This window comes from Eubalaena glacialis, chromosome 4, assembly GCF_028564815.1.
Source record: "Eubalaena glacialis isolate mEubGla1 chromosome 4, mEubGla1.1.hap2.+ XY, whole genome shotgun sequence".
NCBI lineage: Eukaryota > Metazoa > Chordata > Mammalia > Artiodactyla > Balaenidae > Eubalaena > Eubalaena glacialis.
Window position 1 is genome coordinate 158246816 of NC_083719.1, and position 68433 is coordinate 158315248.

Consider the following 68433-nt stretch of genomic DNA (forward strand, 5'->3'; position numbering starts at 1 on the left):
CAATACCCTTGGTGCTATCACCAAGTCTGGGACCAAAGCATTCATGGAGGCCTTGCAGGCTGGTGCAGATCTCTCTGTGACTGACCAGTTTGGTGTCAAGTTTTATTCTGCCTATTTGGTTGCTGAAAGTGGTCGTTATCACCAAACACATTGAGCAGCATGCCTAGAGCCTTCTGTAGAAGGATCATCCGGTTAGGACTGACACAGGCAAACCTATGGGTTGTAGAAGAAAGGTTATTCTGTATCTGAAAGAAGACCAAACCGAGTCCTTGGAGGAAAGAAGAATAAAGGAGATCGTGAAGAAACACTCTCAGGGACTTCCCTGGTGGTCCAGTGGTTAAGACTCCACACATCCACTGTAGGGTGCACAGGTTCGATCCCTGGTCAGGGAACTAAGATCCTACATGCCTACATGCCTCGGGGCACAGCCAAAAAAAAAAGAAACTCTCAATTTATTGGCCATCCCATGACTCTTTTTGTGGAGAAGGAACATGATCAAGAAGTTAGTGATGGCTGAAATGTTGTTTAACTGTGAGTGGGAAGACGCTGGACTGGATGGAGGCCCTGTCCCATGGCGGGCAGTGGGTCAGGGGAGGACCGGACACAGCAGCCAGCTGCACCGGGGGGAGAGCCTCAGAGGCTGCCACACATGGCACTTTCCACTGTGGGCTTTCCTCACTCCCTGAACCGCCTTTGACCCTTCAGGGCACCAGCGGGAACACCACTGCTGACCCCAACCTGCCCTCCTGCACCCACAATCCCTTCCAGATCATCCAGAGCCCCTAGAGTTCCCTTGGGTGGAGGTCACACCCACCACATGGGAACCACATCTTCACCTCACGGGAACCACATCTTCACCTCACTGGATCCTTTCACACAGAGGCCCAGGAAACGTGGAGATGGCGCAGGCCCCACCCCCATGACACCACCAGCTGTGTGACACTGGGCACATTTTGCTTGACCTGCAAGAGCTGTGATTCCCTACCTGGGAAATGGGGACCACAGCACCTGCCTCCTGGGGCTGTGCCGCAGGCCTGAGGGGACGAGGCTAGGAGCTGTAAAGCGTGGCCAGCTGGAAGTCATTTGAAGAAAAGAAAAGCAAGTCTCTTAGGACAGCCACACAGCTGAGGTTGGTTATTTCACTTTATTTAGCAAACCGTCACACTCTGGGCCCCACCAAACTGCTCCTCCAGCCTCCCCCGAGGGTCTGCCTTGGAAAGAAGCTCAGAGGGTGAACAGGAAGGCCCAGGCCCCCCAGCTAGCCTCCTCTTCTGTCACACACACCACACAGCACAGAACAAGATCACTGGTCATGTCCTCAGGTGCCCACCCCAGTGTGGTCTGGGGGCCTCCAGTGTTCAACAGCCACCTGCGGGCGTCTCGGCCCAGCACCAGGCACAGACCCCCTGCTCCTGAGAGGCTGGCATAGGGCGAGGGCCTCTGCCCCCAGCTGTGGGGATGTCAAACCCTTTTTCCCCAGCCCTGAAGCCTGTCCCCACTGGGCAAGAAGCAAAATGTACGAAAATACTTCTTTAATTATTTCTCTGAAATGGTTAAGAAATAAGGTCATCTTATTTTTCTTTTATAATCCTAGTTAAAAAAAAAAGTTCACATTAGCGCCAGGGCCCTTCCCCAAGCCAGCGCCCGCTGCTCAGTAGAAACGCTTGTTCCGCTCCTGCCGCTTCTGAAACACCACAGCCCCCACCACGGCACACACGATGATGCCCAGGAGGGCACAGAGCAGCAGCAGGAACACCCGCCACCCCGTCAGGGGCCCGCTGCGGAAGTTCCCCGTCGGGTCGTCCACGTTGTCTGAGGGAGGAGAGAGGGGGTAATGAGAGGTCGGACGGGCTCCCAGGAGACGGGGGAGCAGGGCGACAGCCCGTTTAGGTCCCCACACCCACCCTAGAGGCGTCAGCTGTGGCCTGCTCACACCGCACCAGTGAGGGGCAGGGGCATGCACAGAGATTGTCCAACCTCACTGGGACCAAGGTTCCCAGGGATCAAGGCTCCCAGGGATCCAGGGTGAGGTGTTTTCTGCTACAAGAAACTGGTGAACACTGGACTCCTGGGGTCTCCTTGACAGCCTGAGGCGGGCCCAGGACCTGCTTTCACAAGCCCACCCCCAGCCCAATGCAGTGGTCTGAGGTCCCCATCTGAAGAAACACAGCCCTGGCCACAGGCTGCCCTCATTCACATCTGGATGCGTTCAGTCGTTGTCTCCTAGGGGGTCTCCCAGGGCCCCGACCCCCAACCCCCATCCTTCTGCTTTGACCCTCTACCCCAATGGGTCCACCCGTCTGAAAACGAGTTAACCCCTGCTTGGCCAGCTGCATGGGGTTGCTGGGTGGGCTGGAGCAGATGATGTGTCCGAAAACCCTTGGCAGCAGAAAGCCTTCAACCAAAGGTCACAAAACTGGTCTATGGCAGGATTTGTTTGGCCCCCAAAACATTTAAAAGCAACTTGAATCTTCAAAAAGTGAGATGTCACATAAAATGTTGGGTTCCACTGGTGCTCTATCACTCGCTGGGCCCACATGCACAACTCTGGGGCTCCTGGGATAGATTTCGCCACACTCACACACACACACACACACACACACACACACACACACACACAGGGGCCTCACTTCCCCCACGAGAACCCTTGCTCCGTGAGGACGAAGTGGTGGCTGACTAGTACTCTGGGAAGAACTCAGGCTTGGGGTTTTGCCAAAACTCAAGTTCACATCTTGCCTTTTTACCTCTTTCTAGCTGAGGAAGACTTAGGATCAGCTCTCCCAGCAGTCACAGGACCTACTTCCAGGCCGTTCACTGAGGCCGCGCACTGAGGTATCAGAGTGCCCAATGCACCACACACACCAACAAACAGCCCCTTTGGCTTCACTGGCCGTTATCCCAGCACTGAGTGCAGGAGGATGCAGACACCAGGTGCTCACACACCTGCTAATGAGCACTATTTGCTGATCCAAGGGCCTGGCTGGACCAGGGAAGGGCAGATGGACCCCAGGCACTTGCCCGAGCCGGCCCAGGCCCCACCGGGAGGGGCTGCAAGTGCATACCTTTGGGCGACTTGAGCAAGTTGACGCTGGGCTCGATCTTGGTCCAGTCAATGTTCTCCTCGTCAGGTGTGTGCTCCACCATCAGCTGGAACAGCTTCATGGAGATGATGTCATGATTGTCTGAAGGATGAGAGTTAGCTTCTAAGGGGCCTGGAGCCGCTTCGGCGCACGTGGCCCAACGGCCGCCCCCCCCACCACATAAAGTAGCTAGGTTCCCTGGGGAGAGCCCAGCAGCCCCCAGCAGGCAGCATTCCAGGGGCTGGAACACCTCCAGAACTCAGCAACAAGAAACCTGGAAGGAGGCAGAGCGGACAAGAAAAAGTAGGAGTTCTACAATCAAAATCATTGGGTCTAATCCTGGCTCTGCTGTCCTCTTTGAGGTTCAGTTTCCTCATTTGTAAATGCAGGTGGTAATCTCCATCTTGCATGATTATCAAGGCATATAAATGAGAAGGTACAGACAAGGCACAGGCGTATTGCTTGCAGATAGTATGTCTTTGAAAACAGAACCAGGTAAGGACCCACACATTGTTCTACGACTGGTTGAGAAGCCTGATCCTCCCAAGGGCAGGCAGCCCCATCACGTTCCTGTCACAGAGACCCAAATACAGGATGCAGACAAACAACTTGGCAGCCAGCTGAAAGCTCGGCCAGACACACAGTCAAGCGACTGTACCTGAGGAGACTTGAGAAAGGCCTGGGTCCAACTAGTATGGGCAGGAGAGAACCTCTAAATGACACTGACAATAACTGACCACCCCATTTTTGAGATGGGGAGGATGAGGCTCAGAACCAAGACAAGGGTCCCGTTCAGCCTGACTCCAGCTATCAGCTCAGCTAACTGACTAGAATTTGAGGAAAGGTCCAGAAAAGGGAGAGCCTAAAGAGCAAGGATCCCCGCGGCCGGATTGGGCAGAGCCCAGCCATACCTGACACCAGTACGTGCAGCCTCTGGAAGCCCAGGGACAAGCACGGACTCTGGAGTCAGGCAGCAGGTCCCATCTGAGCTCTGCCGTTCCCTGGGTGCATGAACTTGACAAGATCCCTTCAACTCCCAAATGCCCGATGGTCCCAGTTGTATAAAAGGGGAAAGAGACCGCTACTTATCTAAGAACACACCACGTGCCTTTACGCATGCGATGCCTGGTGGGAGGCTGGCGTGCACAACCCTCCAACTAACGGTCAGACACTACTGTGTGCATGGCTCCCTCCGTTGCCCTTCCCGGGGCCTCTCTAAACAGCCTTAGAGAATATCCACCTGCCACAGATCTGGCTCTGTTCCCAGAACCTTCTCATGACACCTGCTGAAACACTGTCAGATGGAATTCCAAGTAACCCGGAGGAAGGCTGTAGTGAATCCACAGATGGAACAAGACGGGCCATGAGCTGGTAATTACTGAAGCTGGTTAACAGCAACAAGGGGCTTATTAGAACACCTCCCCTCTTATGGGTATACAATCGGAATTTCCACATTAAAAACTTTAAAACAAACCCCCCCCCAAAATAGACACTGGGACAGGGTGGACCCAGACATTTGCGTGGTGAGGGGCAGGCTCCTGAACGGTGCTGGCTCACAGGCCCTGGAAACATCTATCCTGACAATAAACAAGCCTCTGACTGGTTCTCCACACTGCTTCCTAGCTCTGGTAGGCAGGAGCCAGCCCCAGGCTTGCTGCCTCCCAAGGGCCCTGAGAAGGGACTAAGGACCAAGGCCAAAGGCCACCATCAAGTGCCACCCAGGCCTGGTGGCCCCAAGAGGCCTGTGCAGGCAGGCAGCAACCCAATGCTTACAGCACTCACCGTGGGCCAAACAAGACAGAGCCCTGACTCTGTGGAGCTTACAATTCAGTGAGGGGGACACAGATAATGAAATAAATTACATGGCAAATTCCAGGATGGTTAAGTGCTATGAAGAAAAATAAAGCTAGGAAAGGTGATGGGAAGTGTGCAGGGGACTGGGATGTGTGTATGCGACTTTAAATGAGGGAATCAGGGACAGTCCCACTGAGGAAGTGACATCTGGGCGAGACCTGGAGAAGCCAAGGGAGAGATGCAAGCACAAAGGCCCAAGGCAGGAGGGCAGGGGTGGGTCTGAAGAGTGGCTAGGGGCAGTGTCACCAGGGAGCAGGAAGGATGAGCCAGAGGGAAGCGGGTGGGAAGGCGGCACACAGGCCTGGCAGATCACCGCTGGAAGGGAGATGGGAGGAGCAGCTCTGCTGCTGTGCTGGGAGAAACTGTTGGGGCTGGCCTGGGATGAGGGACCCTCGGGAGGCTCCTGTGGTTGTCCGAGTGAGGGAGGATGGTGGCCCGGACCTGCCGGCAGTAAAGGAAGGGAGAAAAGTGGTCTGAGGCAGGGAGAAGACAAAGCCAGCAGGACCAGCCAATGGATGGGAGGCGGCGTGTGAGAGAAAAAGCAGAGACCAGAATGATACCAAGGCGTTTTGACCTGAGCAACTACAAGGACAGAGGTTCGTTTCTATCTCTGGCTGTGGGTGTGTGAAGGCTGAGAGGCCTGCTTGGCACCAGGCGGAGATGCTGAGCAGGATGCTGGTGATACAGGTCTGGAGATGGAAATCTGGGGGTCCACTGCATCCAGATTCAAAGTCCCCCAGCCCCTAGAGGACAGAGAGAGATGGCGGCTGAGGGACTGCTCATGGATATGGGAAGAGGAGGAAGAAAACCAGGCAAGCGTGGAATCAAATGAAGGAAGATCAAGGAGGAAAGGGACTGGCTGTGTCACAAGCTCCCAAAAGACCAGGGAAGGTCAGACTGAGACTTGACGCCTCGCTCAGCCCACACACTCACCAGACAGGTCGCCGGTGCCGGCCGAGGCTCCGAAGTAGTAGCCAGTGGGCAGGCGCACGCCCGTGATGTCAATGCAGTTCTTCCACTCGTTCTTGTCCTCCAGGTCAGTCATCACCTGCGGCCGACCAGCAGGTCAAGGGCAGCCTGGGGCCGGCCTGCCCACCTTCCCGAGCCCCCCCAGAGCCGCCCCTCCCGCCCACTCACCGTCAGGCGACCCCGGGAGTAGCGCACGGCCAGGAAGGTGTCGTGATCGCGGTTGCGGAAGTCAGCCGTGCAGCCTGCCAGCTCGGTCCAGCGGCCATCCTTGCTGTGGTCGTAGGACAGGGAGCCATTGTTCACCATCACGGAGATGTACGGGAACACACGCTGAAACAAGACGCGGGTTACTCTGAGGCCAGCCCAGCCCGTGGGAGGCCTCAGGGCACCCACCACCCTGATCCCTGGAGGCTCCTCTCATGCAGGGACCAGGGAGAAGTCCCGTCCTGCTCTGCAGGAGAGCAGGGGCCTACCTCTGTGGTCTCATCATTGGGATACGTGTCCAGGAAGATGGCTAAGCCATGGAAGTTGTCTTTGCTTCCAAACACAGGCCCTGGAATTAGAAGGAGATGCTCCTGTAACGGGACAAACTGGAGTTGTCCCATGGATACCTGAAGGACAAAGTAATGCCAGCATGGGTGGGTTAATCTGTGGTCATTCTCCCAGGAAAGAGAAGGTATCTCTAAGTGGGGGTTGGGTGGGGGATTGGAGGGTGGTCTCAGGGGTGTGGCAGAGAGGACTCAAGTTTGAAGCCTGAACTGTGAAGGAACAGCACCTGCCTATGTGCTCTGAGGTGTCAGGTGACAAGGGGATACCCAACCTGTGAAAACCAGGTGGCCATTGCAGTAAGAACCATCCCTTAACCCTTCTGTCCAAGGCCAGACAGCAAACATTTTAGGCTTTGTGGGCCACAGATGGTCTCTATCACACAGTCTTCCCTGTTTTATCCTTTTTAAAATGGTAGAGGGACTTCCCTGGTGGTCCAGTGGGTAAGACTCCGTGCTCCCAATGCAGGGGGCCCAGGTTCGATCCCTGGTTGGGGAACTAGAACCCGCATGCGTGCCACAACTAAGAAGCCCACATGCTGCAACTAAAGATCCCGTGTGCTGCAACTAAGACCCGGCGCAGCCTAAATAAATAAATTAAATAAAATAAAATGGTAGAATGGTAAAACCATTCTTAGCTGGTGTAGAACACCAGGCCACAATGGGGCACAGAGTTGAGCCACAGGGTCATCTTCTAAAAGGATGCTCCCTCCAGTTGCCCCCAGGTTTCCTCAAAGAGGAGCAGCAGCGCCCTAACAAGGGGGTGCAGAGTGGAGGATCCTTGGCCACAGACGCACAGGTCCCACCTGTGCGAGCGCCACCCTACCTGGCACCAGGCGGTCCCGGGTATACCACAAGGCAATGCCGTCACCATGGAGATTCTTCTTCCCTGCGCCATGGACTTTGAAGTGAACGTGCATCTCCCAGTCCTTGAGGAAGCAAGGCTAGAGGGAGAGCAGAGAGGGCTGCTCAGAGCTCCCCAGGCTTGTCTGCCAGATGGAGGTGACCCGGCACAGACCCTGCACCGAGATGACACTCAGAACAGGGCCAGGCAGCAGGGTCACGAGTGTCACTGACCAACTGACCCCCCAGCGTTCTCAGCAGGGAGGGAGGGGCTGCTGGGCCTCCCAGGTCAGGAGTGGGAGGCCACAGAGTATCCCAAGGCTGCTGAGGCAGCTTTTTAACAGAATGAGGGAGATCCATAAGCACTTACAGTTCAAGATCAAGATATTAAAGATACTAAGAGAGGAAAGATAAGTTGCAAAACAGTATCAGCACTATGTGCTCATTTTTGAAAAAGAAAGAAGTTAGGATATGTGTAGAGAAAGAAGGAAATGAAAGAAATATGAACCAACATTAATGAAAGCTAACTCTGGGAGGGGAATGTCTACTTTCTATGTCTGAATCTTCTGTATTGAACATATTACTTCTGTAATTAGAAAAAACTCAAATGAAAAATAAAAACCCTATGTCCCATTGTGGGTGATCTGGCTTGTGCACCACTTATTTACCAGATTCACTGTTCTGGGCCTGGGCACCAGGAGCCCAGGTGAGGAGACCCGGCCCCTGAGAACACAGGGTTAGCAGGCACCTGCACTACAGCCTGACACAGTGTGAAGTCAGCCCTTCAAGTTCTTGACAGTTCATTGGCTCTGGGAGATCCTGCAGATTCTGGAGGGGGCAACTGTGAGGTGATAAGAACCAGGTCTCAAGGACATATGGGCACGGAATCTAAGTCCAAGACCTGATGAGCGGATGGAAGGCCTGGTGAACCAGTCTTGCTTTGGACTGAGACGACAAAAACTGCAACTGAAAAGTAAGAATGAATGAGAAAGGCTTCCCAGGGATTGTAGCTCAGCTATGAGTCCTCACAATCCCTGAAATTAGACTAAACAGACTCACCCAAGCCTCACATTTCAGCAAAAAAATCTTGCAAACACAGGGGCTTCCCTGGTGGTGCAGTGGTTAAGAATCCGCCTGCCAATGCAGGGGACACGGGTTCGAGCCCTGGTCCGGGAAGATCCCACATGTCACGGAGCAACTAAGCCTGTGCGCCACAACTACTGAGCCTGTGCTCTAGAGCCCACAGCCACAACCACTGAGCCTGTGAGCCACAACTACTGAAGCCCACGCACCTAGAGCCCGTGCTCCGCAACAAGAGAAGCCACCGCAATGAGAAGCCTGCGCACTGCAACAAAGAGTAGCCCCCGCTTGCCGTAACTAAAGAAAGCCCGCACACAGCAACAAAGACCCAACGCAACCAAAAATAAAAATAAATAAATAAATAAATTCATTAAAAAAAAGAAAAAAGCTATCTTTCATTCTTCAGGGAGAAGAAAAGTGATCCGGATCCAGATGTAAAGTCAGAGATTCACGAAGGAATGAAGAACAATGACTAAAGTAGATATGAGACTAAAAATCTACATAAATATTTGACTGCATAAAACAATAATGCGTTGCGTGATTTAAAACAGAAAGATTAATAACAACGGGGTAAAAAGAGTTAAAGTGTTCTAAAAGCCTTGCATCGTCCTGGAAGGAGTTAGAAGTACGTGTTATCATTAGACTTTGGTAAAACATGATGTGTGCTTTAAACTCCAGAGAAACAATTAAAATATTGGGAAATAAGCACAGAACTTTCAAGCTAATAGAAGAGTAAAAGTGGAATAAAAATTAGCCAACCCCAAAGAAGCCAAGACCTGAGTGAAGAATGAACAGAGGTCAGTACAAACAGAAAGTAAACAGTAAGATGGCAGATTAAACCCAAATAAACGTATCAGTAATTTTACTAAATGTAGATAGACTAAATGCTGGTAAGGGTACACATGATCTCCCTGTATTATTTTCTTTTCTTCTTTTTTTTTTTTTTAAATGAAGTACAGTTCACATACAATATTAGTTTCAGGTGCACCACATAGGGATTGATATTTACATACATTACGAATTGATCACCACAATAAGTCTAGTAACTATCTGTCACCATAGAAAGTTATTGTAATATTATTGACCACATTCCCTATGCTGTACATTACATCCCCATGACTTATTTATTTTATAACTGGAAGTCTGTACCTCTTAATCTCTGTATTTTTTCTTACAACTGCATGTGAATCTACAACTATCTCAAAATAAAAAGTTTAATTTTAAAAATAAATAACAGATCAAAGACTTAAACTTAAGAGCTAAAACTATAAAACTCTTTAGAAAAAAAAAACGGGGGAAAATCTTCACAACACCGGATTTAGCAATAATTTCCTAGATATTACACCAAAGCACAGACAACAAAAAAATCAAATTGGACTTCATCAAAATTAAAATCTTTTACACATCAAAGAACATGAAGAGAATGAAAAGACAACCCACAGACTGAGAGAAAATATTTCCAAATCATATATTGATAATGTCCAGAATATACAGAAAACTCCTAAAACTGAACAAAAAACCCAATTCAAAAATGGGCAAACGACTTGGATACACATTTTTTCATAGAAGAATATATACAAATGGCTAATAAGCACATGAAAAGACGCTCAACATCATTAGTCATTAGAGAAATGCAAATCAAAACCACAAGATACCACTCCACACCCATTTGGATGGCTATCATCAAAAAAATGGAAAGTAAGTATTGCAAAGATGCGGAGAAATTGGAACCCTGATGCATTGCTGGTGAGAATGTAAAAGGGTGTGGTTGCTATGGAAAACAGTTTGGTGGTCCTCAAAAAGTTAAACAAAGAGTTACCATATGACCCAGCAATTCCACTTCCTAGGTATTTACCAAAAAAAAGTGAAAACAGGCACTACAACAGCCACCTATGTCCACCCATGTACGTAGCAGCGCTGTTCACAATAGCCAAAAGGTGGAAACCACCCAGTGTCCACCAACAGATGAATGGATAAACAAAACGCGGTGTGTGCGCACGCGCGTGCACACACACACACACACAGAGGAATGTTATTTAGCCATAAAAAGGAATGAAGTACTAAAACATGCTACAACATGGATGAACCTTGCAGATATCATGCTACGTGAAATAAGCCAGATATAGACAAATATTCTATGATTCCATTTATGTGAGGTACGTAGAAAACTCAAATTCAGAAAGAGAAAGCAGAATAGTGGTTACCAGGGGCTGTGGGGAGGCAGGGAGCGGGCAGTTAGTGTTTAATGAGTACAGTTTCAGCTTGGGATGATGAAAAAGTTCTGGAGATAGATGGTGGTGATGGTTGCACAACAAGGTGAATGTACTTAATGCCACTAAACTGTACACTTGAAAGTGGTTAAGGGACTTCCCTGGTGGCGCTGTGGTTAAGAATCCGTCTGCCATTGCAGGGGACACGAGTTCAAGCCCTGGTCCGGGAAGATCCCACATGCTGTGGAGCAACTAAGCCCGTGCACCGCAACTACTGAGCCTGCGCTCTAGAGCCCATGAGTCACAACTACTGAGGCTGCGTGCCACAAATACTGAAGCCCGTGAGCTATAACTACTGAAGCCTGAGCACTACAACTACTGAAGTCCGCATGCCTAGAGCCTGCGCACAGCAAAAAGAGAAGCCACGGCAGTGAGAAGCCGGCACACCACAATGAAGAGTAGCCCCCACTCGCCGCAACTAGAGAAAGCCAGTGCGTAGCAACAAAGGCCCAATGCAGCCAAAAATAAATAAATAAATTTATTCTTTTAAATTATAAAAAGAAAAGTGGTTAAGATAGTAAATTTTATGTCATGTATATTTTACCACAATAAAAATTTTTTTGAGAAATTTTATTCTTTTTCATGCAGATACATATTTACAGTAATCAAAGTATTTACATTTTTTACAGTATTTACATTTTTTTAAATATTGAAGATTGATTTACAATGTTAATTTCTGCTGTACAGCAAAGTGACTCAGTTATACAGATACATATACTCTTTTTCATATTATTTTCCATTATGGATTATCATAGGATATTGAATATAGTTCCCTGTGCTGTACAGTAGGACCTTGTCGTTTATCCATCCTGTATATAATAGTTTGCATCTGCTAATCCCAAACTCCCAATTCTTCCCTCCCCCACCCCCTTCCCCCTTGGCAACCACAAGTCTGTTCTCTGTATCGGTGAGCCTGTTTCTGTTTCATAGATATGTTCATTTGTGTCATATTTTAGATTCTACATATAATTGATATATTTGTTTTTCTCTGTCTGACTTACTTCACTTAGTATGATCATCTCTAGGTCCATCCATGTTGCTGCAAATGGCATTACTTCATTCTTTTTTGTAGCTGAGTAATATTCCACTGTATATCCACATCCTTATCCATTCATCTATCGATGGACATTTAGGTTGTTTCCATGTCTTGGCTATTGTAAATAGTACTGCAATGAACACTGGAGTGCATGTATCTTTTCAAATTAGAGTTCTGTCTGGATATATGCCCAGGAGTGGGATTGCCGGATCATATGGAAAATCTGTTTTTAGTTTTTTGAGGAATCTCTATACTGGCTGCACCAATTTACATTCCCACCAACAGTGTAAGAGGGTTCCCTTTTCTCCACACCCTCTCCAGCATTTATTATTTGTAGACTTTTTAATGATGGCCATTCTGACCGGTGTGAGGTGGTACCTCATTGCAGTTTTGATTTGCATTTCTCTAATAATCAGAGATGATGAGTATCTTTTCATGTGCCTACTGGCCATCTGTATGTCTTCTTTGGAGAAATGTCTATTTAGGTTTTCTGCTCATTTTTTGATTGGATTGGTTTTTTTTTTTGTTATTGAATTGTATGAGCTGTTTGTATATTTTGGAAATTAAGCCCTTGTCGGTCGCATCATTTGCAAATACTTTCTCCCAGTCCATAGGTTTCTTTTCATTTTGTTTATGGTTTCCTTTGCTGTGCAAAAGCTTATAAGTTTGATCAGGTCCCATTTGTTTATTTTTGCTTTTATTTCTATTGCCTTGGGACACTGACCTAAGGAAATATTGGTAGGATTTATGTCAGAGAATGTTTTGCCTATGTTCTCTTCTAGGAGTTTTATGGTGTCATGTCTTATATTTAAGTCTTTAAGCCATTTTGAGTTTATTTTTGTACATGGTGTGAGGGAGTGCTCTAACTTCATTGATTTACATGCAGCTGCCCAGCTTTCCCAACACCACTTGCTGAAGAGACTGTCTTTTCCGCATTGTATATTCTTGCGTCCTTCGTGGTGACCATTACATTTAAAAAAACTGTCCCAATGCCACTGAGTATTGTACTGAAGACAATGGTTTCAAAAATTAAAGTATTTAAAAGTAAAAAACAATAAAAGGTTAAATGGTAAATTTTATGTTATTGTATTTTACCACAATAAAAATAAACGAATAACCGCCCAAAAGCCTAATTTTATGCTGTTTACAGGAGACAACTCTAAAACATAAAGAAGTGGGAAAAAGAAAAGGATAGAAAAAGATATTGCAGGCAAAAACTAAGCAAAAGCAAGCTCGTGCAGCTATGCCAATAACAAAGTTTAGAAGGGGACTCAAAGGACTCCATTTTTCAGGAAAATTTTGGTCTCAAAATATATAAAGCAGGGGCTTCCCTGGTGGTGCAGTGGTTAAGAATCCGCCTGCCAATGCAGGGGACACGGGTTCAAGCCCTGGTCCGGGAAGATCCCACATGCCGCGGAGCATCTAAGCCAGTGTGCCACAACTACTGAGCCTGCGCTCTAGAGCCCCCGAGCCACAACTACTGAGCTTGCATGCCACAACTACTGAAGCCCGTGCGCCTAGAGCCCGTGCTCTGCAACAAGAGAAGCCACTGCAATGAGAAGTCCCTGTACCGCAATGAAGAGTAGCCCCCGCTCACCGCAACTAGAGAAAGCCCGTGCGCAGCAACACAGACCCAACGCAGTCAAAAATAAATAAATAAAATAAATAAATTTTAAAAAGTAATAATAATATATAAAGCAGAAACTGACAGACTACCAAGATAAAGACAAATCCATACACAGGCATTTTAATACACCTCTCCTAATAACTGATAAAAACAAGCAAAAATGTCAGAAAGATATAGAGATTTGAACCCAATCAGCAAACATGACCTAAGGACCTAAATGGCACACTTCATTCAAGCAGTAAAGAATCCACATCCTTCACAAGCACACACGGAATGTTTCCCCAAAATCCTGATCATTCGAAGGACCATTTGCAAGTCTCAACAGACCTCCAAGGATTGAAATCATAGAACCTGTTCCCTGACCATGATGAAATTAAACTAGATATCAATAACTTAAAAAATAAAGATAACTAGAAAAGCCCTGATGTATTTGAAAAAACTTAAAAACATATCTCACGTACACAAAAGTCAGCCCAGAAACCAAGATTTCAAATGGGCTCTTCGGTGCCCAGGAGTTTTCTATGCCTGGGAACAATGCACTGAGATAAGACCCCAGCTGGTGGGAGGTGTGCCTCTGAGAAGGGCAACGATGCACTGGAAGGTGGGAAAGGAAAACCTCCCCTCCTGTCCCTGGCATGTTTGCAGGGAGATCAGTTTCAGGAAAGAGTACCCATGGAAGTTGAGGACCTAGAAACCAATACCTCCAAGACTATCCCAGCCTTAGAAAGTCTCTGTGTACTGCAGGTAAGACTGCAGATCATCAGACAGAATACTGTGATACAGACAATATAAAGAAGGATTTTAAGCAGATGAGGTACGGGCTAGAACTGATGTAGAAGCTGATTTTGAGGGCAGAACATGACACGGCCATGGTCCTCCATCCTGGCTGCACAGTTGAGCCACATGGGGAGCTCACAAATCTTAATGCCCTGGCCCTCCTCCAGGCCAACTAAATCAGAATCAATCATTGGCGGTCACAGACCATTTTACAGTTAGGTAGTTTCTGTGTCTTGGCTTGCAACAAAGTGAAAGGCAGACCTAATCCTTTTTTTTTTTTTTAATTGGAGTATAGTTGCTTTACAATGTTGTGTTAGTTTCTGCTGTACAGCAAAGTGAATCAGTTATATGTATACATATATCCACTCTTTTTTTGGATTTCCTTCCGATTTAGGTCACCACAGACCACTGAGTAGAGTTCCCTGTGCTATACAGTAGGTTCTCATTAGTTATCTATTTTATATTGTCTATAGTAGTGCATATATGTCAATCCCAATCTCCTGTAAGTTTGTTCTCTACATCTGTGACTCTATTTCTGCTTTGCATATAAGTTCATCTGTACCATTTTTCTAGATTCCACATATAAACGATATTATACGATATTTGTTTTTCTCTTTCTGACCTACTTCACTCTGTATGACAGTCTCTAGGTCTATCCACATCAAGGCAGAGCTAATCTAACAGTCAGCTGATACATTGTTAAAATTTTTGATGAAAAATCACTACATGATTTAGGGTTTATAAACCAAAGAAGTTCAAAACATTGAGTGACCCTGCTATAACAAAACTCCCTGCATCTCCATCTACTATTTAAGCAAACACAAGTTCTCAGCATTCACACAGATAAAAACAAAAAACAGAAGTCATGCTAAAGCTTCTCATTCTGACAATGACATCCATCCAAATGGGGGTGGGGAGATGACAGTTGGATGAGATGCATTTCAATAAATGTTTACTTTGTGTAATAATTATTCAAAAATTGTGTAATGTGTAAGGCATTTCTTTTGATCAATTGTATACCAATGATAATTATAATAATCTCAAAGAAAATATTAAAACTTAATTTCAAGGTCCCAACAAGGTTAAAAGCTTAAATTATTACACTTATTTTATTTGCAGAGGAACATGATAGTCTAATCAGGAAAATTTTCAAGCATTAAATATACTGCATTAGGATAAAATTCTGGGGGGGCTTCCTTGGTGGCGCAGTGGTTGAGAGTCTGCCTGCCAATGCAGGGGACACGGGTTCAAGCCCTGGTCTGGGAAGATCCCACATGCCGCGGAGCAACTAGGCCCGTGAGCCACAATTACAGAGCCTGCGCGTCTGGAGCCTGTGCTCTGCAACAAGAGAGGCCGTGATAGTGAAAGGCCCGCACACCGCGATGAAGAGTGGCCCCCACTTGCCCCAACTGGAGAAAGCGCTCGCACGGAAACGAAGACCCAACACAGCCATAAAAATAAATAAATAAATAAATACACAAATAAATAAATAAATAAAGTACCTACTCTGCAGGGTTGTTTTTAAAAAAAAAAAAAAAGATAAAATTCTGTGTGGGAAATGAAATGAAAATACAAGTTCAATTTTTTAAAATGATGTACAATTTGGGCTTATTCATAGTCTTTAAAAGAGTGGATCTCAAAAGGGAACCCTCCTGCACTGTTGGTGGGAATGTAAATTGATACAGCCACTATGGAGAACAGTATGGAGGTTCCTTAAAAAACTAAAAATAGAACTACCATATGACCCAGCAATCCCACTACTGGACATATACCCTGAGAAAACCGTAATTCAAAAAGATACATGTACCACAATGTTCACTGCAGCACTATTTACAATAGCCAGGACACGGAAGCAACCTAAGTGTCCATCGACAGATGAATGGATAAAGATGTGGCACATATATACAATGGAATATTATTCAGCCATAAAAAGGAACGAAATTGAGTTATTTGTAATGAGGTGGATGGACCTAGAGTCTGTCATACAGAGTGAAATAAGTCAGAAAGAGAAAAACAAATACCGTACGCTAACACACATATATGGAATCTAAAAAAATAGTACTGATGAACCTAGTGGCAGGGCAGGAATAAAGACACAGATGTAGAGAATGGACTTGAGGACACAGGGCGGGAAGGGGAAGCTGGGAGGAAGTGAGAGAGTAGCATTGACATATATACACTACCAAATGTAAAATGGACGGCTAGTGGAAAGCTGCTGAACAGCACAGGGAGACCAGCTCGGTGCTTTGTGACAACCTAGAGGGGTGGGTTAGGGAGGGTGGGAGGGAGGCTCAACAGGGAGGGGATATGGGGATATATGTATACGTACAGCTGATTCACTTTCTTATACAGCAGCAACTAACAACATTGTAAAGCAATTATACTCCAATAAAGATACAAAAAATAAATAAATAAATAAAAGAGTGGATCTCAAATTGCAATATTTAGATGCCACTGAACAGGAGGCGGGGGAAGAAAGACAGCACAATTATATTCCAGACTGAAAAACTTGATGAAGGCAAGTGCAGAATTCTCTCAGCCTGTGTCACTGCCAACCACCAACTACCTCCAACCATAATTAAGTTACTTGTGACTGAACCAATTTCTAGCAGTTCCAGCACTATTTGTACCTCACTTTAAAAAATTTTTTTAATGTTATGCTGAACTCACTTCCTTGAAAAATATAAGGCTACATTGTAATTTTTAAAAGTTATCAGAAAACATGGGGACTTCCCTGGCGGTCCAGCGGCTGGGACATCACGCTTCCACTGCAGAGGGCCCAGGTTCGATCCCCGGCTGGGGAACTAACATCCTGCATGCTGCACAGTGAGGCCAAAAAAAAAAGTTATCTGAAAACACATGGGATCTAATTAAACTTAAAAGCTTTTCACAGCAAAGGAAACCATAAACAAAACAAAAAGACAATCCACAGAATGGGAGAAAACATTTGCAAACAAAGCAACCGACAAGGGATTAATCTCCAAAGTATACAAACAGATCAGGCAGCTCAATATCAAAAACAAACAACACAATCAAAAAATGGGCAGAAGATCTAAACAGACAATTCTCCAAAGAAGACAGACAGATGGCCAAGAAGCACATGAAAAGCTGCTCAACATCGCTGATTATTAGAGAAGTGCACATCAACACTACAACGAGGGGTGGCTGGGCGGGCAGGCAGGCAGGCAGGCGGCTAAGTGGGTGGCAGCGGCCTCTGGGCAGTAGAGGGGGCTCTGGGGTGGCACCACAGGCAAGGGTAGAGGGGCAAGTTGGCCTCCACCGCTGCCGGCAGGGGGGCGGGGGGGAGGAGAGCCACTTCCAGGTAGGGAGCGGGTGGGAGAAGGAAAGGCAGGCAGCCGCTCGGCTGCAGCACTCTTTAAATTTTTTTGGGTGCCGCAGAGGCAACCCCTGCTGATGTTCCTGATCCCCAGGGTGACAACGGCTGCTGCCTAACCTGGAAAGAGGAATACCAGCTCCTGAGCAGGCCTCACTGGTGGAGGAGAGGCAACCACAGACCCATCAGGAAGCTGCCTCCACTGGCCCAGGCATGGAACCCGAGACCACAGCCACCACTATTCTAGCTTCCATGAAGGAGCAGATAACCCTGTATGTTGAAGAAAGTTGGAAACCTATCATGATTTTTGCTGTGTAATTCCTTGATGGCCTCAGATGACTTCAAAATTTTATCTTTTGGCAAAGAATAGTATTCTGAATGGATGTTTTGTGGGTGAAAGCAAAAGGGGTTCTGGTTTCTCGAGAAAGAAGGAACCTACTTCTGCTCAGGGGCTACCTCTTTCATGAAGCCATGTTCACCCCAGCCTGAAGTCAACAAGTCAACTCTCTCTTGATCTTCTTTAGCACTTTATACCACTGCTCTCTTATCATATGCTCCTTTGAATGATATAATAAAAAGCTACCTAAGGATAAAAAAAAAAACTACAATGAGGTATCACCTCACACCAGTCAGAATGGCCATCATCAGAAAGTCTACAGGGACTTCCCTGGTGGTGCAGTGGTTAAGACTCTGTGCTCCCAATGCAGGGGGCCCAGATTCAATCACTGGTCAGGGGAACTAGATCCCACATGCATGCCGCAACTAAGAGTTCTCATGTCACAACTAAAAGACCCAGCGCAACCAAATAAATAACTATTAAAAAAAAAAGCCTATAAACAATAATTGCTGGAGAGGGTGTGGAGAAAAGGGAACTCTCCTACACTGTTGGTGGGAATGTAAACTGGTACAACCACTATGGAGAACAGTATGGAGGTTCCTTAAAAAACTAAAAATAGAACTACCATATGATCCAGCAATCCCACTACTGGGCATATACCCAGATAAAACTCTAATTTGAAAAGATACATGCACCCCAATGTTCACTGAAGCACTGTTTAAAATAGCGAAGACATGGAAGCAACCTAGATGTCCACTGACATGGATAAAGAAAATGTGGTACATATATACAATGGAATATTACTCAGCCATAAAAAAGAATGAAATAATGCCATTTGCAGCAACATGGATAGACCTAGAGATTATCATACTAAGTGAAGTAAGTCAGACAAAGACAAACATCATATGATATCACTTCTATGTGATATGTAAAAAAAAAAAAAAGATACAAATGAACTTATTTACAAAACAGAAACAGACTCATAGACTTTGAAAACAAACTTATGGTTACCAAAGGGGAAACGTGGGGGAGGGATAAATTAGGAGTTTGGGATTAACAAATACACACTACTGTATATAAAATAAACAACAAGGACCTACTGTATAGCACAGGGGACTCTACTCAATATTCTGTAATAACCTATATGGGAAAAGGATCTGAAAAAAGAATGGATATATGTATATGTATAAATGAATCACTTTGCTGTACACCTAAAACACAACATTGTAAATCAACTATACTCTAATATAAAACAAAATTTTTTTTAAAATTTATATGACAGAATAATGTGACAGAATGTGACTCCAGGGGAAATAAAGTAGTTAATGAAGTACTCTCTGAGTGGGTGGCACTCGAGCTGAGACTTAACAGATGAGAAGAAATCAAGCAAGCATGAAGAGCCTGGAGACAGTGTCCCAGACAGAGGGAATGAGTGCAAAGGTCCTGAGGCAAGAAGGCAGCCAGAGAGGCTGGAACAAAATTAACAGAGCGAATGACTGGAAATGCCAGGCACTAGGGGCCGGACTGTGCAGACATAATGCATGTTTATCCCTTCACAAGAGACCCCAGGCTCTGAGGATCAGAGTGAAAGCTGAACAAAGTATCCCCAGATGCCCCTAGCTGGAAGGAGAGGTGGAGCTGAGGTAACAGGCAGATGAGGCAACACAAGGACAGTGTGGGCTTTCAGAACTAAATGGGGACATCATCCAGAAGGGACCAAAGAGCAGGGTGACAAAGAAAACTAGGACACTAGCCAACAGCTTAGGCCATGGGAACAGTAGGGATCAGGCAGGCTGAGGAAGGAGTACATTCTGCCCCCAATTATTCCCCTTTCACCCCTTTCCTGACCTTCCTTGGTGTGGAGTCTGTGCAGCAGCTGATCTTGGCCACTGCTTATATATGACACACCAGTGTCACCTGAGGCTCCCTAACCTCTGCAGCAAAGGTCACAGAAACTAAACTGCCCATGAGTCCACGGATGACTAGACCCTCAGTCAAGCACTGAGGAAGGGGACTGAGTCTGCAAGTATTTCTAAGGGGTTCCTCCACTGTCCAGGCTGGGTCAAGTGTAGCAAATGAATTGCTGGGCTTGGAGATGAGACAGATCAGAGTTTAAACGTTGTTTATGCCATTCGCTGTCTGTTAGCTCTGCAAAAACTCAGGATAGCCATCTACATCAGTCTGTTTGAGAATTAAGTGCAATAAGGCACGTTAAAGTCAGTGCCTAACACACAAAAAATACCCAATGAAGACCCCACTCGTTCCATTTATCCCACTAATGAGAGGGTTCAGTTCAGGCAGACGACAGCCCCACTACTTACTGGCTATGTGATTTTGGGGAAGGCACTTCCAACTCTGAGTCTTAGCTTCTTAGTCAGTGAAACAGAGATAACATCAGTTACTTCACATGGCTTTTGAAGGAATGAAGTAAGAAGAGTGTACGAAATGTCAAGCACAGCTCCTGACACATGGTTACTTCAATTGTCATTACCTGTTATTACTGGCGTCTGTGAACAAGATGGGGAAGGGGGCGGAGGAGGGAAGGGCGGCCTTCAAACTAAGCTCAGGCCTAGGCTGCTGACTGCAGTGGCTTACTTAATGCTCTGCCTAGCCTCTTGGGAACCACTCACCAGGTGGTTCCAGATAGAGCCCTCTTTGCTGCGCTCGTCAGGGGTCAGACGCACGTACTGGCTCGTGAGCATTGTGCTGCCTTGGAAGTCCCAGAGGAGCGTGGAGCTGGAACCGACCCCTGTGGGCAGAGACACGGGCAGACAGGTGCGTAAAAGGCCAGGCCAGGACTCGCTTTGCCAGAGGCAGGGAACCCACAGAACTGCTCTGACCAGAAGAAAGGGCACCCCTTCCCCAACCCCATCCAGCCTCGCCCTTACCCTGAACTCATTCCCGCCCCAGGCCTCACCGTGGTAGGGCTTGATGAGCGAATGCTCCCGTTTCAGGTGTTCACTGTTGCCGTCAGTTATGTCGGCAGCCACCGGCCCCAGAAACAAGAGAAAAAGTAGAAGTGTAGTGGGGCCAGGGCCGGGGCCGGGAAGCCCAGGCCTCCCCGAGCATCGCCGGCCCCAGCCCCAGCGCCAAACCCAGCCTGCCGCCGCCGCCACCGCCGCCGCCGTCGCCATTCTCCGTTCCTCTCGACCACTTCCGTCTTAGGACTTCCGCCTTCCGGGTGTTCCATCTAATAGCCTCCGGCCGGAAGCCCTCCAACCCTAGTGTCACCTGGGAACTGCCAGCAAAAGCAAAGCCTCGCTGCCGTGGAGACGGCGGCTGTATTTGCTGAGCAGCCTCCCATCCTGGTCGAGTGCCTTGGCGGCTGCGAGGCACCTGTCAGCCAGCCTCAGCAATGGGTTCTTATGAGCGACAAGAGCAGCAACCAATCATGGAACAGCACGTTCGGCTTGTGGGCCAACGGGGAGCAGAGGGATGATTTGTGTCGGCGGACAGCGCGAGGGTCGTCTGTGAAGTGGGGCATGCTGGAACTTGTAGTTTTCATGGGACGCTCGCGCGGGCTGGGAAGACGAAGCTTAGAACGCTCTTGGCCTCTGGCCACTGGTGGCGTCCCTGGAGTAACCTTTCCCAGTCCAAGGAGAAGGGAGTACTAAATTGAAGGCGGAGACCAGAATTCCAACTCCCGCGCCGCCTAGAACTCACTAGGGCGAGACTTTTTAGCCGTTTCTGGCTCCACGCCTTTGGAAACAGAATTCCCTTACTTGATGGCGTCCAGTATTCCCAGTTCCTCAGGCCCAGTTGGGTTTCAGCAGGAGGAGCAGACCCGAATCCCGTCCCAGTGATAGCTGGGGCCCATTCGTATCCAAACGATTGTAGTGCCTGCCTGGCGCAGCAGGAAGCGTCCAGGAAAGGTCCGGGAAAGCTGGCCGTGGAGCAAAGGTGGAAAACTGGTGGCCCACAGCCAAATAGAGCTCTTGCTGATGCTATTTCAATAAATGACTTAACTACCAATATTTTAAATCAGGAGACAAATTCACATTAAAAATCCAAATTTCCAGCTTCTCAGGAAAAATTGGAAGACCCAACCACACTAGGCTCATGGGGCTGCCCTGCTAAAAATGCCTTACTTTTCTAAGCTAGTCTCCACTCTGGCCACTAATTTACAGCACCTGCCTGGCCCTTCTAGACACTTGAATTAATGACCCCTGTTATAGATCACAGGGTGGGATAGTTGGTTTCCTGCTCCTTTAAGAAGTTGTCCTGTTGAATGAATGAACTTCTTCAGGATTAAGTGCTGAGACATCTTTTTAAAATTAGCGATATATATATACGTATATTTCAGAGATTTATCTATATCTGTGCAAACAAGGACAAGTGCATTCCACTAGACCTCCATGAGGACTCAGATTTTTATCAGCTATAGTCACTACTTAATCCCCAGCATCTAGAAAAGTGCTTGGCACATAGAAGTTGATTAATAAGTAATTGGTGAAAGAATGAATGTTTGGTCTAGAGGTCATATTAGGGGGGAGACCTTGTAAACTTTAAAACCCCCTACGAGACTAGGCCCAGATCCATGGCACAGCAGCCAGGCGGGTGGTCTCCACTCACAGCACACACCCTGCCACCCCCCATCACAGGTATATTGACACCATCATGCACCTTATTAAGACCACCATTGGCAATGCTCCAGGCCCAAATGCAACTCCCAATACACACACCAAGTCTGACTTTATTGAATCCCTCTGTCTGGGTGGCCTGCAGCAAGGTGTCTGGAAAGAAGTGAATTAGGACTGGGTGAAGAGGTATATTAACTAGGATAATGCTAACTGCTATAACAAATAGACCCTAATGTGTAAAACAGCTAGAAGAAGTTGATTTCTCTCTCCCTTAACAGTCCAAAGCTGGTGTTCCTGGTTGATGGGTGGCTTGCCTTCTTACACTAATGTGGAGACCTAGGCTCCTTCCTTTTTGTGGCTCCACAAGCCCTTAGGGCTTCATCATCTTCTGTATCCAGTCAACTAAAGGGGAAGGAGAGAATGTGGAGGACACATAGGGCTGAAAAGCCTTGGCACACATCACTCCACTCACATTCAGTTGGCGGGAACTAGTTAGCACATGGCCACACGTGACTGTGAGAGAGCCTGGGAAATTAAAGTTTAGCTGTGTGCCCAGGAGGACTAGGACATGAATTTGTGGTGAAGAATCACTCAGTTTCCGCCTCCGAAGGTTTCGGGTCATGGCCCTAGAAGGGGGCAGTGGAGTAGAGGGTAGAATATGGAAGAGGGGTGTCACCTTATCCTTGCAGAAAGAGGGGTCCAAACTGGAGTGGTGGGTGACTTGAGGGCTCTAAGTAAGCCCATACTTGTGTAAAATACAAGTCCCATAGTGGGTACATGCACATGTAAGAAAGAGGCCAACTGAGGACTCTGAAGAGCCTGAGTTCATCGGGGACTGGGCCAGGCTGAGGAAGCAGGGTGTCCCTCTTCAGTCGACGGTACTACACCAAGGTGGGACTTTTATGTGAATGACTATAAACGCACACGTGTCTTTGGGCACAGATGCGCCTGATCTGTTCCCTGCCCAGGTGGGCGAGCGTGTACATACTTGGTTGAACATGTCACTGGGGTGTCTGAGTTCATATGTGCCTGTGTTCATATGTGACAGGCAGGTGTGCCTGTCACATGCACATGTCTGAAGGGCTGTGCATACATATGACCAAACGCTCAGGTGTTCCTGACGAGGGAGAACCTGTGTGTTTCTAACCTGTACACCTGAAGGGTCTGTGTGTGCATGACCATGCATGCAATGTATCTGTTTGTCCACACCCAGGAACAGGCCTGCAAAGGACAGCCTCGAGATGTCTCAGGACAGAGGTAGTAACTGCACGTGCACAACTGCCAGGGGGAGGGGTGCTGAGTGTGCACATGCCCAGCACACAGCAGGTGTGGGATAGGTATGTGCTGAGTAAAGTACACAAGTGGACACTCAGATCACAGTACACATGTCCCTGTGTCTATGGTAGCCCCTGCAGGGTGTATGAAGTTGCCTAGGTGTGTGAATGTGTACTTCTGTGTGCCCAGATGTGCTCTTGGAACTCCCCAGGCTGGGCCAGACCAGGCTGGGCTCCTTGTTGGGCACACGGAGGCCTCTGCTGTGTGTTGGTGCCTGCATGGGGCACTGCCAAGGGTGCATTGGTGGCATGCGTATGTGCGTGTGAATGTGTGTGTGCGCATGCGCATGCGCGTGTGTGTGTGTGTGTGTGTGTGTGTGTGTGTGTGTGTGTAGGAAGAAGCATTCGCTCTCTTAGACCTTGCTTCTTTCTGTGGTTCGGTTTCTATAGAGACACTTCCTGTGGAAGAGAAAAGAGGTAGTGAGCTGGTGTTTCAGGATGTGAGGGCCCGCAGGAGCGGAGCTAGGCTCTCTCTCTGCTGCCTGCCCTTCGCCGTGCAAGCTCTGGCCAGAGCTGCCCACAGTCCCCATGGTGGGCGCCCCCCGCAGCGGGGACCCGTGAACAGCAGCGGCATGCCAGGGAAGCCCAAGCACCTGGGCGTCCCCAACGGACGCATGGTGAGTGCGGGCTCCAGGCCAGGCCCACAGGGAGGGGGTGGGCACACCCAGGGTGGAGCCCAACAGGCACACCCGGGAGGGCTGGGCTAGAGCCTGCATGCTGCCAGCGGGCGGGAGAAGTTGGGGAGAGGCAGCAGCAGGTGGTAGAACCTGGCACCCTCATCCCAGGACCTTCCAGATGGTTCTGATGGGGACCTGGGGCCACCCCAGGGATGAGGCCAGAGGAGAGCAGGCATAGGCTTCTGGCCCAGTCCCCACTGCTCTCTTACCTACTACTTTGGCACCATCTGGGGCTGCCTGCATCCTAGGGTAGCAGGGAGTCCCGGCATGCCCTTTGCCCCCTGTATACCCCTACGGGGACCCAAGCCCCCATATCTCACTTAGCCTCAGCCCCCTCCCTCACCCAGTGTCCTGATGCCCAAGGTCAGGTAAGGGGCAGCCCTTAATGGGTCATTGCCCTCCACCTAGACCTACTCCAGAGGCTTCCTACCAGAACTAGCAGTCCTTGGGCAGCCTGGGATGGGTCAGCAGGGTCAGGCCCAGTTGGCACAGCTTCTGTCTGTTCTATTCCTGGACTACTAGGATGGGTGGGGGGAGCTGAGCACTAGGGTGCCCCTGGCTGCTGCTAAATCCTCTCCCTGGCTGCTTGGCATCCAGGTGAGAGCTGCCCTTGAAGAGACCCGCTTCAGCAGATGGAACTGGCTGTGTCGGGCTTCTCTTCTCTCCCTAGGACACCAGCCCACTTGGCAGAGTCCCAGCCCCTCCTATAAACTCCGGAAAGTCCAGTGTCCTAGTCGCCTACCCAGCCCCAGCCTAGTACTGTGGGACAAAGCCAATGGGTCCAGAGAGACCTGGGTTCTAATCTCAGCTCTGTTGTCCCTTACTAGAGGGTCCTCTCTGACCCTCAGTTTCTTCATCTATAAAAGGAGGAGTTTGAAATGGATTTCAAAGGCTTGCTGAGACGATTAAGTGGAATAATGAATATGAGCCCCCTGACCCACCGTGGGGGTTCCATAAATGTCAGCCCAATGCCCCCCTTCATTCTCAGCCCCTTTTCAAGGATCCCCTGCCTCACCAAGAAGCTGAGCCACTCCCCACCCCTACTCCTCCTCCTAATTCCCAAGACCTGTCTCCATACCTCTTCCTCCAGCATCTCTTTATTGGGCAGGAGAGAGGCAAATCCCTCCAAGCTGGCCGTTTCCCCCACCTCACTATCTCTACCATCAAACTAACTTTGGAAGTTCGAGCATCCATGGGCCTCGCACTCCCTGGAGGCACGATGCTTGGCTCACCCCTCCCAGGGCATCCAGGCCAAGGAGGAACACGCCCACTCCCACCCCAGAGGGCAACTGGGTTGCTGCTTCTGGGCAATGCCCAGAACTGCAGGGCAGCTGAGGGGGCCCAGAGACAGACCCAGCCTCTGCCCATCCCACATCAACCTATAGCTTCTCTACTCAAGAGTCATTCAGAGCAGGGAAGACCCCCAAGCTCTACCCCCAGCCCTGCAAGCCCACGGACACCCTGGCTTTTCTCAGCGCCTTTCACACACAGGTTTATCTTTGCCCTTTCCGGGCCCATTCTGAACTCTGTGCCACCTCTTGGAATCCCGAGGGTCACAGATTGGCCACTTGCTGGCCATCGGGCAGCCTTCCGAGGCCACGCTCAGCTGAGAGGAGGGACAGACCGGCATCAGATGTGCATAGATGTAGGCCAGCTGTCAGCCTCCTTCCATGAGTTACCTCCTGAGGGAGGTTCAAAGGAATACATGACGTGCTGAGGGCAGCTGGCAAGAGAGGGACCCACATTTGAACCAGGCCAATCTGACTCGATGCCAGGTCTCCTCCACCTCCCAGAACTGCCTGGCTCCGTCCTCCCCCACCTCCTCCTGCCACCAACCCCACCCACCACCACCGTCATTCCTGCTGAGGCAACTTCATTTGTCAGCCTCGTCTTTCTGTCACTCAGCTTGTCAGGGGGTTGCAACGAAACCTGTCACTTACACATGGCTCCCAGCCTCCCTCCCAGAGATGCCTTCACACAGTCCCAATTGCCACTTCATTTGTTCACGCATGCATTCATTCAACAATCCCTCCTTAGGGCCTGCTCAGTGCTGGCCCTGTCCCAGACATCAAGACCAAGGCCCATCGCCCTAGGCCCTGCCCTCAAACAGCTCCTGGTCTGGCAAGGCACAAAAGGCACGAGCGCAAATACCAGAATAAAATTAAGGTTTGGATAAAAGCGGTGGGTCAGGAATAGAGAAAGCTTGAGGAGGACCTGGGAGAGAGAACAAACTTCTCCACTCACTTCGTGCATTGTTGGTGTGGAAGATGTCCTGAAAGGATGTGCCAGCTGGAGGAGGGAACAACATGGGGAAAGGCCTACACGCAGGGAAACAGGATGTGTGTACAGGGACAAGGCCCAAGGGCTGGCGAGCCTAAAGCCTGGAGAGGAGCAGTTATTGCATCCTGTCACTCTCAGGGTGCCCAGTTAGTCTTCCTGCACAGGAAGACCTGCAAGGCAGAGCGCACCGTACCTTGGCCTACATTCCTGGAGTCCAGCTCAGGGCCATAGGTCAGCTCCACAAAGCTGACTCAGGCTGAAGAGCCAGGCAGCCAGGGTTCTCAGTGGGTCTACCCAGAGAGGATCTCTGGGCCTCAGTCACCCCAAGCCAGGATGAAATAAGATGATGATATAGAGGGCCGAGCCCAGAAGATGCTCAGTAAATCAGCCCTCCCTTCGAAGTCACCCCTCCAGGGGGCAGAATTCATCCAGGAGCCCCTGGGCCCTTTACCCCAATCAACCTTGACCATCTATGCCCCAAGAGCTGAGGCCCCGGGCCTCCCAGCTCCCCGGTACATCTCCTGTTCACCCAGGAAGGCAGCTCAGTGGAGGGGAGACCTTAGGTTTCCAGAGTCAGGCACACTTGGGCCCTAATTTCAGCTCAGGCACTTCCCAGCTGTGTGATTTCTTTGGGCCAAGGTTTCCATATCTGTAAAATGGGCGTAATAATACCTGCCTCACAGGATAAGGATGTGAGGATGGAGGGAGGATGTGTGACACGGATGTGTGCCATCCATGTTCTCTCTCTGCCGGAGAGCTCAGGAAAAGTCGGGTCACCCTCACCTTTGTATTCTCAGATACCAGCGGGTCCCCCAGGGCCAATTTCCAAGGAAAAATGTTTGGCAAACTGAGGCCAGACCATGGGTTGGGGTTGCCGCTTGGCCACCACACCCTTCCTCATCCTTTCTTCCCCTTTTCTCCCATTCACTCACCACTTCTCCTCAGTCAGGCCAGGGTGGGGCAAGGCCAGCCCTGCTCAGCACAACTTCCCCAGACCCAGGAGCCTGGGCAGATCAGAGCCCCAGCCAGCGGCAGCAGCAGCATGCCACTCTCCCTGCTGCACGCCTGCCACATTCACAAATGGGGCCTCGCTGACTCACCCTTCCTGGCAGCTCCAGGAGGTTGGGAATGCTGAGCCCTATGCTACCCAGGGGGTAACTGAGGCCCAGAGAAGGGAAGTTACTTGCCTCAGAATGGTCACTCTGGAATTGGACCCCATCCCTGCTCCCTGCCACCTCTGGATCTCCATCCTGTCTCAGACCCAGCTATATGGGTTATTAATATCTAGTGGGGCAAGAGAGGCCCAGGAAGAACTGCATGGGGCGTTCGGAGTCAGAGCATCCCTGGCAAAGGGGGTGCCGGCACCTCCTGTGAGGGCAGCGGAGGGCAACTTGGGCCCTTGTGGCTGCTTGGGAGCACCTGGGCAAAGAGGGTGCTCCTTGAGGAGGGAGTTCAGGCTGATTCCCTCCTACGGTATAGGCCTGCCCTCCAGGAGCTACAGGCTGCTAGGGGAGAGGCCCAGACATAGGTGGGCAGCAGTGTGGTGGGCAGGGGGATTCGGGGCAACTGGTGTTTAGGGAAGACTGATGTCAATAGGCAGAGACTGGAGAGCCGTAGGGTGGGGGGAGCAGGAGCAGATACCAGGCAGAGGAAACAGTAAAGCAGGAAGCAGGAATGTGAAGAGGTGTGGGGAAAATAGAAGTTTGATGAAGTGTAGGGTGGAGGTGAGGGGGAGGGCAATGGGGGAGGCTGAAGGGGTTCATTAGTCAGGCTCAGGCAGAGCTTCAGCGGTAACCCAGCAACTGCTCTGCCTCCCAGAGTGAGGAGTGGGGCCAGAAGAGGGCCTGGGAGCCAGCCCCACATAAAGACACAATCCATTCAACGTGATGTAAAGAACAAAACAAAATAGGAGTGAAGCCAAGCCCAGGCCCCTCTGCCTTCCCTGGGGTCCTGGGCTGCCCACGAGCATCCCGTGCCCCACCCCCCCACACACGGAAAAGTGCAGTGGAGAGCCCTGAGCAAGGGAGAGGCTGAGTCCTGGGTTGGAGGGCGGGCCAGAGAGAGGCCGGTGTGTGCTGGATGCAGGAGGAGGGAGGGCCAGGTGGCCACCGTGGAGTGGGAGGGGAAAGTCAGGATGGTTCCCGGAAACCTGGACAGAGGGAGGTAACCAAGGCTGGGAACAGCCACAGAGCAGCCTGGGGAGGAAGAACGTGGGACAGGCAGGTGCAGGCATGAGGGCAGCTGACAGGAAAGGGAAAGAACAGCTGGAAGGGACCTTGGGCTTCAATTTGTCCCCTTCACACACCCCAGGAGTTGAGACTTTGTCCTGCAGCCCCGGGAGAGAATTCCCATGAAGCTGTCAGATGGGCGAGTGCAAAGGCAGCAGGGCAAAGGCTGGGGCAGCCAGGGGAGGGCGTGCAGGGTGGTTCCATGTCCAGCCTCCCTCTGCACAAGCTTTCCCTCCTCCTCCGTAATGTCTTATCCCCGTGCTCCAGCTTGGAGACAGGCTCAGGGAGGGGCCCAAGGTTGTAAAACTAGAAAAAGACAGGGCTAGGATTTGAATCCGTGTCTGACAGCCCCGATCCCTGTGTTCTTCCCTCTACCGCAGGGCTTGGCAAAATTGAAAGCTGAAGCAGGGCCAGACACCAATACTAATGCGACAACAATAATAGTAATGTTCCTTGAATATTTACCACATGCCAGATAGTGTTCTGAGTTCTCTTTCTATGTATATTTAACTTATTTAATCACAGCAAGGCTTTGAAGTCCTGACCATTATTTGCCCCATCTGTATAGAGGGAGAAACTAAGGCACAGAGAGGCAAAGTACTCTGCCCAAGGTCACACAGCACAAATGTGAACTCAGGTAGTCTAGGGCCTGCCTCCATAAATAACATAAATGCATCAAACTGGCCCCAGAGACCTCTGAGGAGAGTGTGAACCCCTTCTAGGGAAAGTGGTTGCTGCTCAGGGCCAGCCAAGGTTGCCATGCTGGGAAGAAGCTCAAGGTAGCTGGGGCAGAAAGCTGGGGTTTCATGTAAAACTCCTGACTTTCAAATATGGGAAACCCCTTTAAAGTTAAAAAAAAACAAAAACATTCTGATATTAATAATGTCCTACTTATTTGCAGGCCAGCTCTGGCCCACAGATGTGTGACCCGGGTGCTCCCAGGTTGGGGAACAGAGAGGGAGATTCCAGCCGGGAGGGCAGGGAGAGTCTTCCTGGGGAGGAGATGTTTGCAGACTTGTTTCCAGTAGGGATGGGACGAAGGGACAGGTGGCGGAAGCTCCTGTAACGGGACCTAGTGAAAATGTAGGAGGTGAGAGGGAGGAAGGAACTGGGGATCAGTCAAGCCCTGGTGTTAGGAGCCCAGGTGATGGGAGGAAAACCAGATTCAGGGAAGCTGGTTCCATGCCCTGCTTTGGTGGTGGCAGAGGTGGCTTCCATTTGGGACTGGCTGAGTTGGAAGGGCTTGTGGGGCATTTGGGTGGAGATGTCAGCAGGAAGTTGGCTATGTGTGTTTTAAGCTGGGGAGATGTGGGAGGGAGAAAGGGCCCAGAACAGAGTCAGAGAGGGGTAGAGGCCACCTTGCGTGTATAGATGATGAGGAAGCTGGAGGATTTGCTAGGAAGGTAGGAAGACCGAGGGAAACCACTGCAAGAGTCATTTTGAAAGGAGGGTTTTTCTGTTTCACTAATGGTTGGGATTCCCAGAGAAGTCAGAGTTGTGCATGTGGGGGAAGGGGGGATGCGCAGAGGGGCCTCTACAGCTACTCACAGGGTAGTCCATAACCAGCAGCATCAGTGCTTGGGATCTTGTCAGAAATGGAGAGTCTTAGGCTCTCCTGAACCTGAATCTCTGGAGGTTCCCCCCGCCATCATTCTAATGCACACTAAAGTTTGAGAACCACTGCCCTCTACTATAAAATAGCATCCTGTGCCCTGCCCATGGTGGGGTGTTTCCAAGAGGAGGCAGTTGCAATAAGGAGATCATCAGTTACAGAGACACCTCTCCTTCCTCAAAGACAACAGCAAACATTGATATAACACCTGCCACATGCTGGCCACTATTCTAGATGCTGGAAATATATTAAACTGATTTGATCCTCACAGCAGGCCCAGGAAGTAAGTTAACTATTATTATCATCATCCCTCACTTACAGATGGAGACAAACAAGTTACTTGCCCAAAGTCATACAACTAGTAAGTGGCAGAGACAAGATTAAAAGTTCGTGTTCCTACCCACCATGCTCTACACCCAGGCTCACCCAGTGGGTGCTGGGGGTCAACAGGGGTGACTGGGGTGTACCTGGTATAAGTCCCAGTGCACATAGTGGTTGGCACATGATGGAAGGGGAGCCAGGGGCAGCCTGAGCAGAACCCTGAGCAAGCAGTGACCTGGCTGAGAATGCCCAGTGTGGCCCTCCAGGCAGAGAACACAGCTCCAATCCTGGGGGCTGGGCCTAGAACTATCCCTTGAGAATCCACCCTGGGCTCTACTCTGACTTTCTACCTCGGGTTTCTTGTAGGTTCTGGCTGTCTCAGATGGAGGTAAGTGACAGAGTATGTGGAGGAAGCCTGGCTGGGGTGGGGGTGGGGGCTGAGGGGGGTGTATGTGGAAACAGCGTGGGGATACCCCTGCCATTTGCTGTCTTTCCAGGAAAAGTACCTGAGATGGGATTGGGCCAGGGGCTGGGGAAGGCTGCAAGGCTCAGCTGCACTTGTCCATCCCCCTGCAGAGCTGAGCAGCACGGCGGGGCCGCAGGGCCAGGGCGAGGGCCGAGGCAGCTCCCTCAGCATCCACAGCCTTCCCAGTGGCCCCAGCAGCCCCTTCCCCACCGAGGAGCAGCCTGTGGCCAGCTGGGGCCTGTCCTTCGAGCGGCTGCTGCAGGACCCGCTGGGCCTGGCTTACTTCACTGTAAGCCCTGGGGTGGGATAGGGAGGGCGGATGGCAGTGGCCACCATGGGGGGAAGGGTGGAGGGCATGGGAGAGGGCATGGATGGAGTTTCAGGCTGGCCAGAGTGGGACTCCTCTGTCAGCTGCCTCATCTGGCCTTTCTTTGGCACTCTCTTACTCTTCTCCCAGCTGAGAAGTTTCCTTCTCTCTGCCTCTTATTTTCTCTCTGTGCCTCCAGATCTCATCCCATCTGTCTGTCTGACCCTATCTGTCTGGCTTGGCCTCTTGGCCCTCTCTCTATACCAATCTCTTGGACCACATCCCCTGACTGGGTCTCTGTGTCTCACCTCTGTGTCTGTGCCTCCTTCTCCCCACCCCCAGGAGTTCCTGAAGAAGGAGTTCAGTGCTGAGAACGTGACTTTCTGGAAGGCCTGCGAGCGCTTCCAGCAGATCCCGGCCAGCGACACCCAGCAGGTGGGGAGAAGGGGGAACTGAGGCGGCGAGATGAGACCAGGGCCTGAGCCATGCCCCTGACCTTCTCCTGTCCGTCCTGCCCCAGTTAGCTCAGGAGGCCCGGAACATCTACCAGGAGTTCCTGTCCAGCCAGGCACTGAGCCCTGTGAACATCGACAGGCAGGCCTGGCTTGGCGAGGAGGTCCTGGCGGAGCCCCGACCGGACATGTTCCGGGCACAGCAGCTTCAGGTGAGCGGTCCCGGAGGCGCGGCCTGGGATAAGGGGCGGCGCCTTGGAAGGGAGCTCGGTGGAGCAGAGGCAGGGCCAGATCCAGCGGCGGAGCCTGAGCGGCAGAGATGGTGGGGATGGGGTGGGGATGGGGTGGGGAAGAGAGCAAATCTGGATGCTGGGACCCAGCTAAACGTTGGGCAGGACGCGGGTCAGAGGTAAGAAAAGAGGCGACAGTGAAGGAGGGGCTAGGGGCGGGACCTGGAGCAAGGAAGGGCTAGGGGCTCGCTCCCTAGGTTGGGGACGCCGCCAAGCCCCAGGGCCGAGTCTGGGACTCTGGCAGCTCGCAGAGCGCCCTCTCCAGCTCACCGCCCCGGGAACCGGCTCCGCAGATCTTCAACTTGATGAAGTTCGACAGCTATGCACGCTTCGTCAAATCCCCGCTGTACCGCGAGTGCCTCCTTGCGGAGGCCGAGGGTCGCCCCCTGCGGGAACCTGGCTCCTCGCGCCTTGGCAGCCCTGACGCCACGAGAAAGGTGCGGACGACGGCCTGTGGGGGCAGGCGGCCGGGTGCAGATCTGCGAGGGTGTGCCCACGGTCTGCCTGCGGGTGCGGCCTGGCCCAGTGCCAGTGGCTTCCTTGTATCTTGCAGAAGCCGAAGCTGAAGCCCGGAAAGTCGCTGCCGCTGGGCGTGGAGGAGTTGGGGCAGCTGCCGCCTGCTGAGGGCCCTGGGGGCCGCCCGCTCCGCATGTCGTTCCGCAGGGGTGAGGGCAGGAGCGGGCCGCAGAGATGAGCGGGGTCGGGAGTCTGGGCAAGGCTGGAGAACACCCCCTTCCTCCTACTGGTCCCGCAGTCTCTAAGACTGTGAAAATCGAAATGCAGGTCCGTGTGACCCCCATGTTCCCCTGGTGGTTCGGTTCCCACGCTAGACCCCAGAAGTTTGGGAAGCCCCCCTCAGCAGCGAAGCTTCCGGGAACCCAAACCACGTTAGACCCCTGCAAAAGGGCTCCAACAGGGTCCGCCTGGCTGGGAGAGGCCTCGGCAGAGGGGTTGGGGGAGGGGCTGTCCTGCTCATTCTCCCTCTCCCCTAGAACTAGGGGGCGGCGCGTCAAACTCAGCCTTGCGCCGAGAGTCCCAGGGGTCCCTCAACTCCTCTGCCAGTCTGGACCTCGGCTTTCTTGCCTTTGTCAGCAGCAAATCTGAGGTGAGCCCACTGCTGGGGGAGGCGAGGTGTGGGCTCGGGCCACTACTCAGGCCCCTTTGTGTGGCCACCGTCATTCCAAGCCACCGGCCCCACTTCATCCTCCACTTGATCCACATGGCCAACCACTCAGCCTCCTCACTTTCTTCCTGTCCTCACCACATTGGGCCCCATGCATGTTATGGGTGCACATCCTCTTCAGCCGATGTGTATGCACGTGTGGGTGCCCAGGTGTGTACAGCACGTGTGTAGCAGTCAGTGGGTGGACCTGTCTCTGGGTGCCCATACGCTTGGGTGAGCATACATGTATTCCTGTAGGAGGATGTATCCTGCCTGCCTACAAGTTTGCCCTTGGGCATGTGTATGCCTGTGTGTGCCCCAGTGAGCTTACGTGTCTGTGTACCTGTCTGTGTGTCCTTGCATGTGTACACATCACCTCCCTTGACACCTGCTCTGAATCAGAGCCACCGGAAGAGCCTTGGGAGCTCAGAAGGTGACAGTGAAAGCCGACCAGGGAAGTATTGCTGCGTGTACCTGCCTGATGGCACAGCCTCCTTGGCCCTGGCCCGACCTGGCCTCACCATCCGTGACATGCTGGCAGGCATCTGTGAGAAACGAGGGCTCTCTCTACCTGACATCAAGGTCTACCTGGTGGGCAACGAGCAGGTGCGAACCTGGCCTGTTCCCCAACTCTAACTCCCTTCCTGATCCTGAACCCACCCCCATTCCTGTCTCTGCTCAGCCATGACCCCAACACCAATTCCACTTCTAATTCCAACCCCATCCCCTATCCCCACCCCCTTCCTAACTCCAGCCCCCACCACAGCCCCCCTGCCCCATGCCCAACTCCAAATCAACCCAGCACCACCTCCTCACTCAAACTCAGATATCCACTCTCATCCCATGAAAATCCTGTCCCCACCCCATTCCCATCCTGGTTTCCAGCTTCATCCATCATCCTCACTGCTGGAGCTGAGTTTTTCCCTGTCACTCCCAGAGTTCAGACTGCCCATCCCTGAAATGGCCATTTGGGGATCCCTTACTTCCTCTGCCACCAGGGGCACACAACTGCACCCAACCTATGAAAAACTTTCCTTTAGGTACAAACTAGCATAGCTTTAAAAAGGAGGCTAGGGCAAAATTCACTTAAACTAAACCATCCAATAAGGGGGAATCTAAAGGAAGGATGCTGTATCCCAGGGAGACCCGTCAGGATTTCATTCACCCAATAAACAGTCCTAAGCCCCTGCCAGGTGGGGGCAGAGGGAGCCAGGCTGAGTTCTGTCCTCCAGGTCCAAAGGCTGGAGGTGAGCCAGGCAGGATGTGATCAGGAGGAGGAGTTGAAGCTCCAGAGAGTTTCTGGGTCAAGGAAGGCATTTCTGGTTGGTCCCAGGAGGCTTCATGGAAGAGGTGGCCGTTGATGAGGATGAGGACAAGTTTGCCTGGCAGAGCTGTGGGGGGAGGACATTCCAGGCACAGGTGGGTAAGAAGTGCAGGGCAGGTTCAGGGGCCTGGAGTATGGGAGTATAAGGGCCACAGTAAGAGAAGCTCTGCCCACTTTCTTGGGCCACCCAGGCAGCCTCTGCAGCCCTGATGGGTTTTCATGTCTGCTAAATATAACTTCACCACCCACACTCCACCTGTCCCTGCAGCACAGCACAGGCCTATTGCCTGGGAGGGCTGCCTCCCAGCCCTGGGCTTGTGCAGGCAGCAGGGCCTCCAGGGGTGGTAATTACTACAGCTACTTTTATGTACCTACTGTGTGCCAGGCGCTGTGCCAGATGCTTCGCATCCTTCTGGCCTCACAGCTGTCTTGTGGGGAAGAGCCCTTTTTGCAGTGAGGAGACAAGAAGTGTCCTTAGTAGGTGGGGGAATGGAGAGAAGTGGACAAGTGTAAAAAAAAGGGACAAGGCCTGGGTGGCTGACCAAAGGTAGGTGGTGAGGGAGGAAATGCGTCCAGCTGGTCCAGTTGGTTTTCCCACGCCTGAGGGACAAGGGGCAGCTGTCCAGGAGGCAGATCCTGACCTGGCTCAGGAAGAGGTGGCCCCATGATCCAGGACTTAAGCCTGCCCCTTAACCAAGCAGCCCCATTACCATTTCGTGCCCACCCCACCTCCATGTTTCTCATAACTCTGTTCCTTTTCCAAGTCTGTCCAGCATTCTTGCCACTAGGCTCTGATCCAGCCTGGTCTCGTACTCTGTCGGCATCTCTATGGCTCACCCGACCACCGGCCCTTCCCTCTGGCCCTTAGGGAGCCTCAGTGGCGGCCCTGGGAGGAAGTGATGATTGTTCCCTCAGACCCTGGGGATGGGGGAGGAGGGAAGGAGAAGGAATTTTGAGACCCTGCCTGGCTCCTGCAGAAGGCCCTGGTCCTGGATCAGGACTGCACCGTGCTGGCGGACCAGGAAGTGCGGCTGGAGAACAGAATCACTTTCGAGTAAGTGTCTGTCGCTCCAGTCTAGGGTCCGGGGGTCCCAGCACTCGCTTGGGTCCCAGTTCTGGCTGCTGTTCTCCCTCCAAGTCCTGCCCCTGGTGCTAATCCCGCCCCTTAGGCTAAGGCCCCACCCCCAAGAGGTCCCACCTCCCCAGTTCAGGCTCCACCCTCTCTCCGGCCAGTCCCAGGTGGGTTGGGGGAGAGGCGCGGCGGGCTCTCCGACCTTCCGCAGCGCCAGGGTCCCGCGCAGGCTTGAGTTGGCGGCGCTGGAGCGCGTGGTGCGGATCTCCGCCAAGCCCACCAAGCGGCTGCAGGAGGCGCTGCAGCCCATCCTGGCGAAGCACGGCCTGAGCCCGCAACAGGTGGCGCTGCGTCGGGTGAGCCGTGTGGCCGAGGGGCAGGGGCGGAGCGGGGCGGGCTGCCTGTCCCGCGGGCTGCTGACCTGTCCCCTCAGCCAGGCGAGAAGCAGCCGCTAGATCTGAGGAAGCTAGTGAGTTCGGTGGCGGCCGAGAGATTGGTTTTGGACACTCTCCCAGGTAAGGGACGTTGGCCCAGGGGCTTGTAAGGGACAGCTCTGGCCCAAGAGAAAGGGGGTCCAGGCGAGAGGCAGACAGGAACGGTGGCCCTCTCTGCCGCAGGTGTGAAGATCCCTGAAGCTGGCGACATATCCCCCTGCTGCAGCCAGGTGAGCGAGGGACTGGGCACCCTCTTTTGCCCGCCAGCCTCCCCTCCCGGTTGTGGCTCTAACCCCACATTCTCGCAGGGCGGCCAGCCTACAATCCAGGACAAGGCCGCCCACCTCCCTCCACTGTCCCTGAACTCGCTGGCCCAGGCACCCAGTAGTATCACTGGGAAGCGGCAGACCTGTGACATTGAAGGTACATTGGGGATGATGGCGGCTAGGGACCAGAAGGGTTGGGGACCGTTGAGGGTGGGTGGACTTAGAGAGCCTTGAGCTGAGGCAGGGGCCTGGATGTCACTGGGGCTGGAACAGGGTCCACTGGGGTTGAGGGACCAGAAAGGCTGGGACAGGGGGCGGGATGGGGGCATTGGTGCTGGGGTCAGGGAGGCTGTGGCCATAGTAAGGGCAGCAGGACTGTGGTGGGCTAGCATAGGTGGGTCTGCACCCATGGGCCCCTTGACTCTGTGGCCATCCCCAGGCCTGGTGGAGCTGCTGAACCGGGTGCAGAGCAGTGGAGCCCATGACCAGAGGGGCCTTCTGCGCAAAGAGGACCTGGTGCTTCCAGAATTTCTGCAGCTGCCTGCCCAAGGACCCAACTCCCAGGAGACCCCACCACAGACTGAATCAGCGGCCCAGCCCAAGGGGAGCCCCTCAGACTCCACTGTGCACTCGGCCCTCTGACAGCTGCCCAACCGTCCAGGCCGGCTGCATGGCACCTGGCGGGCCAAGCATGCCATGGGCCCGCTCTGCATGCCCTGTCTGTGCCATGAGTGTCCCTGGCCCCTTCCTGCCACGGGCAGGCCCGCAGGAAGAGCTGGGAGGGGATGGAGAGGGGACTCAGAGGAGTGACACTCCACAGCTGCCACCACTTGGTCCCTTACAGGCTTGCTCGTCCATCCCTTGCTGCCAGGCCACCAGGGGGAAGTGGGCCTAGCCCCCAGTGCAGGTGTGCCCAACACGGAGGGGCGGCGTTGGCAGTGCCAGCCTCCCCACCATGTGCCAGGCCTCAGCAGGGAGTAGGAAGAGGGGCCGGCTCTTCCTCGGGGAGCTGGTATGAGTAAGGCCTGGGGGTGCAGGCAGGCAGGCAGCCCCTCCCTCTACCCACAGAGATGCTACTGGACTTTTGGATTTTGCAGTTGGCTTGGGGCAGCTGGGTTTGTCCTGGATGTATGATATTGTTATTATAATAATTATTATTATTCTGCCATGGGGCGTGTTCCTTGTGTGCCAGTCTACCTTGTGTGCCACCCCCACCCCCAAACTGCGTTGCCTCTGTCACCAGGGTCATGCCAGGAAGCCCTTGGGGACCTCAGGATGTACCCCCTGACTTCCTGTTGTCAGAACCTCTCTTCCTGACTGCACAGACTATGGGGTGTGAGTGTGAGAGAGAGACAGAGACAGCCAGAGAGAATGAAGGAGGGAAGGAGGAAGCAGGGGAGGGAGGGAGGAAGGGGAGGGAGGGGTGGACCCCTCTGGGGAGCTGTGCCTCTGCTGGTGTCATTGTGCTGTTCCTCAGTCTCTGAATCTGAGTACAGTGTCTGGTCACTGTCCTGTTTCTACTGGGGACTGAAAGTGTCTCTGTAGACATGGCGGTGGGCTCTTTTGGATTCATCGAAGGCCTCGAGGAGGACACTGGTTTTTATGGTGGGGCAGGTTCTGCCCCCTGCCTGCTTTGGCTGGGTGGTCTTCTCTGTCCCCCGGCAGCCAGAGAAGCCCACAGCCCACACAGGGAGGAGGAGCAGGGAGAACCCCAGAAGGAGAGCCCCAGCCTGGGGGCAGAGAAGCTAGACTCAGTCCCGGTGCTGCTGTGACAGAGGAAACAAGGGGACGCAGGAGCCTTGAGAAGGCACTGAGGGAGTGAGGGGCCCTCTTGACCACCTCCAACAGGTTGAGCTCTCTTCCCCACTCCAGCTCTTTGTACTTGCTGTCCCCTCTGCCAGGGGCTCCCCATACCTGCCCCCTATCTTGTAACTGGCTCCTCACCCGTGAAGTTCCTGGGAGAGATCAGTGCGGTTTGCTGGCCTTTCTCTAGAAGTCGAGCGCAAGCCTTCCTCAGGGGGCCTTCATGGCTTGTAAACAAGAAAAATTTATTTCTCACAGTTCTAGAGGTCGGAAGTCCAAGATCAGGTGCAAACATGGTGGGGTTCTAGTGAGGACCTTCTTCCAGGTTGTAGACAGCCAACTTCTGTGTCCTCATATGGTGGAAGGGGTCAGGGAGCTCTCTGGTGTCTCTTTGTAAGGGCACTAATCTCACTACATCCTCATGACCTAATCACCTCCCAAAGGCCCACCTCCACATACCATCACCTTGGGCATTGGGATTTCAACATATGAATTCAGGGGGACACAGATATTTAGACCATAGCACAACGTGACCAGGAAAGCTCTACTGAGGTGTGTAAGCCGAGACCTTCAATGAAGCGGGACTTTGGTGTTTGTCTTAGAAATCCCACTCAGAGTCACAAGCATACACACACTGAAAGAATGCATTGGCTCGTCTAATGAAGAAGTCTAGGAGTGGCTGGGTAAATTTAGGAGTTTAGATCATTTTAGTCAGGAATCTCCGTCCATCTCAGTCCTGCTTTCTTGTGTTGGCTTCATTTGCACACGTGTTCTCTCCCTGCATGTCCTTTCTGCAAATCCCCAAAGGATGGTAGAAAATGACCAGGATTGGGATTCTGACTGGGTCAGAGGATCATTCCTGAACCACACTGAGTAGCCAAGCCTGGCTCATGAGATGACCTCAACAGCCAGAGGGCTGGGCCAAGCCAGCCACACAAAATGGGCTGAGGGGGCAGAGGCCTGAAGGCCAGGTAGAAGAGCCTCCATAGAGGTCAGCCCCTACAGGAGGAGGAATTCACATCTCCCGAGGTCCCCAAATTAAGCATGCTCCATCCTTTATCTCATTTTATCCTCACAACAAAACAGCCTGGTGGGGATGAAATCAAGGCTTCAGGGGGGCAAGTGACTAGTCCAGGATCATGCAGGGGATTGCTACTGGGGTGTCACCAGCACTCAGGCTGTCTGACTCAGGGACACACACCAAGCAGGGCCTGGATGCTGTAGAAACCCCCGCTGGGGAGCCAGGGCCCTCTCAGAGGAGGGCACGTTGATGTGGCTACCCTGGGGGGGGGCGGAGTTTGGGAATTTCTACTAAAAATTAAAAAGACACAGCATGTGACTCCAGCAGTGCCACTAGAGAATCACTCACTTCTGGGCACGTGGAGGCCCATTGCTGCAGGGTTGTCTATTGCCTGAAAACTGGCAAAAGTGTATAGGGGTGGGGGGTAGGGTAACACAACACATGCTCTGCGATACCACACAGCAGATAAAGAATTGGGTACAGCATGTCCTGCCATGGAAGGTTCTCCAAGACAGTTTGGTAAAAGAATGCAGAGCAATGAACATGGCATGATACCTTTATATAAACCACAAACACACAGGCACTTATAAGTGTATGGAAAAGAGAGAGAATGTTCTAGAAGGATACATACCAAGCTGACAGGGAGATGGGAAGCAGACCAGGAAGGGGTAGTGGTCAAAGGAGACTTTCACCTTTGCTTTAATTTTTTTTTAAAGGATGCAATTAAAAATAATTATAATATCACAAAGAACTCCGCAAAGCCACTTCTTTGTCACTGCTGGCCTGCCATCCCTGTCTCCATAAGTGGTACCCAGCTCTTCCATTAGGGGCTTCAGCCCACTGCCCCCTCAGACCATTTTGACTGGCTGGGTGTGTCCCTCTGCCACAATCCCCTTGTGATCTCCTCCCCATCATGCCCGCTGAAGCAGCCCTGAGCCCTCACTGTCCCAGCCTGGCCAGGCCCCAGCTGCAAGGAAGGGGGTCAGGGGCACCAGCTGGTTAACCCCTGGGGCCATGTTTCAAAGTCACTGCACAGAGGTGGACTCCTGGGTGGTGGGGAAAGGTAGCAGAGCTGCTTCCCCTCATCCCACCAGGTGGGAAGCCCGGAGAGGAGTCGGCCTGTTCACCCAGCACCCAGTGTGAAGCAAGGGAGAGAACACACATCTGCTGACCACTCTGCAGCCTCCAACACCCCCATCCTACAGAGTTCACAGGCTGACAGAGGAGGCGTGACTTCCTCAAGGACACCCGTGGGGCCCAACCCCATGTGGCTCCAAGCCTCTAAGAGAGAATCTGTCTCTTGTCCCCCCACCCACCTTAATAGCCTTGGGGTACGGGATGGACACAGGGTGAGAACAGGGCACACAGTGACCTTGGCTCTGGGCCAGCGTGGGAGCAGGTAGAGGCATTGGCTGCTCACCTGGAGCCGGGCTGCAAGTGCTGATGCACTGTTCTCTGGGGACAGCCACCCCACCCCCAAGGGCGAGCACAGAGTGCACCCGGTAGGGGGCCTGGTCTGGTGATCAGGTGACTCAGACTTCTGGGGGATTAGAGGCTGGAATTCAGCTTCCACAGGGAAATGAAGGCCCAGATGGAGAGGAACACACATGGTTGGTTACAGTGAGTCAAATGCAGCCAGAGCTGGGCACAGGCCCATACCACTGTACAACCACAGGGGGCGCCATTCATGTCCACCATGGTCCTGGGGGTGTCCAAGAAGAGCTAGGGACATGAACATGTGTATGTGTCCTGTGACTCCTGCAGGGAGGGACTGAGTGAGTGGTGCTCTGTGACCATCTCAGCTCCTGTCTCCAGAGAACTGGCTTGGGGGTAGAGCGGAGGCAGAAAGCCAAGGAGGTGAATGAGCGTCCTACCTGCAGGCCAGCCCAGAGTGCCAGCTGCCAGGACGAAGTGGCCAGCTAAGATTGGTGGACCGGGGTAACCCTACAAGCCGAGGAGGCCCCCATCTTCCTGCCCCATTGCCAGGAAGCACTGAAGGAACCCAGAACCCAGACCCAAAACCTGAAGCTTGGAGTGTGGAACTGGAGCTTGGAATCTGGAGCACAAAGCCTGGATCTGGGGCCTGAAGCACAGACCCAGAACCTGGAGGCAAGAGCCGGAAGCCCAACCTGGTGTCTGGAATCTGAAATTGAAGATTAGGGCTCAGAACCCGGAGCCCAGCGCCAAGAACCAGAGCCCCGAGCTTGACATCTGATGTCTCAAACTGGAGCCCGAGACTGCAGCTCAGATACTGGAGCCCACTTGAGGCCAGAACCAGAGTGGGGACCCCAGAAATTGGAGACAAGCTCCAGGCCCAGAGCATGAAGGCCAGGACCTGAAGTCTGAAGCCAACCTGCGAGCTTCAGGTCTGGAACCCAGAAGCCAGAGCCTGGGACCACCAACTGGGAGTCCACAGCCTCCCGTTCAGGCCTGGTCCCTGAGGCCAGCAGGAAGGGCATAGGGCTGGGGCCATGTAAGGAAGGGAACTGCGGGGGAAGAGGTGATTTCTGAGAAAAGCCCAAAGCAGCCTCAGCTCTTTTGGCCACAGACTTTGGCCTTGTCAGTCAATGAGTGACCGGCGCTTGGGCCACAGGATTAATCATTACATGGGGCACTTATCCCCCAAACAAGGACAGGGCATCCTCAGATCAGCCACCCCTGCCCTGGACCCAGAGGATCTAATGCAGCCTTGGGCTCCCCCTCTGGAAAGTGGGCCTCAGATGGGACAACGTCTCAGGGCCCTGCCTGATCTGTGCCGGGCAGCTCAGATCAAAATCCAGGCTCTCTAAGAGAGGGCAGTCAAGAGGGCCAGGGGAGGGACTGCTCTGTTCCCAGAGGGAGGTGACAGGTGACCCCTACCGTGTCACTCAGCCTGCTGGTGAGAGTGGCTGCTTTGACCGCAGATACAGAGAGGATGCATCCGTGTGTGCTATGCACACTCATGCTGTGTTGGTGTGCAGTTGTGCTGGCTGCATGCCGGGCAGGAATGTTGATGCCCATATTCCCGACGTACAGCACTATGCCGCCTCCGTGGGGCTTATATGTTGGTTGAATATTAAATAAACATATTGATGAGAAGAGGCACAAGTTTCTCAAACTGTGCTGATGGGAAACCCTGTTGTCATTAACCAGATCCCCTCAAAAAATCCAGGTCATGAACAGATGGTCTGGAATGTCAATTTTTCCTCCTTTGATTGTCGTTAAACTTTAGGTCCTGCAGAAAACTTACATGCAGCAAATTGTGTGTATTTAAGGAGCAAATGGATCTTAACAGAGAATTGCAGAAAGGGAGAATAACTGGAGCTGGTTGTGCCAGCTTCCACAGATTGCTCCCTTTCTGGACCACACACTTGCTCTTGGGACCATTCTCTACTCCGTTCAGCAATCATGCCGCTCCTGGAGAAATCCTTGTCGTTGGTGTGACGAAATTCAGTGTCTGTCAGCCTGTCCCATGCACGTTAGCCATGCTGTCTCTGCTCCCACCTCCTTTTCCTTCCCCTCCCCCAGCACTGCCCCGACTAGGCTCTCAAGGGTCACTAAATCCACTCTGTTCTCACGTTTCCTGACAGCAGCATTTGATCTTGCTGACTAGGGTATCTCTTTCAAAACGTGGGCAAACCAGGGGTGGGGATGGTGGTGTGCTGAATTGGGCGATTGGGATTGATATGTATACACTAATGTGTATAAAATTGATGACTAATAAGAACCTGCAGTATAAAAAAACAAACAAACAAAACAAAAAACAAACAAAAAAACCAACGTGGGCAACCCTGGCTTCTGGGGCATCTGCTTTTCTGCTCTTCCTCCCTATCCCTGCTGTGCCTCTTCCTGTGTCCTCCCTCAAATGTGAGTGCTCCTCTGGGCTTGGCTGGGTCTCTCCTCACTGTGCACACTCTCCCTGGGGGCACCTTCACCTGAGGTCACGCAGGCAGGAAGCCAAGTCACGCTGCACCCTGAGGCTGTGACAGGATGCTGGTCTTTGGGCTAGCAGGGGTAGGATTTAAAAGGAAGAGGGGTGACATGGTGAGATTTGCATTTTGGAAGGCTGGCTGGCTGCTTTTTTGGAGACTAGATTGAGGGGAGCAATCAGACAGAAAGGCTACTACGATAACCCAGCTGAGAGATGGTGGCCAGGACCAGGGAGGTGGCAAAAGGATTAGGGAGCTCCCAGGAAAGGAAAATTGGGGGAATTGGGGGATGAATTTGAGACCAGGAGGTAGAGGAGAAGCGTGTGTCAAAGATGCCTCCTCCATGTCTGGCTCCGTGTCTGGACCACATGCTGCTCACTGAGGTTGGAACACGCAAGAGGCCCCATTTGGGGAAAGGAGAACATTGCGTGCTTCAGACCCGCAGCTCCAACTGCTCATGCCAGAGACACCTCAGACACAGCGGTACAGTTCAGTACAGATGGATCTTTGCATCTTCCCTCCAAAACTCCTCCTCCTCCTGGGTGCCTTTCTCAGTGTGAGACACCACCAACCACCCAGGCTCCGGGCCCAGAGGTCTGGGGGAGGCCGTGGCCAGAGTGCAGGTGAGCAGACAGGGCAGGACTCACCATTCAGGGGTCACACAGAGTCTGTCACAGACAGAGAGGAGGCAGGCCATGCGCAGGAGTGGGCTGAGATGAGCAGAGGGGCTGAAATGCTTGGGGGCTGGGGTGTGGCCACCTTCTCCACAGCTCTCAAGAGTCCCAAAGGCAGCTCTGGTCAGCTCCCAAGTTTCCATGCTTTTGCTAGGGCTGTGGCAGCCCCACTCCCCACAAAATATTTTTGCAAGTGGTGGAGATCCACAGCATTATGTAATTGTTTCTCTTGCGATGCATTTGATTAATAACTGCCTCCCCCGCTAAACCCTGAGCTCCACGAGGGCAGGGAAGGTAGGCTTCAAAACTGTCAAAGATCCAACCCTTATTAAAAAGGAGACACACCCCCAGCTCATAAGGAGTGCCTTGGATACCGCTGCTCCTGCCCGGCGTCTGACTGGAGCAGGCAGGGGAGAGGACCACGCCTGTGGGCGGGGGTGCACGTACCCAGACAATCTCTGAGTCCATCAGCTCAAGGATGAATCCAACACAAGAACTCAGTAATAATTGCATTTCCCTGGATCAGCAACGCCCCTCCCACCCGTGCATGAACGCCAGTCTTACCCAAATCACTCCCTCCATGTAGGAGAGGTTCTAGGACACCCAAGGGTTCACTATGTAAATTAGGGTTCATGACAGAACGTGATGCAACAATTAAAAACAACATCTGTGCTGAGTGTAAAGACACAGGAAAAGGCTTATGTTATAATGTTAGATGAAAAAAAACAAGATGCAGTCTTCCAGAGACAATAAAATCCAAAGTAGATAGAAAAGGCACAGGGAAAAGGACAAAAGGCAGTGTTTTAAACATCACGGTGATGTTTCTGAGAAGCAGGATTGTCTTTATTTTCCTTTTTGCTATGAATGGAGACCTTTCTAGCAAGCAATGGGTGGCTGATTTCCTGCCTTAGTTCCCCAGAATCTTCCAGAACAAGCCATAAGACTATATTGCTTATTGTCCAAACCAGGGCACTTTGCAGAGTGAAAGGGGACGCTGGGCCAACAGTCATAAACCCGGACTTGGCCAGGCAAACCAGAACTTACGGTCACTCTCCTCAAAACCAATCCCAGCCGCACCTCCGCCCCCCCCAACCCCTCTCTCCCCTGTGGGTTCTGTGGCCTAAACTACCACGGCCACAATGTGGTGGCGCTGGGATGCAAACCCAGGCTGGCCTGTTCTCTGCTCTTAGCCACTTCGACGGACAGTCTGTTGTGAACTCTATGCAGTAGATAACTCCACAATGTGCTGTAAATTAAGCACTAATGTTAAAGGGGGAAGTGTGCAGAAATGTCCATCCTCCCTGATGGAAAAGGCTGGGACTGTGTCGCCCTAAGATGTGTAAGATGTTGAGTGAGATTTGTAGCTCAGGGGACCCTGAGCAAACAGAGTAGCTGGTGAGCCAAGAGTTGTTGACCTGAAACAGGGCTGAGAATCTAGAGGAGATGGGGCCATTTCTTTGGCGGGGACACTTCAGCCATCCTGGAGACAGTGAAAAGGGCACGAGAACATGAACAGAACCAACATGCTGAGGGACTTTGTTCTAGGCACTGAGATGGGTCATTTATCTCATTGAATCCTACAACTCACTGAAAAATTCATGCTCATTGCCATTTTATAAGGGAAGGGACTAGGGCTCAGGGAGGTGAGTACTTAGAATCCCAGGCCGACTCAGGGACTGGACCATTTCTTGGATCAGGAGAGAAGCTGGCCTTGCAATCTTGGTTCAGCATGGAATAGGAACTCAACTACTGTGCTTAGAAATGGATGGACAGACACAAGGCTGGCTGGCTGGCTGGCTGGCTGGCTGGCTAGGTGGATGGATGGATGGATGGATGAATGGGCCGATGGATGTTAGGTCATTCAGACAGTTGCCCAAGCTAGATCTTGAATGGAACTCACCACTCCTGGATCTGAGAAAATCTTAATCCCTTAGAAGGGAAGCTCCCTTCTCATCTCTCTGTGAATATGGGCCACAGCTCAGGCTCCAAGGTCCTGTAAAGAGAAACAAGCTTCTCAAAGACTCCCTAAGACCCCTGTCTGGGTTTCAGGGACTCTACAACAGACCTCATGTCATCATCAGCTTCCTGATCCAGAAGCCCAACTGTGATATATTTCTTTTCCCTCCCACCCTCCCAACACCAATTGTCCTGCCCAAGTATCCCTGGGATGCATCTTCTCTCCATCCCTCTTCTTCCCACTTAGATTCAGACCTCATCCTCTCTCACCTGGACCATCTCATCACCCTTTTAACTGGTCTCTCTGCTTCCAGACTCACTCCCTTTGACACACCCCAACCCCCCACACCTGGGACCATTCTAAAATGCGGACCAGGCCCTGCCCCATCTGGCCAGGGGCAGATTCTCTCAGGCTCACATCGTGGATCTGTGGTCTTGGACCCTCCACAATTCAGCGCTACATAGCCTCTCTGGGTTTGTCTTCTGTTGCTTCCTCCATCACACACTCCCTCTCCAAATGCCCCTCAAGACACACAGAGAAACCCATAGACACCCAGATGCAAGGCAAGGCTGAAGGGTGTTTGTGTTACTCCTTGCAGAGTACTGTCAGGCCAAGAATGAGGGAAAGGGGCCAGAGCCATGGAATCTCTGAGGACCCTGGGAACGAGGTGCCTGAGTGGCATCAGGGTCTCTGCCTAGGGGCATGGGATGCATCTGTGCCCTCCTTGCTGTGTCTGGGTCATGGTTCTGGCTGAGTATCTGTGGGGGGGAGGGGAGAGCCTGTCCACAGACTCCCCCTGCAGAGCTGACGATTAGCAATTAACCGGGAGGAATCTCGGGGGTGAGGTTAATTGGGGAACAGAGGGAGGGCAGCTAGGGTTCTAGGGACTTTGCCCCTGACCCAAGGGTATAAAGAAGAGGATCCCAGCTTCTCCTCAGGCCCCTAGGGCTTCCCTGAGCATCTGAGCAGGAGCTGAAACACAGAACACCAAGGTGAGTCCAGGGTCCCCACACCCCCAACCCCATCCCCAACTCTTAGGCTCCTCACCTCTGTCCTTACTGTGCCTCTGTTTCCTGTCCCCCATAACATCTCAGTCCCAGCCCAGCCTGGCTCACTGCCCCAGAGTAAAACGGACTCATGCTCTTCCAGGGCTTGGAATTCAGCTCTGCATGCCCCCCAACCCCACAGCCAGGGCCCTTGGAATAAGGTTGGGGGTGAAGGGTGGGGTGCTGAAGCAGACTAGGTCACTCCCACCCCGACAGCCGGGAACTCCTGCGGCAATTCAGGGGCGGCTAAAGCAAGTCAAGGGCTTCCCAGACTTGGGGACAGGATGGGGGCCCTCCTTAACTAAACAAGTCCTGGTCTGAGCCTCATTCATGGCAGAAAGGCCCATCAGTGCTTGTTTATTGCTGGGGGGTGGGGGTGGATGGAGAAAGAAGTTCACTTGTGAGGATGAACCCCTGTGCCCCAGGGGCACTCTGGTGGCACCTGCATCTGTCATTAGAACACTTGTTCCCATTGCCATGTTCCATCTATTTGAGGGATTATTTCATTGACATCTGATTCTCCACTAGACTTTGAGCTTCCTGGGGGCAGGAGCTGCATCTGTATTTAGCCAGCTGTACCCCAGCATCGAGCTCAGTGCCTTAGATAGAGTAGATGCTCAATAAATACTTGCTGAATGAATGAATGAATGAATCCCCAAATCTGTGCTGAGCACCTGAGTGTGCATCTCTGGGTGTGGGGGGATGGTGGAGGGTGTGCCTCGCTGGATGTATGTTTGGGATCACACACCATGGGTGTTTGCGCACGTGAGCGTATGGGTGTGTGAGTGTGTGTGAGTTTCCAGGACACGGCAGTTCTCACTCAGTGTTGCTGTGCCCCTGATGTGCAGGGCCCACAGTGTGTACCCAGGATGATGTCCTACGGAGAGAGGTTGGAGGGCCGGGCTGTCTCCCCACTCCCAGTCTGTCGGGGGCACATGATGCGTGGGGCGGCCTTTGCCTACGTGCCCAGCCCACAGGGTGAGTGCTGCTCCCACCCCTGGACCCTGCTTGCCCTCAGTTGCCCACGTCCCGTCCCGGTGGGGAGGCCTCCACCCCTCTGCCCACCCCTCCCAACCTCCCCGGGATGTGGGGCCTCAGGGAACTCCTGACCAGCCTCGCTCCCCAGTCCTGCACAGGATTCCAGGGACCTCAGCCTATGCCTTCCCCAGCCTGGGCCCCGTGGCCCTCGCCGAGCAAGGCTGCCCCTACAGGGAGGTTCTGGAGCACCATGACCCGCTGCCTGCCAAGCTGGCCCAGGAGGATGAGCAGAAGCCAGGTGGGCCTGGGTCGGGGTGGCAGGGGTGTCGGCAGTCACTGGCAGAGCCCTCCAGCCACTGTGCTCATGACTGGCCCGTCTCCAGAGCCTGGGTTGGCCCAGAAGCTGCGCCGGGCTGGCTTGACCCTCCTCAAGGTACCACTGATGCTCGTCTTCCTCTACCTCTTCGTCTGCTCCCTGGACGTGCTCAGCTCAGCCTTCCAGCTGGCCGGAGGTAGGGGAACAGAACCAGAGGAATTATAGAAACAGAACCTGCAGGAGATATATAGAGATCTGTGATTTATTGCAAGGAATTGGCTTACGTGATTGTGAAACATGCTGGGTCTCTTGGGCAGAAGCCAATACTGCAGTGCACAGGTGGAATTTCTCCTTCCCCAGGGAAGCCTCAGGGGAGAGGTAGGGCGGAGGGGAGGGGACCAGGGAAGGGTTTTGAAGCATCTCGGACAACGCTGGCTCATGCTCCCTAGGGAAGGTGGCTGGCGACATCTTCAAGGACAATGCCATCCTATCCAACCCAGTGGCGGCGCTGGTGGTGGGGATCCTCGTGACCGTGCTGGTGCAGAGCTCCAGCACCTCCACATCCATCGTGGTCAGCATGGTCTCCTCTGGCTGTGAGTTGGCCCACGAGGGCCAGGGAAGGAGTGGGGGGCTGGGATTCTGGACCCGCGGCTGGGTTGGGAAGAGCAGGAGTGGGGGCAGGGGCCGCGGGCAATGGGCAGCTCTGGTGTCTCCCACTCTGTTCTCCAAAGCATGGTCTGGAGTCTCAGCCAAGAGGGGCGCCCCAAGAGCTGGGAAGGGTGGCAACTAGGGAGTACACCCTCAAGAAGGCTCACCTCCATGTCGCCACACAGTCACTCATTCCATCAATCAGGGGAACAGAACCAGAGGAATTAGAGAAACAGAACCTGCATGAGATATATAGAGATCTATGATTTATTGCAAGGAATTGGCTTATGTGATTGTGAGGCAGGCTGGGCCTCTTGGGCAGAAGCCAATACTGCAGTGCACAGGTGGAATTTCTTGTTCCCCAGGGAAGCCTCAGTTTTGCTCTTAGGGCCTTTAATCTCATGAGATGAGGCCCACCCAGATTATTGAGGTTAATCTTTTCTCAAGGTCAATTGATGGTTGAGGCAAATCCATCCGCAAAACACCTTCACAGCAACATCTAGATTAGTGTTGGACTGAATAACTGGGTATTAGCCAAGCTGATACATGAAAGTGATGTCACACTCATGTACACATGTGCACACACAAGCACAGAGACACATTTGAATTTAGGACCCGTGCCCTCATGGACATGCACCCACACACTCATTCACATATACACAGGTGCGGCACACATATGTGAACATCAGTTCACATGTATGCACACATGTAAACACACAGCATGTGCCCCCATGTACCTGTGACACTGAGGCTGAGCAGAGTCAGCAGCCTGGCAGGAATGCCTGCTGGGGGCTGGGATGAGGGCAATGGGTCTGACAGGAGAGGTTGTGGGGCAGGAGCTGGGTGGCCCTGATCCAGTTAGTTAAGAGGCGCCCTCTTCTACCAGTGCTGGAGGTAAGCTCTGCCATCCCCATCATCATGGGCTCCAACATCGGCACCTCCGTCACCAACACCATCGTGGCCCTGATGCAGGCGGGGGACAGGACTGACTTCCGGCGGTGAGGGGGTGGAGCAGTGAGGGGCCTGTCCTTGTCGGGGGAGGGTGGTCCCAGACGCCAGAAGCCCCTAATCTGAGTGCATCCTGGCTCCGGCCTGCCCTGCAACGTGGCCTCCCTGCCCAGGGCCTTCGCGGGGGCCACAGTGCACGACTGCTTTAACTGGCTGTCAGTTCTGGTCCTGCTGCCCCTGGAGGCTGCCACTGGGTACCTGCACCACATCACTCGACTTGTGGTGGCCTCCTTCAACATCCATGGCGGCCGCGATGCCCCTGACCTGCTCAAGATCATCACGGAGCCCTTCACTAAGCTCATCATTCAGGTGGAGGCAGGGCTGTCATGGGGTGGGGGCTGGGGGACTGGAGGACCCCACCCTCACTCCCCCCTCCCACACCTTGCCCACAGCTGGACAAGTCCGTGATTACCAGCATTGCCACGGGGGATGAGTCCCTGAGAAATCACAGTCTCATCCGGATCTGGTGCCACCCAAACCCCATGGAGGTGAGTCCCAGGTCTGGCTTCAGTGAGAAGACTCCCTCTTCAGACAGCTGACTGCCAGTGGCATTGTCTGTTCAAAAGCTCTATGTAGACCTAGGAGATCATTTACCCTGGGAGGACAAATATGGGGCACTTTTGCAGTGATACTGTGCCTATGGCAGATGTTGCTACACCCTCCCAGCCTCACACCAGCTTCAGGCAGCCATTGCCAATCAATTAGAGTTAGCATGTCATCGATCTAGCCCAGAGATTGGTTCTCAAAGTGTGGACCAGTGACACACATACCACCTGGGAACCCATTAGAGATGCAAACTATCCGGCCCTTTCCTAGACCCACTAAATCAGAAAAAAAACAGTTAGAGCCCAGCAGCCTACATTTCAACAAGCCCTCTAGGGCTGTTCCACGCTCAAGTTGAAGAACCACTGATATGGCTCAACCCTGTGGTTTCATAGGTAGAGAAATTGGCTCCAAGGGGCTAAGAAACTCTCCAGAGCTTGTCCTACCGCTTCAGGGCCCCAAGCTCAGGTCTTGCAATCTAGGGCTCTCTCTTCCCCCAGGTGCCAGGGGGGTTAATGACTCACTTCTGCCGTGTTTGGGGGCCCAGGTAATGTGCGGAGGTGGGCGGGGAGAGAGTGCTATAAGGATGCCGGGGAAAAATAGGACCAACAGGAAACTGGCCCAGGAGCAGGACAAGTGGGCCATGGAGACCTCACTGGAGACACAACAGCCACTTGTACTGATATTGGGCTCCTTCCCCTGGAGACTCCCACAGGCTGGTGTCCCCTTGTCCTGCTGCACTCTTCCTGCTGCTTTCTGGCTTCTAATGCCTGGAATGAGGCTCCGTTTGGATCAGTTGGACACTCGTGGACCAGCCATTACACCAGGCTAACATGGAAGCTAGCAATTAGCACACTTTCTCACTCAGCCATAAAAAGGAAAATGCTTCATCAAAACCATAATCCACAGTATTTGCTCCCCCTTGATTATAACATACAAGAAGTAACATCATTTAGAACGAAAGACAAGGAAACCAGAAGCCCAGCACACCCTCTTCACTTGCTACTTGATGTTCACAGACTTTATCCCAGTGTGAACAGAGAACATTCTTTCAACTGGCCCTGCGAGGTTCCTTTGCATCTGAGTGGCACACAGCTCCAGCTCAGTCCTTCTGAGTGTTCAAGGCAGTTTGACATCAAAAAGCCCATGCAGACAGCTTTCACGCTGGCTTTGTGACCCCTCTAACACATCTGCCCTTCTCATGAGCACTCTGGGCCCTCTCCAAGCTCTCTGAATGGCCCAAATCCCCTCTGCTTCACAGCAAAACCTGAAAGAGACCAAAGTCACACACTTTGAACTTCACAAAAAGCAAGCTGTGGAAGGGAGCTCCTCAGCCGTGGTGATCCTCGAGTCCTCTGAAATCCTTGCTGCCTGCCTGCAGCTGCATTCACCTGGTCTCCCCTTGAAGGATGCACCAGCAAATGTAGCTCTCACCCAATGGAATCCTCAGTGACGCTGGTCCTGAGGCCCAGGGATTGGAAGCAACCCACCCAAGTTCACTGGGCCGGGGCTGTCCTCACTGGTGCCTCCGCTGCTCCTGCTACTACTCGCCTGAGCACTGTTTTCTCGTCCCAGCTCTCCCGGGAAACCTTCCCTTGAGAGCAGGGTCCAGACTGGATTTCCTTGGCTTGGAGAGTAGCTGGGGGTGGGATGTGAGCTCCCCGTTCTGGCCCTCTCTCTGGGACAGTCCCCTTTGGAAAGTGGCTCACTCAGCCACGTGCACTGGCCGCTCCTCCTGCACTGAAGACTCACGTTTTTCCTCTGGCCACCAAGTCTCCTGTGGCCCCTTCCAACCTGTTCTCATTGCTTCCAGCTTTCACCAAGCTAGGCCCAACCTCGCCTAAGCCAGCCTCCAGGGCACCTATGTGATGACAGTCTGAGGTTTTCCAGATGGTGAAAGAAAAACCAGAGGCAGTGTTTGTTAGCATCCCAACAATTCTTGATGTTCCAGGATCCTGACACTGTCCTGGGAATTACCTTCTTGTGTGGTCACAGTGTGGATTGTCAACCCTACATACCTGGTTTAAACCAGCTTCTTTTGAGGACTTGGGAGGCAGGGATTGTCACAACCCCATTTTAAACAGGTTCAGACAGGCTTGTCCAAGTCTACGTGATTGAGGTAGGACAAAAATCCTGGTGGAATCTGGAGCCCACACTCTTGACTCTCCATTTCGCTGTCTCTTCCAGATGTATATCCCACCATATGTGTCCATTTCCCACTCTGCCTATCAGGCGTGAATGCCACCAGGTGACCACAGCCACTTGGAGACCCTCCAGGGGTGGTAGGTGTGGCTGTAAAAATGAATTCTCCTCTTTGCCACCAGATGGCGCTGCTAGCAGAGCACTCACGCTCTGCTTCCAGAAAAGCAAAGACCCTAAAACACCTCTTCTCCTGGAGGGGAGACTACTGCACACGCCCACATCCTGCACGGTTTTCCCCAGGGGAAGGATTCTTGGAGCCCACATTCCTCTGTGAGCTTAATCATATCCTTCAGTTCCCAGAGGTGTCTCCTTAATTTGGGTTGTCTCTGCAAGCACATAAATCCCAAACTCTCTCTTCCCAGATTCCTCACAACTAGCCCCTGGGGAGAAGTGGGCAGCATTATGGACCTCATGCTTCAGACAAGGAAACTGAGGCTTAGAGAGGTTACGTGTTTTGTCCAGTGTCACACAGCAGGGAGAGCTCAGCTGGGGTTGAGCCCAGGGCTAAGGCAACCCCTCCACATGCCCCTCCCACTCCTCCACCCCCACCTACCCCAGGCCCAGGAGGGATGGGCATATCCTGGGGCTATGCCCCAGACCCTGGGCCTGGCAGCTCTTTACCTAGGCTGGAGCTCCCACCTTCCCCTCTGCTGGACAGGGAAGCCCCAGGGCCTGCTCCTTCCCCTCCCGTCTCTGCCCACCCAGCCTGGCAATGCAGTTGACCCTCTCTCTGCCACTCTTGCTGCCTCCACACTCTTCTCTTGCACTTTAGGGTCTCTGAACCGGCCCTTTGAGCTCAGCCAGGGCCACATAACCCCAGGCAGGAAGGTCAAGTTTCCAAAACTCAGAAGTCCTAGCCCCCAGCCTTGCCCTGCCCCGACATTGTCAGCACTGAGTGGGACCCCAGTGGAGCTCCTCTCCTCCTCCTCCAGCCTCCCCAGGTCCCAGAGACCCCTCCCCCAAGAGACCCCTAGGCCCAGCGCAGTGCAGGATGGTCCACCAATTTCCTTCCCAGCAGGGCCAGGATCTTCAGGCATGTCTGCAGGAGCCATTGATCCTGACCTAGGAAGTCAACCCATACCCACACACCATGTGATACTAGACAGGCCCAGGGAGGGAGGGGGTCTAATTCTTATTTGGAGGCACAATTTATCGAAGGCTTGTCATGATCTAAGCCCTGTTGTGAGTGCTTCACACATATTTCCTCCTGTAACCTTTGCAACAGCTCTTTTCTTATCCTGCTCTAGAGAAAACAGGCTCAGTGAGGCGGCATGACTTGCACAAGGTAGCTGAGATAAAAGCAGGATTTGAACTCAGATCTGCCAGACAGCAAACACCCGGCTGTCTCCCAGTTACCACCACTTTCCCAGCCGGCTTTTCCAATCAAGCCCATCAGAGACTATTTTCTCCTGGTTTCTCGGCCTGCAATTCTGGCCCAGGCTTGAGGGTGCCCCAGGGCCCTGGTATGGCCAACTGGGTACACAGATGAGCACGCTGCCCCCCTCAAGGGAGTACATGCCACTAAAATAAACCCCGATTTAAAGTCAGGTGCCATAAATAGTTCTTATCTCTAACACACATTTTTTAAATGACACAGATTAGAATAAAACATAAAGGAGCTGTAAATCCAAGTGCCAGTACCACACCTGAGCCCTTACCCTCAGCACCCAGGAAGGTCAGAGGGGTGTGGGCTGCGGACTCCCCAGGGGGTCCCACAGGGAATGGGACCAGGGTCCATATCAGCTCCCAGAGGAGGAAGATGGTGGTGACAGGGAGAAGCTGTGGCTCTTTCATTTTGCCTGGGGCCCAAGGAGTAAGGGCCCCTTTCTGCGGCTCAAGTCCTCCTTTGTAACATGGCTTCTTCCTAGCCAAGCCTGGCCCACTTTATACTTTCACTGATGGGACCCTGGGGGAAAGGTAAGGAGCCCAGGTTGCATTTTTAAAAAGAACTCCTTAGGGAATTCCCTGGCAGTCCAGTGGTTAGGACTCCACGCTTTCACTGCTGAGGTCCTGGGTTCGATCCCTGGTCGGGGAACTGAGATCCCACAAGCTGTGCCAAGGAAAAAAAAAAAAAACTCCTTAACCCAAGAAGGCTACAGATGAGTGGTTCCAGACTGGCCAGACTGGCCTTCACAGAATTGTAAAGTATGTCTTTAAGCGGTTGCCAACATTTACAGATTGGGAGATTTTATCTAAACCTTCAGAGCTGTGGTTTCTCTTGTAGAATCAGGCCCTTTGGCTAAGCTGGGCTGCATCTCTGGACAGTGACAGTGGCCTGGAGCTGAGTAGCTGCTGCCCCTTTAGGCCCAGGACACTCCCCACCACCTCCACGCACAGCCTGAGCCCCTCACTTAGGCTACCTGCCTGGCTCTGGGCCCTCTGAGTTAAGGGGCCTCTCCAGGAACCCCCTCCTCTTCACCGATAGTAGATGGGGGAGGGAAGAGATGTTGGTCCTGGGCCCTCTGCCCCACCCCCTCCAGATAAGGAATTGAGCAAGAGGAAAACAGAACGTGGGCTAGGTGCCTGAGGGGAGAGGACAGGGCAAGGATGCTGGGGAAGAGGAGGCCCTGAGACAGGGATTGATAATAAAAGATGGGGAAGGGAGAGTTTTCAGAAGAAGTGGGCCATGGTCAGCAGCCTCCAATGCCAAGGAGAGGTAGAAGAAAACATGGACAAGACACCATCAGATCAGGAGGCCCCTGCGGGCCCCAGTGAGAGCCAGATCAGTGGGTTGATGGGGCTGAATATTCTGAGGGCCGACTACAGCCAGATTCTCCTGTGGCAGATATTTTCAACTCCATTTCATCATTGGAGGAAACAGACTCAGAGAGGGCAAGCAAAGCATCCAAGGGCATGCAGTCAAGAGGACCATCTGTATCCCCTCCATCCCCCGTCTCTCCCTAACCCCCACCTTAGCCCCCATCCCAGGCTGCATTTTCCTGAATTCTCTAAGTCACTCTCCTCTTAATCTAGGTTCCCTCCCGCAGGCCCAGGGCAGAGGCCAACACCAGCCGGATGCTCGGAAATGCCACCATGGAGAAATGTGAGTACCTGCAGCGTGGGAGATGTCTGGCACGGCAGGGCAGAGTCTGGCAGAGGCAGGGCCATCTCCCACCTGGCCACTGCTGCTTCCAGCCCCAGGAGGACAGCTGTCAGCCAGCCCAGCTCCTGGGCTTGGGTCTGGCCCTGCTCTAGAGGTTGAAGAGACATGAGGCAGGGCCTTTGGCTCTGAGCCCAAGAGGGTGGCAAAGGTCGGGGGCTAGGAGCTGGATTGAGGGGGTCAGCTCTCAGAAGCTTGATACCACTACCACCACCCTCCCGCAGGCAGCCACATTTTCGTGGACACAGGCCTGCCTGACCTGGCTGTGGGGCTCATCCTGCTGGCTGGCTCCCTGGTGCTCCTGTGCACCTGCCTCATCCTCCTCGTCAAGATGCTCAACTCTCTGCTCAAGGGCCAGGTGGCCAAGGTCATTCAGAAGGTTATCAACACTGGTGAGCCTCGAGCAGTGGGTGGGCAGGCCCCAGGATGGGCCGTTCTGGATCTTGCTGCGTCCTGCCACTGCCTTGGTGTGTGATCTGGGTAAAGCCCTACCATCTCTGAGCCTCAGTTTCCCCATGTGAACAAAGAAGAGATTGGACGAGGTGATTTTTGAGGCCCCTGAGGTGCTGACAGCTGGGGATCTGTGGCTGCTTCCAGCTGTCGTTCCATTCTAGCAGGTGGCTCCAGAGAGATTCTCAGAGGCCATTGTTTGATTCAATTAATAGTCATTAAGCCCCTACTGTGTGCCAAGCACGGCGTGGTGCCAGGGATACAGAGGTGAGCCACACAGAGATGGCTCCTGCCCTCAGGGGTCTCACAGCCCACAGGGGGAGACAAGCAATAAAAAAGTGATCGAGGGGGGATAAATTCAGATAGAGCGGTAACTGCCAAGGAGAAAGCAAAAAACAGCAAATAGAATATGGAAGAGGCTGCTTTGGGTGGGTGGTCAGTGGCTTCTGTGCAGAGGTGACATTTGAGCAGGGACCTAAATGTGGAGCAGTCAGATGTGGCTGAAGAGCTTTTCGGGTGGAGGGAACCTACCTGAAAGTGCAAAGGCTCCGAGGCAGGACTCAGCTGGCCAGGACTGTGGCACAAAAAGGTGGCCAGCAGTGTGGTGGGAGCTCAGTGAGTGAGGTGGAGAGAGATAGGGAGAGGTCAGCGAGGTAACAGGGACAGAGCAGGTCCCAGGCTGCGCTCAGAGCCTAGACTTTATCCAGGGTAATGGGGGCACTTGGGGGTTTGGGCAGGGCAGTGATACCATCTGACTTTCATTTAAGCCTCATTTTGAGCTTTCGGGACACTGCCTGGCACTGGCAAAGGCAGCATGACAAACGCTGGAATAAGGGGCATCCATGCATCTATGGGAGCTCAGAGGAGGGAGATGCAAAGTCTGCCCAGGGGCTGGGGTCAGGGAGGGCTTTCCAGTGGCAGTGATATCCACGCTGTCCCGAGGATGAATATTTAGGAGTGAGGAGGATGTCCCAGCCAGAGGGAACAAGGGAGCAAAAGGATGATAGAAGCAGGCTGAGAAGGGCCTTTAATCCAAGATCAAAGAGGACCCGGAAAAGCCACCGCAGTTGAGCAGGGGACTGACAAGGTCCCACTTGGAAGCTGACATCGATTCCCCCTCCCCAAGGAAAGTCCCCGCCCCCTCCCAATGCCCTCCCACTGACCCTACTGGGACCATTTGCTCGCAGACTTTCCCACCCCCTTCACCTGGGCCACAGGCTACTTTGCCATGGTGGTGGGCGCTGGCATGACCTTCGTTGTCCAGAGCAGTTCTGTGTTCACCTCGGCCATCACCCCACTCATCGGTGAGTCCCCACGCCGAGTCAGGGTTAGGTGGGGCAGGACTGACAGGAAAAGGGCTGAAGGAAGGAGCTGGGGAGACCATGTCCTCTCCTCTATCCCCAGGCCTGGGTGTGATCAGCCTTGAGCGCGCCTACCCACTCACACTGGGCGCCAACATCGGCACCACCACCACGGCCATCCTGGCTGCACTGGCCAGCCCCCGGGAGAAGCTGTCCAGTGCTTTCCAGGTGCGCTTGGGAGAGTAACCCTGTCAGAGGCAGGACAGGGCTAGGACTGGTGCCTGGAGACTGACCCAACGTAGGACAACACGTACAAATTAGTTTTTGACTGCCTACTAGGGGCCACCCGCTATGCCAGACTCTATGGAAACCATACGGGCAAAGTATACCTGGTGCTGCCCTCAAGACCTTAGTGTTTAACAGGGGAGAGACATTACTGGGAGCCATGCCAATCGAACAAGAGTAAGAGGGATTTGTACTCTGAGGAAGGGGTGCTGGCTCAGTTTGGGGGATCAAGGACTGGGGGGGCAGACAGCAAAGGGGTTGCTGTTCTAGGAGCAAAGGAGTAACTGATAAGCCAGGATGTTGCCCACTCAGAAGGCCAGAGCTTCTGAGCCAGAAACTGGTGTGAATCTTTTAGCTACTGGATCTGGTCAGGATCTGCTGGGGAATTCCTGAGAGGGAGATCAGTGGGGGAAATGTGGAGAGTTCAGGGCAGCAGTTATTTACCTACTGGTCCAGAAGTGTTTCAGTATTTTACTGGGGGAATGTCAGCCCTAAGTGCTGACTTTCCTGCTGCCCAGACCCTGTAGGGCCACTGTTATCTATCTTGACTCAGGAGCTGGCGCCCCTGCCCACCTCCATCCATCCGCCCTCTCCCCTGCAGATTGCCCTCTGCCACTTCTTCTTCAACATCTCAGGCATCCTGCTGTGGTACCCAGTGCCCTGCACGCGCCTGCCCATCCGCATGGCCAAGGCGCTGGGCAAACGCACCGCCAAGTACCGCTGGTTCGCCGTCCTCTACCTCCTACTGTGCTTCCTACTGCTGCCGTCGCTGGTGTTTGGCATCTCCATGGCAGGCTGGCAGGCCATGGTAGGTGTGGGCACACCATTTGGGGCCCTGCTGGCCTTCGTGGTACTTGTCAGCATGCTGCAGAGTCGCAGCCCCGGGCGCCTGCCCAAGTGGCTGCAGACATGGGACTTCCTGCCCCGCTGGATGCACTCCCTGCAGCCCCTGGACCACCTCATCACCCGCGCTACCTTGTGCTGTGCCAGGTCCGAGCCCCGCTCACCCCCGCTGCCCGCCAGGGTCTTCCTGGAGGAGCTGCCCCCTGCCACACCCTCCCCCCGCCTCGCAATGCCCAGTCACCACAATGCCACCCATCTCTAGGCTCCAGCCCAGACTGCTGCCTGGAGTCAGGAAATGCCTGTGCCTGGTGCCCGGGGTAGAAGGGCAGAGGGGTGTGTCTGTGTGCTCTGGGCATGCGCCTGTCCTTGCGCAGGTCCTCAGAGGTCTGGGCTTGTGAGAGACCTGCTCTGTCCCTGTCACTCATTGAGAGACAGTGTTATGTGCACACGTGGGCATGTTGGGGTGAGCCTGTGTGACAGCCTGCATATGCGTTCTGATGCACCAGGGGGTGGGGTGGGGGGGTGCGTGCCAACTGCAGGTTACTTGGGTATGATTTTGAGTCCTTTGCACATGTGTTTGGAGACCTGCACTGTGTCCTTGTGCACACACAACTCTGACTGGGCTCGGTGGGAGTAAGGGTGAGTCTGAGTTCATGACCTACAGCTGTTTGCTCGCGCATAGATGTGGGAGCCTGAGTCGCTGGCTGAATTCTCGCCCCCTCCCTGCCACCTTCCTTCCTCCATGATACCATTCTCCTCATCCTCACCCAGGTTTTCTGTATCATTGTTACAACCCTCTTCCCCAACACTGCTTGATTTAAAAAAAAAAAAAAGAAATGAAACTCTCATTGTGCACTTGGAAGTCTGCTTGCTCTCCATCTAGGGGGGAGGAGAGACCATGGTTTGGGGTTCAGCAGCACTATCTCCCCTCCCAAAGAGAGCCTGTTGTGCCCTGGAGGAGCCAGCCTACAAGCTCTCCCCAACAATCCTCCTGGCCCTGCCTAATGAGTCCAATCCACAATTCAAACTTCCTGAGTCCAATCCACAATTCAAACTTCCTGGAGCCCCGGCTAGGGCCACCTTAAGGCATGTGTAAGGAGGGCTCTTTGCTAACCCCACCAGGCTGACCTCCTCTGGTCTCTATCTGCCTCTGCTCACCCACCTCATTGCCTCCCTCCCTCCCTCTCTCTGGGATAAAATCAGTTCTCCAGAAAACAAGTGATAGGTGGGGGCCTGTCAGGGCCACTGGGGGAAGGAGAGGCAGGGTGGAGATGGGCAAGAGAGGTCATGCCCTGGACCCCAGTGCACAGGGCGCAGAAACTAGCCACTCTCCCTCTCACCTTTATCCTCTACTTTTGGGCAATAAACCAGCCTTCATTTAAACCCACCCAAATTTTTCAATTCCTCCTCCTCCATAGGGCCCCCTGAGCTGAGGCTTGCAGAGGGAGGGTCAAGGGGTGGGGGGTGCCAAAGTTCCTCCCTCTAGTCCAGGGACATATCCAGGGCCTTTGGACCCCAAGGAGGCAGGAACGCTGTAGGGCCCCAGACCTAGTTGTGACGGTCTGCAACATGTGCCTCCCCACCCCCACCTCCGTCCCCTTTGAAGTATGTGCAGGGAGATGCAAGGGCCTGCAAGCCCTAGAGCTGCTCTCCAGGCTACCAGCCCCACCATCACCCACTCACAACCCTCACTAGTGCTTCCTCTTGTCATGTGGAGGGGGTGAGAAGTACCCTGGCCTCCAGCTTAGGGAGTGTTGTGGGAGGGTGGGGAGGGGACTTCCTTTACCGTATGTCCCACACAGATCTGTAGAAAGTTTTGTGGGAAAGGATGCTCAGGCCTGAGTTAGAGGGTTTGAGAACTCCCTCCTAGGGTTGGCCGTCCTTAGGACCCTGGGAAGGCACCAAGGCCCTTGGACTCTGGCCTAGGGAGTTAGGCCACAGGCAGGGCACCCGTGGGAGGGCCTGGTGTAGGGCTCAGGAGGCTGGGAAGCCTCTGGACTCATAATACCAACCTCACCAGATACCCTTTCTGCAAGGATCTTCTAGTAAAGTACTTTCCGCATCTGCAACCCTCCCCAACCCCCTCACGACCGGAGGGTGAGTCTGCCACGCCCAGGTCAGACTTTATTTTGGCGCTGTCTGGCTGTCCTGCTAGGTGCCCTGCGAGCGCAGCCCGTGGATCAGCTCGTGCATCTTCTTGTTGAGAATGCCCCCATGCACGCCCCGCCGGCCCATGAGCACGAGGAGCGCACGCGGCGTGTGGCCCACGCAGATGGCGCGCCCGTCCAGCCCCTTAGTGCGCGCGTCCAGCACTCCGTCTCCCTCGGCCAGCAGGTGGTCTCGGATGACGCAGCAGCGGCGGCCCGCCACGCTCAAGCCCGCCTGCAGGAAGGTGCGCCGGTCCGGCCCCGTGAGTACACCCACCTCCTGCGGTGAGATGGCCGCCAGCAGGCCACCGGGCCGCGATGCCCACACGCAGCGATTGTCCGAGTGGCCCACGATGGCCACGTCGTCGATGCGCTGGTCCCGCAGCACCGCACTGATGTAGCCTTTCCAGTCGCCCATTCCGGCTCAGAGTGAGCCCCTCGCCTCTCACTTTCGAGGGTTGTCCTGCTGCGCCGCGCACCTGGAACGCCCGGGGCACTTTGACGTATTCGGGGGGCGGGGTTGTGACGTTGAGGTGGCTGCTAGGTCACAGAGCGGCTATCTATGCTGGAGAATGGGGTGCGGGTGGGGCGGCGTTCGTATCTTAGGCCTGATGAAGTTCTAAAGTTAGCCTGAAGGAGGGAATCGCACGAGTCAAAATAACTCTCAAAATAAACAAACAAGCGAACACTTAAATGGCCCATCAAGCACAGCACACATGAGTTTAAGAACAAAAAGAAAGGTGCCATGTCTAAACTGCCTGACCTCTCAGCCTGATAACCATGCAACTCCCAGAATGTGGTTCTCAAACATTAGGAGTATCAGAATCTCCTGGAAAGCTGATAAACAGATTGCTGGGCCCCAAGTCAGAGTTTTCTCATTCTGCAGTATGGGATGCAGGCAGAGAATACGCATTTCTAACAAGTTCCCTGGCGATGCTGCTGCTGGTCCAGGAACCACACTTTGAGACCCACTGCCCTAGTGACAGTTGGGGCAGGGGTGAGGGTCTTCCACGCCATCAGCCTTAAGGGTCCACACCACTGATTTAATGTTAAGTACTTCTAACCATGGTTCTCAACCTCCGCTGCAGATAGAATCACCTGGGGAGGTTTTAAAACAAATGGCTAGGCCATTTTAGAAATGGCGGCTCCGCTGGGAGGCATGTTCTCCGGGCAGCCACCCGGACCCCCGCCACCCCCGCCGGGGCTCTTGGACTAGGCTTCGCTTCTTCAGGCCATACCAGGCGTTCCGAGAACTTCTAACAGTACCTTGGTGGACGAGTTGGAGTCATTGTTCGAGGCTTGTTTTGCTTCTCTGGTGAGTCAGGATTATGTCAATGGTACAGATCAGGAAGAAATTCGAACTGGTGTTGATCAGTGTATCCAGAAATTTCTAGATATTGTGAGACAGACAGAATGTTTTTTCCTACAAAAACGATTGCAGTTATCTGTCCAGAAACCAGAGCAAGTTATCAAAGAGGATGTCTCGGAACTGAGGAACGAATTACAGCGGAAGGATGCTCTGGTCCAGAAGGACTTAACAAAACTGAGACATTGGCAGCAGGTGCTGGAGGACATCAACATGCAGCACAAAAAGCCAGCCGACATCCCTCAGGGTTCCCTGGCCTACCTCAAGCAGGCATCTGCAAATATCCCTTCACCGATGAAGCAAACCTGAGGAAAAGCCACCTGAACATGAGCTGGTGGCTGAGTCAGCCCAGACACAGTTTTGTCAAACATCACTTCTTGTAGACATGACATTTTGGGAGAACTCTTTGCCAGAGAATATGATTTTAGTTTTGTGCTCTCATCTAAAATTTTCCCCCTATTTTTATAAGTGTTATTTCTGGAGTACTTTATAAAATGCTTATTGCTTTGGTAAACCAAGTATATTGTCTTTAGCAAAGTTTAAGACTGTTAGTGTGATGCCATTTACAGATTCCTTTTTATGTTTTTGGTTTTTGCTGCTTGTTATTATTTTTATTTTTGAATGAGTGTTAATCTCTCTGTTTCCAGTTTTAGATTATTTTGTATGATCTGAGGGGAAAAGCTTGTATGATCTGATCTGCATATCAAAGGATGAGGATTTCGGTTGTAGGCCTTTTATGATAATTTACCCATCAGTGGCAGTATATAAAAATATGTAAATTTGCTGTTTTTCAAGACTTTGAACTACCTCAAGAAGAAGAGTCTAATGCAACAATGTAACACTTCCAGAACCTCAGAATGAGGATATTTTGTAAATAGGTTGGAAGAGGATTACAATATTGTAGGTTAGTGTAGTAACTGTTATTGTACTGCAGTAACCTAGTGCTATAGGAATCCAGTAGTATCCTTAAGTTAATGTTGACTTTTATTTGGGGTAAGTTTATATTTTGTGTAGTCTTTATTTACTTTTGGGGGGGGTAGGAGCAGTGATATGCTAGTGATATTCATTTCTGCAATAATCAGTTTAAGTAACAGAGCAGACCCTGCTCTCAATAGGGGCATAAGTGAAGTATGAGGGTTAAAGTTTGCTGTGATCATCTCTGAGTTTTGAGTTTTGTTTGTTTGTTCTGCTGTTTGGAGCAGATTTTTCCATTAATGAATTTCTTGCTAATGGGTAGTGTTGATTCCAAGGGACTGGGGCCTTGAGGTGGGAGGTTGGCTGCAGGGTGCATGGGAGACTCGGTGTTTGGGAAGATATTTTACCCTCTGTCAGTCACACAGGCCACCTCAGATTCTCTGTTGAACCGTTGTTGAGAAATACAAACCAGCATTGTGTCTGGTCTGCTGTTGAGAAATACAGACCGGCATTGTGCCTGGTCTCCTTGGATGAGGCTTTCCTTTCTCTGTTGTTCACATTCCCTCATTAGATTACACCCCTTCTCCCTCACCCAGTGCTGCACTGTCTCTTGAACAGGCAGTAATTCTGTGACTCGGTGTCTTGCCTTGCTTTTTCTCCAGCCTTGAAGGCCCTGCCCCACCCACCTTGACATCCACTCAAGTTCCCCTCTGGCCTGGAGGCCACCTGGTCTCTGCAGCCTCCAAAAGCCCTCTCTGTCGTATCCACAGTACACAGGACTTCTTGTCTCTTCTGCCAGCCTTGCTTGGTTCTCCCTCTGGAGTTAGTGATCTGTCTCCTTGTTCCTCATGAGAAGTAGTCATTATTCCCCTCTGAATATACAGGGACCATTTATTATCTTTTATACATAATAACTGAGTACTTATTTTTGTTTGTGTATGTGTGTGTATGGTACACAGCCGGAGGCCAACGAATTCCCTCATTCGGAGTATATAGTTAAACAAAGCTTTTAAAAGTTGTTTTTAATCACATTATCTGATTTCAAGGTTGTTAACCTGGTCATCTCATGCCAATTAGAAGCTCTGATTGGCAGCTTTAGATTTCTTGATTAAAAACCTAACTAAATTGATTACATTTTAGGCATTCTTTCAGTAATGGAGAGGTTCTTAGCGAAAAGTTCAGGAACTGTTCTATTTGGTGCTTAGTAAAAATATTTTGAATTAATGTGTGTACCAGTTATTGTCATTTCTTTATTAACTTCAAAAGTTTTCTGCCAAATAAACATTTCACTTTTTTCTGTTTGTAACAAAACAAAACAAAACAAAACAAACGGCTACCCACCCACCCCCCTTCCCTAGAAATATTGATTTAATTGACCTGAGGTGGATGTTGGGCATAGGTTCAAAAAGCTCCCCGTGGTGATTCTGATGTACAGTCAAGGTTGAGAACTCCTGTTCTATAAACTTAAAATATTAGTTTCATACTTGTGGAGTCACCTTGCACAGGTTTGGTACACAGTGTGGCTTAGTAAATGTCAGCTGGACATGAATCTAAACCTTGCATCAGATCTCAATAGATTCTGTTCTCTGAAGGGGTGTGGAGAAGTTGAGCACCGGTATACTATCTTGGCATTTCCCGACGGGACCCCTGAAGAGCTGTGCCTTTCAAGCATCTTCAAAAGCACTTTACTGAGTTCTATGCCATGCCTGGCGCCGGGCTGGCAGCGCTGGTGGGAATGGAACACATTCCTTGCTATCCATGATCATGCCTCAGCCATGCTTCCATTCCAGAATTGCCCAGGAGGGAAAGACGAGTCCCGGGGCGGTCAGGAAGCGGTGTGCTCCCCGATCCAGGCTAGGTAGTTGGCCACGTCGGTGTATACACCCGGCTTGTGGCGGTCGCCGCAACCTGAACCCCAGCTGACGATGCCTCGCAAGATGAGCTGGAGCTCTGCGGTCTCATCCTCACACACCAGAGGGCCCCTGGAGTCACCCTGGGTCGGGGACACGCGGCTCAGCGCCCTTGGCTTGGGGTCTGCACTTGACCGGGTTGGAGGAGGGCGCCAAGCGGGTCCAAGGGCTCACCTGGCACGCGTCAGTGCCACCCTCGAGGAAGCCAGCGCAGAGCATGCCGGGGGGTGAAGGCGGCTCCGTGCACGTCGGGGGCGGAGCAGCGCTCCGGACGGATGAGCGGCACCTGAGTGCCGCTTCTTCCTTCTACTGCAGGAAGCTGGAATATTCCCCTGACCCTGCGAATCGAGAGCGCCTTCCTCACACCCCTCCCGACTCCTCTCCACCCAGGCCATGGACCTGGCTGCGCCAAGCTCTTTCAAACCCGCTCATCTCCTGCCTCCCTCGCAGCAAGCCCGAGAGGGAGTGAGTTGCCTTTAACACTATTTCATAGACGAGAAAACTGAGGCCAGAGAGGAGCGGTGATGTGAATGAACCAGGAGGAAGCAGGACTGCTTCGGAACCCCACCCCCACTTCCCATCCAGTGTCTCAAAACCTTGGTCCCCATCCAGCCCACCTGCTGCTCCAGCGCGGGCCAGCGTCCTAGTAGCCCTTGCAGCCCTGTGCCCAGAGGGAATCAAGAGAAAGTGCGATTCTCCCGGTACGCCTCAGACTTGGGGACGCCCCCCAACAGTGAATACCAAGCTCTTGGAGAAGCAGACTGAAGAGGCAAGGGCCCTGCACGTCCTCACAACCCACCAGGTCGGCCCCACCTGTCCCTGGCGGTACCAAACCTGCGGGTTTCTCTTGCCTACCCCGGTGGCCAGAGGTCTCCCTCCCGCCCCCAGCCGTTCTGCCTATCTTCTAACTGGTGACCCCAGCCGGCCACTTCGCAGAGCGCGGCTTCGGATTCGGCCGGGCGGGCGGCGCTATTCGGCAGGCACACTGGCTGAACGAAAGGCAACGGGTGCGCGCAGCAGCCTTCAGCGCTCTCCTGCAGGCGCACCAGAGCTAACCCAAGCGGGGAGGAGCATGAGGCCGGGACGCTAGGACTTCGAGCCCTGCCCACCCTTTCCCCTGATCCCCGCGGGGGCGCCCCCACGCACCCAGGTCGTGCTGGTAGGTGATACGCGAGAAGGCCTCGTGCAGGGGGTAGGCGCGCACGGCCAGCGGCGGTCCTGGCCGAGCACCACTGTCAGTTCCTCCGGCGCAGGTCTGAGGGCAGGGTCGGGAAAAGGAAGCGCGCTCAGAGCCGGCCACAGGCATCCTGCGGGAGCCCCCTCTTTCCGAGCCCCTTCTTGGGTTTCAGCTTCCTCCTGGGGAGCTCTGAAAGGGAGAAGGGGGAAAGGTGGGCGGAGACGCGGAGAGGTAGGGCACGTGTTCGGGTGTCGCGCGGAAGCTGGGCACAGAGGAGAGAGGAGCTAGGGATCCCGGGCCGGGAGCTGAGCGCTCAGGCACTCGCCGGTTCTGCAGGCAGTGAGCCGCGGTCAGCACCCAACAGGGGGCGATGAGGCTGCCGGTGCAGAAATTCTGGCCCTGCTACAGCGCGGCGATGTAGGGGTGCGCCCCGGGGAGCGCCACCAGTTCCCCGACGACGCGGCTCAGCGAGGACAGCCGTTTGTGGAGCCGCTGTCCACAGCCCGCCGGGCCCGCGCTGGGCAGGGGAGTCCGCTGCTCGGTCAGCGAGCACCAGCCTGTGGGAGAAGCCCAGGCTGAGGGCCGGGAGACCCACGATCAGTTGGAATGTAGCTCGTCCCGTGATCTCTCTGCTCGGATTCTTAACCTTTCCCAACTACCTGAGGTCAGGGGTCGAAGCGGGGTCTGGGTCGTGGGCTGAGGTTTCTGCAAAGCCGAAAGCGAGGGCAAAGGGAAGTACTGGTACCCCGATGAGATCCGAATCGGAGGAGGGATTTGGGGCGCCGCCGGGGCTGGGGCCTGGCACCGTGCCAGGCGGCAATAATGCCAGCTCAGTCGGTCGCCTCTCCAAACAAAGCACCACGGGCGGGTGTCGTTGTCCTGGTTCCTGTAACCACGGGGTGGGGTTGGTTGAGAAGCCCTAGAGGGCCCTGGGGCGGAAAGAGACGCCCAGCCCTGCCCCACCTGCGCACCGGCAGAAGGCGTGGTCGCCCAGTCTCCGATTCAGCGCTTGCTCTGCGGTCACATTCCAGTAGGTGGCCTCGGAGGCCCACGGCTGACAGGGTGCACCCGAGAGCTTAGTCCGGGCCACGCCGCGGTAGCTGAGCCCGCGGTCGCGGTCGTCGTAGCAGTTCGCCTTGAAATCTGGGGAGAGAGAAGGCTCCCTACAGCTAGGGTATGGAATGGTCTCCTGTCGCCCTCTCACCCACTTCTCCACTTTCCCTCCTCCCTCTCTGCAAGCCCTTCCCACGTGGGGGCGGGGCTTCTTCTTCCCAGACACCCTAACTCACCCACTTCGCACAAGCGTCCAGCGTAGCCCGTGGGGCAACGGCACAGGCGGTGGCCCTCTGCCTGTAGGCAGCTGCCCCCATTGAGACATGGGTTGGTACGGCAGACTGAGAGAAGGAGCATGTTGAGCCACCCCTAGGCTCAAAGACCCCCGCCCCCCCCCGACCCAGAGAGCTCCCTCTTACGCTGGCACACCACCTGGCCTCCTGCCAGCCTTTCTTTCCCACCTTCTGCCCTCCTCCCTGGCCAGCTCCGCACCCATCTACTCACCCTGGCTGGCCAGTGGCTTGCACTGGGCATTCGGACCCTTGCACTGGCACTTGGCTACACCTGCCAGCTCAAGCCTATGCCATACTTCATTCTTCTGGAAGAACCAAAGAAGCTGGGGCTCAAAGCACTTCTCTGGGGACAAAGGGGTAGGGTAGTCTCAAGAGAGTGTGGGACCATGCCAAGTCTCTGGGAATCCACAGGACCTCTTCAGTAGGCCTGTGGCTGCCCCTGTTCCCCAGCAGCCCCTCCCCTGGCCTCAGCATCTCCTTACCTCTCTGGCAGTGCTTCCCAGTGAAGTGATCTGGACAGATGCAGTGTGGGCCGTTTGGCATGTTCACACAGGTCCCTCCTTTCTGGCAGGGGTTGTGTTTGCTGCAGCGATCTGAGAGATGAACACAGGGGGAGAAAGAGTGGGGAGCCTGAATCAAACAGATGGGGCCAAGTCCCTACCCAAACCTGCTTGTCTTTTGACCTTGGCCCTCCAAATTTCCAAGCCTTAGTTTACCCACCTGAAAAATGGGGCTACCCCCTCTTAGAACTTCTCCCTCTGGGAGGGAAGGAGATAGGTGGGCCCAGAGTCCCATATGTTTTAGATCTGATGATACCCAGGAGAGTAGCTAGGGTCGGGGAGAGGGCCCTGGGCCACCCCAAAGGTTGTGTGGCACCTTTCACTTTCTTTGGCTCCAGGCAGTGTGCCCACATCACTGATCCTTCTCAAAGT

General features: G+C 52.9%; 5 protein-coding genes across 13 annotated transcripts in view; 3 read left to right on the plus strand and 2 right to left on the minus strand.

The window, feature by feature from the left end:
- Positions 1–1125: 1125 nt before the first annotated feature.
- LMAN2 (lectin, mannose binding 2) lies at positions 1126–21075 on the minus strand. The gene is made up of 8 exons (XM_061189988.1): positions 20670–21075; positions 20383–20501; positions 7275–7392; positions 6377–6456; positions 6072–6233; positions 5868–5982; positions 3063–3182; positions 1126–1812 (listed from the first exon to the last, which is right to left on the minus strand). Exons 1-8 carry the CDS (start codon positions 20884–20886, stop codon positions 1652–1654), a joined length of 1092 nt encoding a protein of 363 aa, XP_061045971.1. The 5' UTR covers positions 20887–21075; the 3' UTR covers positions 1126–1651.
- Positions 21076–24227: 3152 nt separating this feature from the next.
- RGS14 (regulator of G protein signaling 14) lies at positions 24228–41472 on the plus strand. Of its 4 annotated transcripts, none has more exons than XM_061189984.1 (15): positions 24228–24283; positions 31151–31172; positions 31282–31539; positions 31900–31992; positions 32078–32221; positions 32593–32736; positions 32853–32964; positions 33292–33404; positions 33864–34067; positions 35763–35839; positions 36075–36213; positions 36291–36372; positions 36475–36521; positions 36600–36714; positions 36997–37717. In XM_061189984.1, the coding sequence occupies exons 2-15, from the start codon at positions 31167–31169 to the stop codon at positions 37197–37199; spliced, it is 1737 nt and encodes a 578-aa protein (XP_061045967.1). In that variant the 5' UTR covers positions 24228–24283; positions 31151–31166; the 3' UTR covers positions 37200–37717. The 4 variants fall into 4 exon arrangements, with proteins under 4 accessions (XP_061045967.1, XP_061045968.1, XP_061045970.1 ...); XM_061189985.1 differs by having other exon boundaries at positions 36087–36213; XM_061189986.1 differs by having other exon boundaries at positions 24239–24283; positions 31361–31539; positions 36087–36213.
- Positions 41473–46861: 5389 nt separating this feature from the next.
- On the plus strand, positions 46862–61304 carry SLC34A1 (solute carrier family 34 member 1). Of its 6 annotated transcripts, XM_061189989.1 has the most exons (15): positions 46862–46912; positions 47815–47944; positions 48093–48242; positions 48328–48456; positions 48710–48853; positions 49795–49906; positions 50030–50225; positions 50309–50404; positions 51721–51798; positions 55635–55704; positions 55986–56153; positions 57399–57515; positions 57616–57740; positions 58399–58605; positions 60796–61303. In XM_061189989.1, the coding sequence occupies exons 2-15, from the start codon at positions 47836–47838 to the stop codon at positions 61186–61188; spliced, it is 2094 nt and encodes a 697-aa protein (XP_061045972.1). In that variant the 5' UTR covers positions 46862–46912; positions 47815–47835; the 3' UTR covers positions 61189–61303. The 6 variants fall into 6 exon arrangements, with proteins under 6 accessions (XP_061045972.1, XP_061045974.1, XP_061045973.1 ...); XM_061189991.1 differs by lacking the exon at positions 57399–57515 and having other exon boundaries at positions 60796–61304; XM_061189990.1 differs by lacking the exon at positions 51721–51798 and having other exon boundaries at positions 60796–61301.
- A 4-nt stretch (positions 61305–61308) lies between these two features.
- LOC133091108 (mediator of RNA polymerase II transcription subunit 28-like) lies at positions 61309–62643 on the plus strand. Its single transcript, XM_061189995.1, is given in 1 exon segment — positions 61309–62643. A coding segment is annotated over 1 exon segment (537 nt). The 5' UTR covers positions 61309–61925; the 3' UTR covers positions 62463–62643.
- A 2250-nt stretch (positions 62644–64893) lies between these two features.
- F12 (coagulation factor XII) overlaps positions 64894–68433 on the minus strand; it is a 12693-nt gene continuing 9153 nt past the window's right edge. Inside the window, 15 exon segments of the mRNA XM_061189005.1 lie at positions 64894–65061; positions 65153–65203; positions 65205–65267; positions 65270–65333; positions 65888–66029; positions 66125–66187; positions 66190–66233; positions 66481–66712; positions 66812–67041; positions 67127–67298; positions 67445–67549; positions 67713–67844; positions 67984–68094; positions 68378–68414; positions 68417–68433. The exon segment at positions 68417–68433 is cut by the window's right edge and continues 17 nt beyond it. Of these exon segments, the coding sequence (XP_061044988.1) occupies positions 64894–65061; positions 65153–65203; positions 65205–65267; positions 65270–65333; positions 65888–66029; positions 66125–66187; positions 66190–66233; positions 66481–66712; positions 66812–67041; positions 67127–67298; positions 67445–67549; positions 67713–67844; positions 67984–68094; positions 68378–68414; positions 68417–68433 (1631 nt within the window).

What these genes read in the sequence shown, in the direction of transcription:
- LMAN2 (XM_061189988.1), bottom strand. Translation starts at nt 20,886, where the DNA reads ATGGCGACGGCGGCGGCGGTGGCGGCGGCGGCAGGCTGGGTTTGGCGC. An exon ending in CCAATGATGAGACCACAGAG is followed by an intron (nt 6,234 to 6,376) that starts GTAGGCCCCTGC and finishes GTCTTGTTTCAG; the next exon opens with CGTGTGTTCCCGTACATCTC. An exon ending in CGGCACCGGCGACCTGTCTG is followed by an intron (nt 3,183 to 5,867) that starts GTGAGTGTGTGG and finishes CTCATCCTTCAG; the next exon opens with ACAATCATGACATCATCTCC.
- SLC34A1 (XM_061189989.1), top strand. Translation starts at nt 47,836, where the DNA reads ATGATGTCCTACGGAGAGAGGTTGGAGGGCCGGGCTGTCTCCCCACTC. An exon ending in CAGCATGGTCTCCTCTGGCT is followed by an intron (nt 48,854 to 49,794) that starts GTGAGTTGGCCC and finishes CTCTTCTACCAG; the next exon opens with TGCTGGAGGTAAGCTCTGCC. An exon ending in AGCTGTCCAGTGCTTTCCAG is followed by an intron (nt 57,741 to 58,398) that starts GTGCGCTTGGGA and finishes TCTCCCCTGCAG; the next exon opens with ATTGCCCTCTGCCACTTCTT.
- RGS14 (XM_061189984.1), top strand. An exon ending in TCCGGGCACAGCAGCTTCAG is followed by an intron (nt 32,222 to 32,592) that starts GTGAGCGGTCCC and finishes CCGGCTCCGCAG; the next exon opens with ATCTTCAACTTGATGAAGTT. An exon ending in TATCCCCCTGCTGCAGCCAG is followed by an intron (nt 36,522 to 36,599) that starts GTGAGCGAGGGA and finishes ACATTCTCGCAG; the next exon opens with GGCGGCCAGCCTACAATCCA.